Source organism: Heteronotia binoei, chromosome 4 (assembly GCF_032191835.1).
Source record: "Heteronotia binoei isolate CCM8104 ecotype False Entrance Well chromosome 4, APGP_CSIRO_Hbin_v1, whole genome shotgun sequence".
Lineage (NCBI taxonomy): Eukaryota > Metazoa > Chordata > Lepidosauria > Squamata > Gekkonidae > Heteronotia > Heteronotia binoei.
In genome coordinates, this window is record NC_083226.1 from 186,433,441 (window position 1) to 186,503,523 (window position 70,083).

At 54.4% G+C, this 70,083-nt stretch overlaps 1 protein-coding gene across 1 annotated transcript; it reads left to right on the forward strand.

The window, feature by feature from the left end:
• Positions 1 to 3,691: 3,691 nt before the first annotated feature.
• Positions 3,692 to 40,229, forward strand: TESK1 (testis associated actin remodelling kinase 1). Its single transcript, XM_060236476.1, has 10 exons — positions 3,692 to 3,864; positions 19,246 to 19,367; positions 19,986 to 20,034; positions 20,151 to 20,297; positions 20,420 to 20,502; positions 23,741 to 23,831; positions 24,267 to 24,350; positions 29,988 to 30,077; positions 38,630 to 38,771; positions 39,259 to 40,229. Exons 2-10 carry the CDS (start codon positions 19,273 to 19,275, stop codon positions 40,227 to 40,229), a joined length of 1,752 nt encoding a protein of 583 aa, XP_060092459.1. The 5' UTR covers positions 3,692 to 3,864; positions 19,246 to 19,272.
• The last annotated feature ends 29,854 nt before the right edge of the window (positions 40,230 to 70,083 follow it).

The window sequence follows — 70,083 nt, forward strand, 5'->3', positions numbered from 1 at the left end:
GAAGAAGGACTTCCTTTGATCCATCTTAACCCGACTGCTCAGCAATTTCATGGAGTGCCCACGAGTTCTCGTATTGTGAGAAAGGGAGAAAAGGACTTTTTTCTCTGCCGTCTTTATCCCATGCAGAATCTTGCCAACCTCTCTCCATGGGCAGAGCCTCCAGGGCCGCCTCCTCTGCCATAGAGTGAACATGGCACAGGCAGATCTAAGCGGGCAGCCGTGTTGGTCTGAAGCAGTTGAACAAAGCAGGAGTCAAGTGGCACCTTTAAGACCAACTCATTTTTATTGAGAATGTCAGCTTTCGTGTGCTCTTAAGCCCACTTCCTCAGACGAGGAATCCCGCACAGGGAGCAAAGCCCTACAGAGCTGAGCAGAGCCATACAGAGCTGGTAGGCAGTGGCCCAGAATGCAGCATGGCATGAGCCCACCTCGGTGGGGTAGGGCGGGAAATAAATCGAATAAAGTAAGAAAGTAAGTTTAGAACCAATGGCAGGGAAGTGAAATGATCTGGAAGGCAGGGGTTTAGAATGTAAAAGGGTACAATGACAGAATAGTAAAATTAACAAATTGAGCAAACCTTTGATCTGAGTAGCAGGAGCATGCGAAATGTTTTGTTTTGTTGCTTTCGGATGCTCATGCTGCTCAGATCAAAGGTTTGCTCCATTTGTTAATTTTACTATTTTGTCATTGTACCATTTTACATTCTATCTAAACCACTGCCTATCATATAATTTCACTTCACTGTCATTGGTTCTTAAAGCTGTACCATGTTGCATTCTGGGCCACTGCCTGCCAGCTCTGTATGGCTCTGCTCAGCTCTGTAGGGCTTTGCTCCCTGTGCTGGATTCCTCGCCTGATGAAGTGTGCTTAAGAGCTGACGTTCAAAATAAAAAGAGTTTGGTCTTAAAGGTGCACTTGACTCCTGCTTTGTTTAATGAACAGATAAAAGGAGGTGTCATTGGCCTGATCCAACATGGCTTCTCTTATGTTCTTATGTATATACCGTCATCACCTGCGACTCCTTGAGCGCTTTCATCAGCGCTGCCTTCGCACCATCCTCAACATCCACTGGAGTGACTTTGTGACCAGCCCTGAAGTCCTCAAGCGGGCGGTGGTTACAAGCATTGAGGCACTGCTGTTGAAGACGCAGCTGCACTGGGCAGGGCATATTTCTAGGATGGAAAACCACCGCCTTCCCAAGATTGCCCTGTATGGCGAACTCTCCACCGGACATCGAAATAGAGGGGCACCAAAGAAGAGGTACAAGGACTCCTTGAAGAAATCCCTTGGCACCTGTCACATCAACCATCACCACTGGTCTGACCTAGCCTCAGATCGCAAAGCATGGAGACACACCATCCACCAGGCTGTCTCTTCCTTTGAGAACGCACGCATAGCTGGTCTTGAGGACAAAAGGAGATTGAGGAAGAATCGCACTGCTACAGGACCAACCCTAAATCAGACTTTTCCCTGCAGCCGCTGTGGCCGGACCTGCCTGTCCCACATTGGTCTTGACAGCCACCAGCGAGCCTGCAGCAAACGTGGACTATTGCACCCTTCTTAAATCTTCGTTTGCGAAGTCAAGCTGAGAGAGAGAGAGAGATGTGACACAGAGTGTTGGACTGGATGGGCCACTGGCCTGATCCAACAGGGCTTCTCTTATGTTCTTATGTGACACAGAGTGTTGGACTGGAGGGGCCACTGGCCTGATCCAACAGGGCTTCTCTTATGTTCTTATGTGACACAGAGTGTTGGACTGGAGGGGCCATTGGCCTGATCCAAGATGGCTTCTCTTATGTTCTTATGTGACACAGAGTGTTGGACTGGATGGGCCACTGGCCTGATCCAACAGGGCTTCTCTTATGTTCTTCTGTGACACAGTGTTGGACTGGAGGGGCCATTGGCCTGATCCAACAGGGCTTCTCTTATGTTCTAATGTGACACAGAATGTTGGACTGGAGGGGCCATTGGCCTGATCCAACATGGCTCCTCTTATGTTCTTATGTGACACAGAGTGTTGGACTGGGTGGGCCATTGGCCTGATCCAAGATGGCTTCTCTTATGTTCTTATGTGACACAGAGTGTTGGACTGGATGGGCGATTGGCCTGATCCAACATTGCTTCTTTTATGTTCTTATGTGACACAGAGTGTTGGACTGGAGGGGCCACTGGCCGGATCCAACAGGGCTTCTCTTATGTTCTTATGTGACACAGAGTGTTGGACTGGAGGGGCCATTGGCCTGATCCAAAAGGGCTTCTCTTATGTTCTTATGTGACACAGAGTGTTGGACTGGATGGGCCCCTGGCCTGATCCAAAAGGGCTTCTCTTATGTTCTTATGTGACACAGAGTGTTGGACTGGAGGGGCCATTGGCCTGATCCAAAAGGGCTTCTCTGATGTTCTTATGAGACACAGAGTGTTGGACTGGAGGGGCCACTGGCCTGATCCAAAAGGGCTTCTCTGATGTTCTTATGTGACACAGAGTGTTGGACTGGAGGGGCCACTGGCCTGATCCAACAGGGTTTCTCTTATGTGACACAGAATGTTGGACTGGAGGGGCCATTGGCGTGATCGAACAGGGCTTCTCTTATGTTCTTGTGTTTGAGGCAGTGATGTCCTGTCTTTTTTTCGGGGGGACACAATGGGAGAGTTTCTCGTGTCCTGGCCCCACTGGTGGACCTCTTGATGGCACCTGGGGTTTTTTGGCCCCTGTGTGACGCAGAGTGTAGGACTGGATGGGTCATTGGCCTGATCCAACAGGGTTTCTCTGGTGCTCTTATGTCTGGGGCAGTGATGCTCTGTCTTCTTGATGCTTGTGGGGGGCACAGTAGGAGGGCTTCTAGTGTCCTGGCCCCACTGGTGGACCTCTTGATGGCACCTGGGGTTTTTTGGCCCCTGTGTGACGCAGAGTGTAGGACTGGATGGGTCATTGGCCTGATCCAACAGGGTTTCTCTGGTGCTCTTATGTCTGGGGCAGTGATGCTCTGTCTTCTTGATGCTTGTGGGGGGCACAGTAGGAGGGCTTCTAGTGTCCTGGCCCCACTGGTGGACCTCTTGATGGCACCTGGGGTTTTTTGGCCCCTGTGTGACGCAGAGTGTAGGACTGGATGGGTCATTGGCCTGATCCAACAGGGTTTCTCTGGTGCTCTTATGTCTGGGGCAGTGATGCTCTGTCTTCTTGATGCTTGTGGGGGGCACAGTAGGAGGGCTTCTAGTGTCCTGGCCCCACTGGTGGAGCTCTTGATGGCACCTGGGGTTTGGGGCCCCTGTGTGACGCAGAGTGCAGGACTGGAGGGGCCACGGGGCTGCTCCAGCAGGGCTTCGCTGTCTTCTGCCCTTAATTGCAGCGGCCGAGAGCGCGAAGGAGCGAGCAGAGGCCTCCCTTCCCTTCCCTTCCCCGCGCGCTCAGGCGGGCTGCTCGGGCGAGGAGAGCGGGGAGGGGGCGCCGGTGTGCCCGAGCGGGGCAGGCGAGCGGGGCTCGGCGCTGGTGGAGCGAGCGAGGGAGGAAGGAAGGAGTTAAGGGCGGCCTCGCCGCGCCCCAGCCGGCTCCGCCTCCGCCGGGCCCTGGGTTGCGCTGGGCAGGCCGCAGAGGCGCCGGGCGAGAGGGAGGCGGCCATGTGAAGGCGGCCTCGGGGGGCGATGGCGGGGGAGGCCGCGGTGCCCCCTGGTGCTCGGCGGGCCGGGCCGCTGCGGCCGGAGGAGGGCGAGGCGGCGGCGGCGGCGGAGGGCTGGGCGGGCGGCGGCGGGGGGCGTCTGCGGCCCTCCTCGTACCGGGCGCTGCGCAGCGCCGTCTCCACCCTGGCGCGCATCGACGACTTCTACTGCGAGAAGATCGGCGCCGGCTTCTTCTCCGAGGTCTTCAAGGTGCGCCGGCTGCGCGGGAGGGCGGGCGGGGGGGGGGAGATGGACAAGTGACGCCCCCGGAGGGGCCCTTCTGGCCGCGGAGAGGAGAGCGCGCGCCGTGCCCAAGTTGGCGCCCCGGGCAAGCACCCCTCCAGCCGGCCGCAGAGCCAGCGAGCGCCCCGGGAGCCCCAGCCCGGGAGAGGCGGGCAGGCGGGGGGGGGGGGGGGGCGTCGCCGCGGGGAGGGAGCTGGGCTGGAGGCCGCCCGGGAGGCGCGGAGCAGGCCCGGCCTGTGCTGCTGCTGCTGCTGCGCCCCCTGCCTGCGCCCTGGGCCCCTCTCTCTGGGCAGCGGGAGGGCTCTGGAGAACAAGGCCTCTGAGGAAAGGGGGGGCAGGTTTCGTCTGCACAGCAGGCGGCTGCGAGGGGATACGATCCCCACCTCCAAGGGCTGTAAATCAGGGCTGCCAACGGTGGGTCTCCAGATCTTTTCTGCCTACAACTCTCAGCAGCCCCAGCCGGCATGGCCAGTGGCTGGGGCTGATGGGAGTTGTAGGCAGAAAACATCTGGAGAGCAACCATTGGCCACCCCTGAATTCTAGAGGATGGCCCTGGAAGCTGAGACCAGAACCAAAGGGTTGACATTAAATCAAAAGAGTTTCCAGCTCAACATGAGGAAGAACTTCCTGACCATTAGAGCAGTTCCTCAGTGGAACAGGCTTCCTCCTGGGGAAGTGGTGGGCTCTCCTTCCGTGGAGGTTTTTCAACGGGCTAGATGGCCATCTGACAGCAATGAAGATCCTGTGAATTTAGGGGGAGGTGTTTGTGAGTTTCCTGCATAGTGCCGGGGGTTGGACTAGATGGCCCTGGAGGTCCCTTCCCACTCTAGGATTCTGTGAAGGCCTAGTGGGAGGGGTCAGAAGGGCGAGCCTGGGTGCTGCTGGGTGAGACGACTGCTTGACTGAGGGGCAGCTGGCCACGGAGGAAGAGGGGCAGCGAGTTGTGCCGCCACTTGGCATCCCTTGGAGTCCCTGGCCAGCCTCCGCCTGCTTACAGGGTTTGCCCCTCGGTACCCCTTTTTGGGTTGGGGTGCCCTCCCACCTCCCCTCCTCAGGCTACCTCAGTGGGGAAGGGCGGCTGGGCTGCCCTGGCCTGGGAGAGGCTGATGTGGTGGGTGGCACAGGAGGCGTGCCAGTGGCGGCAGGCAGGAGCGAGGAGTTCTTGCCAGGGCCTCCTTGGGAAGGGGCAGAAAGTCCAAGAGCGGTGCCTGATGGTGCCCAGGCAGAAGAGGAAGTGGAACTTGGCAAAGCTGCTGACGGAGGCAGTGGCAGGCCAAGGTCCGTCCAGCTGCAGTGGCTGGTGGCAGGGAGCGTGCGTGGGGCACAACCCGCAGATGGGGCTGTCCCAGGGAAGCCAAGTCCGAGTCCTCCGTGCCGCCTCTTTGGGCTGTCCCCTTCTGCATCCTCTGCCTGCCCTCCGTCTGGGCTGCGTCTTATTATGGATCCCTTATGGACTGTGGGCAGCCTCTGGGGCAGGGCACATCCCCACGGCTGAAGGGAGGGGTGGAGAGGTTGCCCCACCTTGCCTGCCCACCACTCAGTGGCTGCACGGCCCATCCTTGCAAGCCCTCCATGGCCCTGTGTGGCTTTCCAGAGGGCCCTTGGCGGTCTGGCTGACCATGCTGGGGAAGGCCTGACCAGAATGGCTCTTTTTGGCAGCTGTGGACTGGTCACACCCTTCCTGCAGAGATGGCCAGGCAAGGCCCTTGGGTGTCTTTGTGCAAGCAGCCCGCCCTCCCCCCCCCCACCAGGCAGCCTGCCTGGCGTGGCTTCAGCTGTCCCCTTCCTTCTGGCTTTCTCCTTCAGACCCTCCAGGGCTGGCTCAGGGGCCTCATGCAGCAGACACCTCTGGCAGCACATTTCAGCCACTGTGTGACTCGGACTGGATGCGCCACTGGCCTGATCCAAGATGGCTTCTCTTATGTTCTTATGTGACCCAGAGTGTTGGACTGGATGGGCCATTGGCCTGATCCAACAGGGCTTCTCTTATGTTCTTATGTGACCCAGAGTGTTGGACTGGAGGGGCCATTGGCCTGATCCAACAGGGCTTCTCTTATGTTCTTATGTGACCCAGAGTGTTGGAGTGGAGGGGCCATTGGCCTGATCCAACAGGGCTTCTCTTATGTTCTTATGTAACACAGAGTGTTGGACTGGATGGGCCACTGGCCTGATCCAACATGGCTTCTCTTATGTTCTTATGTAACACAGAGTATTGGACTGGATGGGCCATTGGCCTGACCCAACATGGCTTCTCTTATGTTCTTATGTAACACAGAGTGTTGGACTGGAGGGGCCATTGGCCTGACCCAACATGGCTTCTCTTATGTTCTTACGTAACACAGAGTGTTGGACTGGATGGGCCACTGGCCTGATCCAACATGGCTTCTCTTATGTTCTTATGTAACACAGAGTATTGGACTGGATGGGCCATTGGCCTGACCCAACATGGCTTCTCTTATGTTCTTATGTAACACAGAGTGTTGGACTGGATGGGCCATTGGCTTGACCCAACATGGCTTCTCTTATGTTCTTATGTGACTCAGACTGTTGGACTGGATGGGCCATTGGCCTGATCCAACATGACTTCTCTTCTGTTCTGATGTGTGACACAGAGTGTTAGACTGGATGGGCCATTGGCCTGATCCAACATGGCTTCTCTTCTGTTCTGATGTGTGACACAGAGTGTTAGACTGGATGGGCCACTGGCCTGATCCAACAGGGCTTCTCTTCTGTTCTGATGTGTGACACAGAGTGTTGGACTGGATGGGCCACTGGCCTGATCCAACATGGCTTCTCTTATGTTCTTATGTGACACAGAGTGCTGGACTGGAGGGGCCAGTGGCCTGATCCAACATGGCTTCTCTTCTGTTCTGATGTGTGACACAGAGTGTTGGACTGGATGGGCCACTGGCCTGATCCAACAGGGCTTCTCTTATGTTCTTATGTGACACAGAGTGCTGGACTGGAGGGGCCAGTGGCCTGATCCAACAGGGCTTCTCTTATGTTCTTATGTGACACAGAGTGTTGGACTGGATGGGCCACTGGCCTGATCCAACAGGGCTTCTCTTCTGTTCTGATGTGTGACACAGAGTGTTGGAGTGGAGGGGCCACTGGCCTGATCCAACATGGCTTCTCTTCTGTTCTGATGTGTGAGCCAGAGTGTTGGACTGGATGGGCCATTGGCCTGATCCAACATGGCTTCTCTTCTGTTCTGATGTGTGACACAGAGTGTTGGACTGGATGGGCCACTGGCCTGATCCAACAGGGCTTCTCTTCTGTTCTGATGTGTGACACAGAGTGTTGGACTGGATGGGCCACTGGCCTGATCCAACATGGCTTCTCTTCTGTTCTGATGTGTGACACAGAGTGTTGGACTGGATGGGCCACTGGCCTGATCCAACATGGCTTCTCTTCTGTTCTGATGTGTGACACAGAGTGTTGGACTGGATGGGCCACTGGCCTGATCCAACATGGCTTCTCTTCTGTTCTGATGTGTGACACAGAGTGTTGGACTGGATGGCCATTGGCCTGATCCAACATGGCTTCTCTTCTGTTCTGATGTGTGACACAGAGTGTTGGACTGGATGGGCCATTGGCCTGATCCAACATGGCTTCTCTTACGTTCTTATGACTCATAGTGTTGTACTGGATGGGCCATTGGCCTGATCCAACATGGCTTCTCTTCTGTTCTTGCTTTACTTTGCTCTGGTAAGACCTCCCCTGGAGTATTGTGTTCAGTTTTGGGCACCACATTTTAAGAAGGATCTAGACAAGCTGGAAGGGGTCCAGAGGAGGGCGACGAAGATGGTGAGGGGTCTGGAGACTGAGTCCTATGTGAGGGGTCTGGAGACCGAGGAAAGGTTGAAGGAGCTGGGGATGTACAGGCCTGGGCTGCTCTGGGATTATGAAGATGTGCAGGTCTGGGTGCGAAAAGACTGAGCGCCGTTAGTGGGGAGAACATGCCTCTCTTGTGTGGAGTCCTGCTGGGGCCTGGAGTGGTTTTCATCCTTGACTGTTAATTGTGCCCAGCCGCTGGGGCAAGAGGGCCCCCCCCCAAGTCTTTCTGTTCCTACTTAGCTTGCTCCTGGGGGGCTCTGGCAGGATAGCTGGAGCTCTGCAGAGAAGCAGGTGCTTGCTTGTGTGCGTGGGGCGGGGGGATACCTTCCTCTCTTCTCAGTGACAGACCTCCATCACTCTGCTTGCTGCAGCTGTTTCCATCTTATTTGCAGGCCAAACTTTTGAGGGTGCGAATGGGTTGGATTTCCCCTTCTGAAGGCGGGATTTCCCCTGAGCTCCCTTGCCAGGTCAGGTTGCTGGCTGGCCTCCTTGCCTGTGCTGCGGTGGGGGGAGTCGCAGCTTGCAAAGAGTTTTTGAGCACAGTGGGTGGCGCTTGCTGGCATGGGGCCTGAGCTCTGCATTCGGAAGGATCCCCCCCTCGCTGCGGCCACAGGGTGGATTGGCCCAAGGGCTTTCCTGGGTCAGGGGAGGCCCTGCTTTCTCTTTCTGAGGCTGGTCCTGGCCCTCTCCTTGGGGCTGGACTGGATGGCCTTCTGGGGACCCCTCCCCTGCTTCGGGTGCTGGTGCTCCCCGCAGCCGGAGGGGGTGGGGCGGAAGAGCTCTGCTTGGAAGGAGAGCTGCAAGCCGTGCTGGATCCGGGGAGGGGGCTGCATGCCTGGGGGGCAGCCTGTGCCTGTGAGGGGGGGGCCTGGGGGTGGGAGGACCAACAGGGGCTGGCATGCCTTCTGCCCAGCAGATCTAGGTCAAGATGGGGCCAGGGAGAGATTCCCAGCCAGGCTGTAGGGTTTTGTTTGGGGGGGGGGGAGCTGAGGCCGGAAGCCTTGTGCAGGGAGGGAGGGAGGGAGCTACAGCTGGCCGCTGACTGGTCGGGAAGGTGGGTGGCAAAGCCTGGCTGGGGCTTGGCTCTGAGAGTCTGCCTGGATTCTGGGCCTGATGCCAGGAGATGGGGGGAGGGGGACGGCTGCAGGAATCTCAGCTGCTGCCCTCCCCCTGCTCGCTCTGAGCCCCGGATGCGGAAGTGGAGAGAGCGGCCAGATCCCCACTCCCCACTCCGTGCCCCCTGGCCCCCTGAGGGTGGTGTTGTGCTGGTTCCTGCTGGGACTCCTGAACCCCCCCCCCTCCTCCCAAGTGCCCAGCCTGGCTGCTCTCTTTCATTCCCCCCCACACACACCTGTTTTCCTAAAGTACAGGAAGACCCCAGCACAGAAGTCGAGTGTCCAGATCACATGTGTGATGGTCTCACTTTACTCTGCTCTGGTGAGACCTCCCCTGGAGTCTTGTGTTCAGTTTTGGGCACCACATTTTAAGAAGGCTCTAGACAAGCTGGAAGGGGTCCAGAGGAGGGCGACGAAGATGGTGAGGGGTCTGGAGACCAAGTCCTATGAGGAAAGGCTGAAGGAGCTGGGGATGTTTAGCCTGGAGAGGTGGTGGCTGAAAGGTGATGAAGATATTGAAGATGAAGAAGATATTGGATTTATATCCCGCCCTCCACTCCGAAGAGTCTCAGAGCGGCTCACAATCTCCTTTAACTCCCTCCCCCACAACAGACACCCTGTGAGGTGGGTGGGGCTGAGAGGGCTCTCACAGCAGCTGCCTGTTCAAGGACAACCTCTGCCAGAGCTATGGCTGACCCAAAGCCATTCCAGCAGGTGCAAGTGGAGGAGTGGGGAATCAAACCCCGTTCTCCCAGATAAGAGTCTGCACACTTAACCACTACACCAAACTGACTCTTCAAGTACTCGAAGGGCTGTCATTTAGAGGATGGGGTGGAATTATTTTCTGTGGCCCCAGAAGGTAGGACCAGAACCAATGGGATGAAATTAAAAGAGTTTCCGGCTCAACATTAGGAATAACTTCCTGACCGTTAGAGCGGTTCCTCAGTGCAACAGCTTCCTCCTCGGGAGGTGGTGGGCTCTCCTTCCTTGGAGGTTTTTAAACAGAGGCTAATGGCCATCTGACAGCCATGAAGATCCTGTGAATTTAGGGGGAGGGATTTGTGAGTTTAGAGTGGTTCCTCAGTGGAACAGGCTTCCTCCTAGGGAGGTGGTGGGCTCTCCTTCCTTGTAGGTTTTTCAACAGAGGCTAGATGGCCATCTGACAGCCATGAAGATCCTGTGAATTTAGGGGGAGGTGTTTGTGAGTTTCCTGCATTGTGCAGGGGGTTGGACTAGATGACCCTAGAGGTCCCTTCCAACTCTATGATTCTAAAGCTAAAGATAGTCCCCTATGCAAGCACCAGTTGTTTCTGACTCTGGGGTTTTCATGGCGGACTTTTTACGGGGTGGTTTGCCATTGCCTTCCGCAGTTATCTACGCTTCCCCCCCAGCAAGCTGGGGACTCATTTGACCGACCTTGGAAGGATAGAAGGCTGAGGCAACCTGGAGCCAGCTACCTGAATTCAGCTTCCGCTGGGATCGAACTCAGGTCATGAGCAGAGGGCTCCGACTGCAGTACTGCAGCTTTACCACTCTGCGCCACGGGGCTCTGTTTTCCTATTTGGAGGTATTAGGGCCATTGGAGGCCTGGCCCTCCCCAGCCCAGAATGCTTACCAGAGGGGAGTCATGAGGCCAGCCGATGGGGGTTTGCCCCTGAGGTCCTGGGCATAATCCCCCCCATACCCCATAGGGAGTTGGCCTTGGCCTTTGCTGCCCCAGTGTGGAGGGTGCTGAAGTCCTCAGTGGGGACTTGGGATGTGTGGGTGAGGGGAAGGAGATGGGGCTGCCGTGTTGGAGTAAAGACGGGAGGGGGTGGCCGGCTGTCTGTGCTTGGGGGTCGGCCAAGTGAAGGGGCCTGGGGAGGGTGAGAGAGGAGAAGGAGGGATGGCCCCGTCTTCCCCTTGGTGCCTTGGAGTGGGGAGAAGCTCTTGGGGGTGGCTGAGGGGCAGGGCTCTGCTTGGCAGTCAGGAGGCCCCAGGCTGAGAGGACCTGGCCGGAGGGGATCGGAAAGACCTTTCCTCCACGGCTCCAGTCGACGGAGGCAGGACTTGGGCGAAGGCAGCTGCAGGTATGGCCGTGGGCTCTGGACAACCCCCTGCCCCAGAGGGCCAGTTTCTGGAAGGTTCTGGGAAGGCAGCCACCTTGGCCTGCAGTGGAGCAGCCGGACTGGGGTGCAGCAGCAGCTGAGAGGCCGGCCTGCCGGGTGGGTTCCCCCTGGGGCTTGAGCTTTCCAGAGTCAGCGCTCCCCCTCTCAGCCACGAGGAGCGTCCGGCCTCTTCCTCTCTCCCGGGTCTCTTTTTGCACAGTGTGCTGGCGTTGGCTGAGGCAGGTTTGCCTGCTGGGGCTGTGCCAGGCCCTGGGGCACACTAGGGTGGGGTGTGTGTGTGTGTGGGGGGGTGGGGGTTGTTCCTAGGAGGCTGTAGGGGAAGGACGGGGGGGGGGAGGAGCAGGGCTGAGATGCAGCCAGAGTGGGAAGGGGAGAGAGTCAGTGCGGGGGGCGGGGGGGTGAGGCAGTCTGTTTGGGAGGACAAGGACTCAGAGGTGCCGCAAGCTCCCCTCCTCCCCCTGGAGGTGTTTGGGAGTTTCCTGCATTGTGCAGGTGTTTGGACTAGATGAACCTGGATGTCCCTTTCAATTCTATGATTCTATGAGTTAGAGCGGTTCTTCAGTGGAACAGGCTTCCTCGGGAGGTGGTGGGCTCTCCTTCCTTGGAGGTTTTTCAACAGAGGCTATTTGACCATCTGACAGCAATGAAGATCCTGTGAATTTAGGGGGAGGTGTTTGTGAGTTTCCTGCATTGTGCAGGGGGTTGGACTAGATGACCCTGGATGTCCCTTCCAACTCTTCTATGATTCTAACAGGTTTCCTCCTTGGGAGGTGGTGGGCTTTCCTTCCTTGGAGGTTTTTCAACAGAGGCTAGATGGCCCTCTGACAGCAATGAAGATCCTGTGAATTTAGGGGGAGGTGTTTGGGAGTTTCCTGCATTGTGCAGGTGTTTGGACTAGATGAACCTGGATGTCCCTTTCAACTCTATGATTCTATGAGTTAGAGCGGTTCTTCAGTGGAACAGGCTTCCTCGGGAGGTGGTGGGCTCTCCTTCCTTGGAGGTTTTTCAACAGAGGCTATTTGACCATCTGACAGCAATGAAGATCCTGTGAATTTAGGGGGAGGTGTTTGTGAGTTTCCTGCATTGTGCAGGGGGTTGGACTAGATGACCCTGGAGGTCCCTTCCAACTCTTCTATGATTCTAACAGGTTTCCTCCTTGGGAGGTGGTGGGCTTTCCTTCCTTGGAGGTTTTTCAACAGAGGCTAGATGGCCCTCTGACAGCAATGAAGATCCTGTGAATTTAGGGGGAGGTGTTTGGGAGTTTCCTGCATTGTGCAGGTGTTTGGACTAGATGAACCTGGATGTCCCTTTCAACTCTATGATTCTATGAGTTAGAGCGGTTCTTCAGTGGAACAGGCTTCCTCGGGAGGTGGTGGGCTCTCCTTCCTTGGAGGTTTTTCAACAGAGGCTATTTGACCATCTGACAGCAATGAAGATCCTGTGAATTTAGGGGGAGGTGTTTGTGAGTTTCCTGCATTGTGCAGGGGGTTGGACTAGATGACCCTTAAGGTCCCTTCCTACTCTAGGATTCTGTGAAGGACCCTGAGCATGTGCCCTCCGGTCATCACCAGGGACTCGCAACTCGCCACCACCCATCTGGGCTTTCCAGGCTGGGGAGGAGGGGTTCTCCTGCTGGGCTGGAGCCCCCTCTGTTTAGCAATGAAGTGGAGCTGAGCCGGAGCTCTGACCTGGAGACCCCATCCCTTTTTGTGGGCCTGAAGCCGAGCTCCCTACTGCCCTGCTGTTGCCTGCAGGCTCTCCTCCCATGAAGGAGCTGGGGGGGGGGGGAGAAAGGTTTCCCAGCCCTCCTGCTGTCCGCAAGCCCCCTTCTGCCTCTGCCCCATCTGCGGAGGGTGTCTCCCTGGGAGGCGTGGTGGCCTCCTGGCCCCGGCTGGGCCGCTTTGCAGCTGCATTGACTAAAAAGGGAAAGAGGAGAGGAGAGGAGGAGAGCTTGGCTGCTGGGTGGAGGAATGTGGCGCCTCCTTGGATGCCTGGGGAGGGGCAGGGAGGGGAGGTGGCAGCAGCTGGGCCTGTTTGTGGCGGCTGCTGGGCGGGGAGGGCTCTGGCCCAGAGGGCCAGTAGCCGAACCCTGAAGGCAGCAGGCTGCACCCTCCCCCTCTCCCTCCCTCCCTTCCCTGCCGCGCAAGTTCCAAGTCTGCCCTGGGAGTTGATGCTGCAGCTGCAGTGGCCGACACATTCCCTCCGAGGGCTCCTCCAGCCCCCCTCCCCACTCCTGAATGCGCTGCTTGCCCCACTGCCGGTCCTCTTCCGGGAAGCCTCCCGTCCCCCAGAAAGAGGAACACTGCTCCCCCCCCCCTGTTGATCTCAGAGGAGCTGGGCCCAGCCCCTTTACTCCATGGATGTGGAACAGGAAGTCTCCTCAGAGCATAGAATCATTGAATCCTAGAGTTGGAAGGGTCATCTAGTCCAACCCCTGCACAATGCAGGAGACTCACAAACACCTCCCCCTAAATTCACAGGATCTTCATTGCTGTCAGATGGCCATCTAGCCTCTGTTTCAAAACCTCCAAGGAAGGAGAGCCCCCCACCTCCTGAGGAGGAAGCCTGTTAGAATCATAGAAGAGTTGGAAGGGATCCCCAGGGTCATCTAGTCCAACCCCCTGCACAATGCAGGAAACTCACAAACACCTCCCCCTAAATTCACAGGACCTTCATTGCTGTCATATGGCCATCTAGCGTCTGTTTAGGAGAGCCAGTTTGGTGTAGTGGTTAAGTGTGCGGACTCTTATCTGGGAGAACCGGGTTTGACTCCCCACTCCTCCACTTGCACCTGCTGGCATGGCCTTGGGTCAGCCATAGCTCTGGCAGAGGTTGTCCTTGAAAGGGCAGCTGCTGTAAGAGCCCTCTCCAGCCCCACCCACCTCACAGGGTGTTTGTTGTGGGGGAGGAAGGTAAAGGAGATTGTGAGCCGCTCTGAGACTCTTTGGAGTGGAGGGCGGGATATAAATCCAATATCATCTTCTTATTATTATTGTTTAAAAACCTTCAAGGAAGGAGAGCCCACCACCTCCTGAAGAATCCTAGAGTTGGAAGGGACCTCCAGGTTCATCTAGTCCAACCCCAAAAGAGGATTGCTTTTGCTTTTGAACATGGGTTGGAGTTGTGAAGTCATGCCCACTGTGTTTGTGTGCTTTTGCACAGGTGATGTCTTGGTCTCAGGGATGGCTTGTACCTTTGGGCCCTTACCCTGTGGTGCTTTGCTAGAGGCTCACAGCTCACAGAACCTTCCTCTAGCAGGGTGGTTCATGTTGCAGCTGAGAGAAATCTGCAGGAACAGAGAAGCCATGATCTCTAGCCATATACCTAGGACACTGCTGACATAGAAATGGACTGGCATTAGCTTTGGCTCATCCCTGAGGGTCTTTGAGACTTCTGTTGTGGTGCCTCTGGGAAGGACACGATGTCCAGGGCTTCCCAGCTGTAGTAGGGGCTGCTCTGTGCGGGGACAGAAACTTGAAAATTGGATTGTGAGACATAGGAAAGGAAAAGTCCCCTGTGCAAGCACCAGTCGTTTCCGACTCTGGGGTGACATTGCTTTCACAACGTTTTCACGGCAGACTTTTTACGGGGTGGTTTGACATTGCTTTCTCCGGTCATCTGTGCTCCCCCCCCCCCAAGCTGGGGACTCGTTTGACCGATCTCGGAAGGCTGGAAGGCTGACTCAACCTCGAGCCAGCTACCTGAAAACACAGCTTCCGCCGGGGATCGAACTCAGGTCGTGAGCAGAACTTAGGACTGCAGTTTTAACACTCTGCGCCACGGAGCCCTGTAGACATGGTAAAGCTTAGTGCTTATCTAACCCTGGAGTGCTTCTGTCTCTTCACTAACTCTGTACACCCCCAGATCAGCAAGGAAGGGAACTGCCTGTCTGTCTGCGAGGCTGGAGGAGGAGGAGGAAATGGGCCTGGCTTGCGTGGTGGCGAAGGCCTGGAAGGAAAAGGACAGGCTGTGCCTCTCTGTGACCTCTGCCTGTTCATGTGGTCTTCCATCGGCCTGCATCAGAGGGCTGATTTCCAAACTACAGCCAGCATGGGCTTCCTCCTCCGTATGGATAGACCCGCTTATGTGGCTCATGTATTTTTTATGGTTTATGTTCTGTTTACAGTGTAGAGTGTCTTGAGCTCTGTAGGGTAGAAAGGTGGCTGATAGATATTGAAAGGTCGAAGGTACAGTCTTTATTATGTTTGGGGCCTGTCGTAATCTGAGAGAGGCCCATAGTGGCTGAAGAATCTGAGCCAGCTTAGATGAGATGCCTTCAACATGACTGTTAAAATCACACAGAATGATCTATTGGTCTTGGTGTCTCCAGAGCCAAAGCTGAGATTACCTGTGCCAGGTGAGACAGGTTGCCCAACCAGAAACTAGGCAGCTCGTAAATAATCCCCACTCTATCTCTGGAATCTCATGTGAGACGCAGGCAAGTCAATGCCGGCAGTAATTTGTATTGGAAGTCTGTGGAATGGGGGTCACAGAGGATGAGGACCCTCCCCCCACTGTGCTGAGAGCCAGTTTGATGTAGTGGTGAAGTGCACAGACTCTTATCTGGGAGAACTGGGTTTGATTCCCCACTCCTCCACTTGCACCTTCTGGAATGGCCTTGGGTCAGCCATAGCTCTCTCAGGAGTTGTCCTTGAAAGGGCAGCTGCTGTGAGAGCCCTCTCAGCCCCACCCACCTCACAGGGTGTCTGTCGTGAGGGGAGAAGATATAGAAGATTGTAAGCCACTCTGAGTCTCTGTCCTTGAAAGGGCAGCTGCTGTGAGAGCCCTCTCAGCCCCACCCACCTCACAGGGTGTCTGTTGTGGGGGGAGAAGATATAGGAGATTGTAAGCCGCTCTGAGTTTCTGTTTCAGAGAGAAGGGCGGGGTATAAATCTGCTGTCGTCGTCTTCTGGTGGGAAGGAGAGAGGAAGGCAGGAAAAGAGAAGAGGCTACGGAGGGAATGAAGGGAAGGGAAAAAGAAAATAGCATGGGAGGGGGAAACGAGATGCCCCCTGAAGAGAGCCGGTCTGGTGCAGTGGTTAAGTGTGCAGACTCTTATCTGGGAGAACCGGGTTTGACGCCCCACTCCTCCACTTGCACCTGCTGGAATGGCCTTGGGTCAGCCATAGCTCTGGCAGAGTTGGCCTTGAAAGGGCAGCTGTTGTGAGAGTCCTTTCAGCCCCACCCTCCTCACAGGGTGTCTGTTGTGGGGGAGGAAGGAAAAGGAGATTGTAAAGCCAGTTTGGAGTAGTGGTTAAGTGTGCCATCTGTTATCTGGGAAAACTGGGTTTGATTCCCCACTCCTCCACTTGCAGCTGCTGGAATGGCCTTGGGTCAGCCATAGCGAGTTGGCCTTGAAAGGGCAGCTTCTGTGAAAGCCAGTTTGGTGTAGTAAGTAAGTAAAGTAAAGTAAATTTATTTTTATATCCCGCCCTCCCCCGCCAAAGGCGGGCTCAGGGCGGCTCACAGACATGGAACACCATGATTAGAATAAAATGCAATGTAAACAAGAGTTTAAAATACAATTCAATTATATAAATTAATTAAAATAGATAAACAGGTGCTATAAGGTGCTATAGGTCACAATCATACCTAAGATGGCTAGATGGCTACAGGTCAATTTCAATTTAGCCAGGTTCTGTCTTAAAGGCAAGCTGAAAGAGAAAGGTTTTGCAAGCCCTGCGGAACTGATTCAGGGTAGTAGTTAAGTGTGCGGACTCTTATCTGGGAGAACCGGGTTTGATTTCCCACTCCTCCGCTTGCAGCTGCTGGAATGGCCTGGGGTCAGCCATGGCTCTGGCAGAGGTTGTCCTTGAAAGGGCAGCTGCTTGAGAGCGCTCTCAGCCCCACCTGCCTCATAGGGTGATAAAGATGTTGAACAGAACAGGTCCCAGGACAGATCCTTGAGGCCCTCCACTTGTCACTCCTCTCCAAGAGGATGAGGACCATTCACAAGCACTCTCTGGGTGCCATCTGTCAACCAGTCACAGATCCACCTGGCCAGCTTTCAGGATTTCCACCCCCACCCCTCCCAGCTCCTGCCTGCAGGGGAAGGGGGCGTTCACTGCACAGCCCACCTGAGTGCAGAGTCACCCCCAAGCCACGACCCGCAGCGCTCCGCATCCTGTCAACTGGAGGGGTGCCGAAGAAGCAGCCAGGTGTGCAGTCATGGTCAAGGCAGGTGTCCTCGTCCTTTCTTACACGCGTGTCCTTGTATGTCGATGAAGCTGTTGCCCATCTGGAGGGGTGTTCCTGGGCCCCAGGCTAAGGGGCGCACGGCAGGAGCCCTGGTTCTCTCACCTTTGGTGGGAATCGTTTGTGCTTTTGGAGTCGGCTGCCCTTGATGTGCTGATGGGGCCCAGCTCTTCCGTTCTTTGCCCAGATCTCCCTGTCAGGCTGTGGAGGTCTTCTTGAGGGACTTACTGCCTGGGTGAGGCAGTCAAAGGGCTGATGTGGAAGAAGCTGAAACTGAGGAGACCTTGGCTGGGAAGGTGGAGCTCTTCCTGAGGAAACTCAGCTGATCCCCTTAGAAAGCCTCCATGACAGAGTCAGGGAAGAGGGGTCCCAGCAGTGCCCCACTAGCCGGGGTGACTAAAGGGGACCTCCACAAGAAGCAGATGTGCTGGCTGAAACGGTACTGCCGCCTGCCCGCCCCCTTCCTGAATCAACTTCTTTGTACGCCTCCCAAGGCCTACTGTGCCGGGAGATGGAGAAGGGGCTCTGGGCACCCTGCCTGTTCAGCTGGGCAGCAGCGCGGAAGGGGGCTTGCTTGTCCTTGTCTTTGGAAGACCCCCCCCCAAAAAAAACAACAACACTGATGGCTCCTATGTTTTTATGTCTGGGGCAGTGGGGCTCTGTAATCTTGCTGCTTAGGGGTAACGCTTGGGGGGTGCTCCCGGAGTTCCGGCCCTGCTGGTGGACCTCCTGGTGGTAGCTGGGTTTCAGCAAGTGTGTCACTGAGTGTTGGACTGGAGGGGCCATTGGCCTGATCCAACATGGCTTCTCTTATGTCTGGAGCAGTGATGTTCTGTCATCTTGGTGTTTGGGGGAAAGAACAGTGGGAGGGCTTCTAGTGTCCTGGCCCCACTGATGGACCTCCTGATGGCACCTGGGTTTTTTGGCTCCTGTTTGACACAGAGGGTTGGAGTGGATGGGCCATTGGCCTGATCCAACATGGCTTCTCTTATGTTCTTATGTCTGGGGCAGTGATGCTCTGTAGTCTTGGTGCTTGGGGGGGGCAACAGTGGGAGGGCTTCTAGTGTCCTGGCCCCACTGGTGGACCTCCTGATGGCACCTGGGTTTTTTGGCCCCTGTGTGACACAGAGGGTTGGACTGGAGGGGCCGTTGGCCTGATCCAACAGGGCTTCTCTTCTGTTCTTATGTGACACAGAGTGTTGGACTGGAGGGGCCATTGGCCTGATCCAACAGGGCTTCTCTTATGTTCTTATGTGACACAGAGTGTTGGACTGGGTGGGCCACTGGCCTGATCCAACAGGGCTTCTCTTATGTTCTTATGTGACACAGAGTGTTGGACTGGGTGGGCCACTGGCCTGATCCAACAGGGCTTCTCTTATGTTCTTATGTGACACAGAGTGTTGGACTGGATGGGCCACTGGCCTGATCCAACATGGCTTCTCTTATGTTCTTATGTGACACAGAGTGTTGGACTGGGTGAGCCACTGGCCTGATCCAACAGGGCTTCTCTTATGTTCTTATGTCTAGGGCAGTGATGCTCTGTAGTCTTGGTGCTTGGGGGGGGGGGCACAGTGGGAGAACGTCTAGTGTCCTGACCCCATTGGTGAACCTCCTGATGGCACTTGGGTTTTTTGGCTTCTCTTATGTTCTTATGTCTAGGGCGGTGACACTCTGTTTTCTTGGTTCTTGGGGGGGAGGCAGCATTGGGAGGGCTTTTGGAGTTCTGGCCCTGCTGGTGAACCTCCTGATGGCTCCTGGGTTTTGGCCACTGTGCGACACAGAGTGTTGGACTGGCTGGGCCACTGGCGTGAGTCAACAGGGCTTCTCTTGTGTTTGATGTGAATCCTCCCTTCTATGATGGAAGCTGGCCGGGTGACCTTGGGCCTGCCCCAAACTCTCAGCCTTGCTGACCCCACAGGGTTGTTGTTGTGAGAGAGTGGGGGAGGGGAGGACCATGTTCTCAAGCAGTTCTGAGTCCCAGCTGGGGAGGGAAGTGAGCTGTCAGTCAATCCGTGCCCGACGCCTGGGGTGGGCGGGTGGGTGGAGCGATGGTCCTTCGTGGTCCTCCTGGCTGACCGCTCTCCCTCCCTCAGGTGAGGCACCGGCAGTCCGGCCAGATCATGGTGCTGAAGATGAACAAGCTGATGAGCAACCGGGCCAACATGCTGCGGGAGGTGCAGCTCATGAACCGCCTCTCCCACCCCAACATCCTCCGGTGAGCGGGGGCGGGGCCTGCAGCTGGCTGAGCCGGGAGGGGAGAGAGTGGACCCAAGTAAGGAGGCAGGAAATGCCCCTCTTCCGACCCAGCCCTCTTTCAAGAGGATTTCAGGTCTCTCATTTCTGCAGATTCGACTCCCCCCCCCTCAACCCCAATAAATTTCATTCCTTCCTTGGGCCAATTGAACTGGGGTATCTTCATTGTTGTGCCATTACCTGCACCTCCGTGTTGTAGAACTTGGGCATTCTTCAGCATTATTGGTGCATCAGATGAGCACGGTGGGTATAATAAGCAAAGCAGATATACCTCGCCCTGCCTACTCTGCCAACCCACCGATGGGAAGCAGAGCACTGAAAATACATGAAGCTGGATGCTCAGGTTTCCTGCATTGGGTTGGGAGTGTCGACCCTCGCGAGGGGCCCAGCTCATCAGGGGAGAGAGGGGAAACCCAGCTTTGCCCCCCAGGCGGGGTGGCGCCCTAGGCAGCCACCTATCCCGCCTACTCCCACATGCCGGTTCTTGTCCCCGGGTGCCAGGTCCCCAGAGGTCTGGCCTGGGGTTCATTCTGTTGATTCCCGGGGCGAGTCATGACCTCTTTGCTCTCCTCCTGCCTAGGTTCATGGGTGTCTGTGTGCACCAGGGCCAGCTGCATGCGCTCACAGAGGTGAGAGTGGCGTCAGGGGCTGGCCTCTTCTGGGGGGAGTGGTGGCTGCGGTTGGGGGGTGAGCTGCCTGTGGGTGCTGTGCCTGAAGGTTTCCTGGGGGGCCTGTCTCCCTCCAGTACATCAACGGGGGGAACCTGGAGCAGCTGCTGGACAGCCCCGTCCCTCTGCCTTGGCCCGTGCGGGGCAAGCTGGCCCTGGATGTCGCTCGGGGCCTGCGCTACCTCCACAGCAAGGGCATCTTCCACCGCGACCTCACCTCCAAGGTAGGGCTGCTGGGAATGCCTCTCCCGCCTGCCTGCTCCACTGCGGGGCCCCTCCTAGGCTCTGTGGCGGGTGGAAAGGGGGGCTCATGGTGTGTGTGTTTCTTCCCACCCACCCCTCCCAGAACTGCCTGGTTAAATGTGACGACAACGGATACACGGCTGTCGTGGGCGACTTCGGCCTGGCGGAGAAAATCCCCACCTACAGGTGAGTCTTGAAGACCCTGCCTGGGGCAGAACAGCCCCGCCCTCTGCCCTGCAAGCCCTGGTCCGCCTCGTCCTCTGGGGTGCCTGGCACCAGCAGCTGCCCACGTCTCTGGCTGGCAACTCCTCCTCTCCCAGCTTCCCTGACCCTTGGCGGGTGCTTCTCTCTCTCCCTCTTGAGGTACCCTCCCTGCCACCACCTGGCCTTAGCAGGAGTGGCCCCCTGAGAAAAGCAGGGCTGACGGATTCCCTTCTCCATGCTACCACCCAGAGGCACTCCCACAGCCCTGCTCTGGTGGACCACAGGAACAGTTTATGGCACTTGTGCCCCACGGGGGGGGGGGGGGGTGATCATCTTGCCAATTGATTGCCTCCCCCCCCTCCTGCTGCCCTTTTTACATAGCAGTCTTTAACAGTGGAAGTCTCTGTGGGACAGAGAACAACTCCCAGCATCAAAAACGAGTAAAGCATTTATTTTTTAAAAAAATATATCTACTCACGTGCTCTTAGTGCAGCAACAGCTGGAGCAAGCGATGCCAAATGTGCGGTCCCTTTCTCTCTCTTTCTATACATGCCCTAGCTGATCTTATTCTAAGGCAGGCTTTTGAGCCTAGAAGGAGCTGAGTTTCCAGAGCTTCCCTTCCCTTGGAGTCTTTGTTCCAGGGCAGTGGGGGCATTCAGCAGAAGACCAGATGGGAGAGAGAGCCCCTTATTCCTAGGTGGGATTGGCAAAAGAAACCCTCCTCCTCCACCTCATAAGAACATAAGAAAAGCCCTGTTGGATCAGGCCAATGGCCCATCCAGTCCAACACTCTGTGTCACATAAGAGAAGCCATGTTGGATCAGGCCAGTAGCCCATCCAGTCCAACACTCTGTGTCACATAAGAACATAAGAGAAGCCCTGTTGGATCAGGCCAATGGCCCATCCAGTCCAACACTCTGTGTCACATAAGAGAAGCCCTGTTGGATCAGGCCAATGGCCCATCCAGTCCAACACTCTGTGTCACATAAGAGAAGCCCTGTTGGATCAGGCCAGTGGCCCATCCAGTCCAACACTCTGTGTCACATAAGAACATAAGAGAAGCCCTGTTGGATCAGGCCAGTGGCCCCTCCAGTCCAACACTCTGTGTCACATAAGAACATAAGAGAAGCCCTGTTGGATCAGGCCAGTGGCCCCTCCAGTCCAACACTCTGTGTCACATAAGAGAAGCCCTGTTGGATCAGGCCAATGGCCCATCCAGTCCAACACTCTGTGTCACATAAGAACATAAGAGAAGCCCTGTTGGATCAGGCCAGTGGCCCATCCAGTCCAACACTCTGTGTCACATAAGAACATAAGAGAAGCCCTGTTGGATCAGGCCAGTGGCCCCTCCAGTCCAACACTCTGTGTCACATAAGAACATAAGAGAAGCCCTGTTGGATCAGGCCAGTGGCCCATCCAGTCCAACACTCTGTGTCACATAAGAACATAAGAGAAGCCCTGTTGGATCAGGCCAGTGGCCCATCCAGTCCAACACTCTGTGTCACATAAGAACATAAGAGAAGCCCTGTTGGATCAGGCCAGTGGCCCCTCCAGTCCAACACTCTGTGTCACATAAGAACATAAGAGAAGCCCTGTTGGATCAGGCCAGTGGCCCCTCCAGTCCAACACTCTGTGTCACATAAGAGAAGCCCTGTTGGATCAGGCCAGTGGCCCATCCAGTCCAACACTCTGTGTCACATAAGAACATAAGAGAAGCCCTGTTGGATCAGGCCAGTGGCCCATCCAGTCCAACATTCTGTGTCACAGAAGAACAGAAGAGAAGCCCTGTTGGATCAGGCCAGTGGCCCCTCCAGTCCAACACTCTGTGTCACATAAGAACATAAGAGAAGCCCTGTTGGATCAGGCCAGTGGCCCCTCCAGTCCAACACTCTGTGTCACATAAGAGCATAAGAGAAGCCCTGTTGGATCAGGCCAGTGGCCCATCCAGTCCAACACTCTGTGTCACAGAAGAACATCAGAGAAGCCCTGTTGGATCAGGCCAATGGCCCATCCAGTCCAACACTCTGTGTCACATAAGAACATAAGAGAAGCCCTGTTGGATCAGGCCAATGGCCCATCCAGTCCAGCACTCTGTGTCACATAAGAACATAAGAGAAGCCCTGTTGGGTCAGGCCAATGGCCCATCAAGTCAAACACTCTGTGTCACACAGCGGCCAAAAATTTTTTTATAAAATATAAAAATGATATATATATATAAAATATAAACCTCTATCATGTCACCCCGCAGTCGACGTTTCTCCAAGCTAAAGAGCCCCAAGCGTTTTAAGCTTTCTTCATAGGGAAAGTGTTCCAAACCTTTAATAATTCTAGTTGCCCTGATGCTGTAATGTCCTTTTTGAGGTGTGGTGACCAGACTTGTACACAGTATTCCAAATGAGACCGCACCATCGATTTATACAGGGCCATTATGATACTGGCTGATTTGTTTTCAATTCCGTTCCTAATAATTCCCAGCATGGCGTTGGCCTTTTTTATTGCAAACGCACACTGTCTTGACATTTTCGGTGAGTTATCTACCATGACCCCAAGATCTCTCTCTTGGTCAGTCTCTGCCAGGTCACACCCCATCAACTTGTATTTGTAGCTGGGATTCTTGGCCCCAATGTGCATTACTTTGCACTTGGCCACATTGAACCGCATCTGCCACGTTGACGCCCACTCACCCAGCCTCAACAGATCCCTTTGGAGTTCCTCACAATCCTCTCTGGTTCTCACCACCCTGAACAATTTAGTGTCATCCGCAAACTTGGCTGCTTCACTGCTCACTCCCAACTCCAAATCATTTACAAACAAGTTAAAGTGCATGGGACCCAGTACTGAGCCCTGTGGCACCCCACTGCTTACGTCCTCCACTGTGAAGACTGCCCGTTTATACTCACTCTCTGCTTCCTATTAATCTCTTCCCTGCTCATGGCCAGAGGTGTCTGGCCTGGGAGGCCATCAGTATTTCTAAAGCGTGTGTGTGTGTGTGTGTGTGTGTGTGCAGTTGGATGTCCCCCTTCCTGCCTGTTCTCTGCTGAGGGGCAGCAAAAACTCCTTAAGCGGAAGGTGGAGGTCTTGTGCGGTCCAAACCTCCAGCGTATAGTGCACTTCTCCACCCGGCCCCCCAGCTGACCTGCCTTCCCCACCGTGGCAGTCCCTGCCTCAGGGAGGCTGGTGGAGGAGAGACTTTGCACTCACGTTTCTGTTTCCCCCCCAGTGAGGGTGGCGAGAAGGAGCCCCTGGCCGTGGTGGGCTCCCCGTACTGGATGGCCCCTGAGGTTCTGCGTGGGGAGCTGTACAATGAGAAGGTAAGGGGGTGGGAGGGGGCAGGCTGTGTTGTGGGGTGATGGGTGCAAGATGTGCTCTTCTGCTGCCTCCGTCTGCTGCAAGGGGCAGGAAGCTGGGCTTGCAGAGGAGGGCCCAGGTGTGGCCTCCAACTTGCTCTCCAGATAGAGGGGCCTCTTTCCCCTGTTTGCCGTGTAATGATGAGGAGCGGCGGACTGTAATCTGGGAGAACCGGATCTGATTCCCCACTCCTCCTCCACATGCAGCTGCTGAGTGATCTTTGGTCAGTCACAGTCCACTCAGAGCTCTCTCAGCCCTACCTACCTCACAGGGTGCCTGGTATGGGGAGAGGAAGGGAAAGGATCTTGGAAGCCCCTCTGAGGCTCTTTTGGTTAGTGAAGGGCAGGGTATAAATGCAATCTTTTCTTCTTCTCCTCCTCCTCCTCTGCTCTGGCTAGGCTGACGTCTTTGCGTACGGCATCATCCTCTGTGAGATCTTGGCCCGGGTGCCAGCTGACCCCGACTACTTGCCCCGCACTGAGGTAAGACCCTCTTCCACGGCCCTGACTGTCTCTGGCACAGCCCCCTCCCTGCCTTGTATGATGAAGCTGAGAGTTCCACAATGAAGAATGAGATAACAGCAAAAAATGTGGAAAAACAACGAAAGAATTCTGGAAACGCTTAACAATTCAACAATATATATTCAATGGAAATTCAGCACTGTTACAATACAATTCATTACACTTCTACAAAAATTCATATCACACTAATGCAATGTGCAAAGACAGAATTAGAGTTCCTAAAAAGACTCTCTGCTTGTGTGTGTCAATTTCTTGATTTTAAAGCTCTCATAAGCATTCACCCGACTCTTCGGGAAGAAAAAAGTGCTAGTGCGGTCCGAATTTCAAATGCCGATGATTTAAGTTCTGGATATTCTTTCTTTGATCTTGCAGATGTTAAATTGAAACTTTCATCAATTGTGAAATCGTTGAAAATAGTGGGTCAAAATAAGCCTCAACAGTAAAGCTGCCTGTAATACTGTTTCAGATTCCTTTGTCTTAGAGACTCTTCCCACATTAGAGTTTTCTCCGGAGCTAGTGCTGTAAGAAGTGTTTCGTTGGATGATGGAATGTGGGAAGAGTCTCTAAGACAAAGGAATCTGAAACAGTATTACAGGCAGCTTTACTGTTGAGGCTTATTTTGATCCACTATTTTCAACAATTTCACGATTGATGAAGGTTTCGATTTAACATTTGCAAGATTGAAGAAAGAATTCCCAGAACTTAAATCATCTGTATTTGAAATTCGGACCGCACTAGCGCTGTATTCTTCCCACGGAGCCGGGTGAATGTCTATGAGAGCTGAAGGACGCAGCTTCCTTCCCCAGCAGAGAGGTAGTTGCTGCTTGTGGAGTGGGCAGACTTGACCGGTGGTTGACCTTGGGGAGGTTCTTGTCTGCCGAGGCAGGAGAGGGGAGGCAGGCTGGCTGTCGGGAAGAGATCCGACCAGATTTGTTCTGGTGCAGGTTAGATGTTCTGGAGCCCTCTTGAGTCCAATGGGGAATGGTCAGAAGAGGCCCTAAGAAAGACTGATGTAATTGGGGGTGGGGGGAGCCCCTGCTTGCTCGGAAGCCCCACAGGCCTGGTGGAGGCCCGGGTTACGCAGCAGAGCTGTTAAGGCACCACAGCCGAGCATTGGTGACCTTGTGGTGGTTGCTGGTTCCTGCAGCCTGCGGATTTTCTCATCTAGGCAGAGTGCCCGGGGGTGTTGCGCATGCTCTTGCCCCGTTGGAGGATCCGTGCGTGGAATGTGCTGATGCGGACAGAGAGAGAGCAGGGCTGGGGAGGGGGCATGAGAGTTCCCCAGGGCAATCCCCTCCTGTGTTATGGGTCCCCCTACAGCGTTCTGTGTTGCCTTTGAACGTGGCACATTCTCATGAACACGCAGGAAGTGAAGTGGCCTTCTGCTGAATCAGTTTTTAAAAGTTTTATTGGTTTCAAGAAATTGGGGGTAGGGAATAGGGAAGATAGAGAATAAAAGTACATATTAAACTTATTCTGCATAAAAAAATACTTTCAAAGAATATAAGTCTTGGACTTGGTGGGAAAAATTCTGGAAAATTCTGGACTTCTTGTCCCGGCTGTTGGCTGGGAAATCTAAGGAAGAAGCAAGAAAATACTGGATGAAATTTTATGCCTGGCTAGATACTCAAGACTCTTAAGATTCTCTGGTGTGAACTTATTTCTTCTTTTTCCCTGTATTTTGTGTCACCAGATTGCCTTTATTGGAATTGTCAAAACCAACAGATATCTTAACAAAAAGATTCATAACATAAGATATCAAAATGTTGATGATGCATAGCTTAGAGACAATAATATGTGACAATTTATGTATTTTAAGAAAGTATTGCAGATGTAGACTTATATTCCTTCTACTGAATCAGACCCCCCCTCGGTCCATCAAGATCAGCCGACTCAGACTGGCAGCGGCTCTCCAGGATCCCAGGCAGAGAAAAGGCCTTCCCCATCCCCTCCTGCCCGGACCTTTTAACTGGAGATGCTCCTGGAGATTAAACCGGGGACCTTCTGCAGGCCAAGCAGAGGCTCTACATCTAAGCCACAGTGGCCCCTCCCTAATAGTTATACACATGAAGTTGCCTCAGACTGACTCAGACCAGCCCCCCCCCCCCCCCCGCCCTTGGTGCATGAAGGCTGGCCTCGTCCACTCAGACTGGCAGCGGCTCTCCAGGGTCCCAGGCAGATAAAAGGTCTTCCCCATCCCCTCCTGCCTGGTTTTTTGTAGCTGGAGCTGCCGGGGATTGAACCTGGGACCTTATGCAGGCCAAGAGGATGCTCTGCCACGGAGCCGCAGCCCCTCCCTTCCCCCTATCATATCCGTGTCCTGAGCCGTTTGCAAGCCTCTTTTGGTGGGCATGGCAGTGCCCTCCTGGGAGAATAAAAGATACCACTGGGAAGTGCTTTGCCCAAGGAATCCTCCCCAGTCAAGGGGCCTTGGTGTAAGAACGGGAGAGCAGCCAGCTGAATCCACCCCCTGGCCCATCTAGCTCACCACCCAGCTCCACGCAGCAGCCAAGCAAGCAGGCCCCAGAGCCCGAGGCCTGGCCTGGCCTGCCCTCCCCCTCCTGGGATACGGAGGCTTCCTGCTTGCCTGTGGCGACTCCCTTTAGTCTGGATGGCTCGCCTCCTCCACCTCCTCCACGCATCTGCCTCTCCCTCCTTGAAACCTGTCTGTGCTCATGGCCATTGCTAACTTGACCAGCAGTGAATTCCATGATTTACTTCTTGAGTAAAGACGTATTTCCTTTTTTCTGTCCTGATCCTATTTGCCAACAATGTCATTAAGTGCCCCTGCATTCTAGTATTATGGGAGGGCTTCTAGTGTCCTGGCCCCACTGGTGGACCTCCTGATGGCACCTGGGCTTCTTTGGCCACTGTGTGACACAGAGTGTTGGACTGGATGGACCACTGGCCTGATCCAACAGGGCTTCCCTTATGTTCTTATGTCTGGGGCAGTGATGATCTGTATTCCTGGTGCTTGGGGGAGCACAGTGGGAGGGTTTCTAGTGTCCTAGCCCCACTGGTGGACTTCCTGATGGCCCCTGGGTTTTTTGGCCACTGTGTGACACAGAGTGTTGGCCTGATCCAACAGGGCTTCTCTTAGGTTCTGTTGCCCTGTGAAATATTACACCATGTTCAGAATGCAGGGCACGCATTGCTCTGTGCAAGGCACAACAGTATTGGCTGTTTTATTTCCAGGCCTTTCCCCAATAATGCCTAGCATGAGTTTGCCTTTTTCACTGCTGTTGGCATTTCCACCCAGCTTTCCACCGTAACCGCGAGATCTTTTCCCCTCTCGGCCTCAGGCAGTTCAGACTCCATCAACGTATATGTGAAGTCCGGGTTTTGTGTTCCAGGGTGTGTTGCCTTACACTTCCCAACAGTTAGCTTCACTTGCCGCGTGGTTACCTCCCCATGCAATGTAGAGAGCTTGTCCCCAGAGCTCTTCGCAAGTCAGCCTTGGCTTTCTTCACCATCCTGGATACTTTGGGACCATCTGCAAATTTGGCCCCAACACTCACCCCTCATTCCAGATCCCTGATTAGATAGTCCTGGCCCCAAGAGCAATCTTTTTGGGACCCCACTCCATTGTGGGAAGTGTTCCTCCTCTTTGTTTCCTGTCCTTTAACCAGTTTTTAATCCACAAGGAAACCTGCCCTCTTCTCCCTTGGCTGCTCGGTTGACTCACGAGGAGTCTTGGGCGAGGCACCTTCTCAGAAGCCTGTGGAAAGACCAGCCCTCTCCACCTGCTTGTTAACTCCTCAAAGAACACCCAGGCATGGAGGGGGTGGGGGGCAGGGCTTTTCTTAGGATTATTTGCAATGGGAAGGGATGGTCAAGCTGCCAACCAAACGCCCCACCCCCAGTGAAGTGAGATGGTTTATATGCTTCATCGGGAGAGATTTGGGCTTTGGCTGATGGCTGGCAGGAGGTCGTGGTGTGCAAGTCCTCTGTTAATTCCCTGCCTTATAGGGTGTGTGCGTGTGTGTGTTTTTGTGCGCGCAAAGAGCTCCTGGCTTGTCAGTTGGCACGGCAGCTGCTGCCTGCTCGCCCGGCCTGGCACGGAGCCATGGCCTCGTTAGTGCAGTCTGGCTACCTCTTAATAGTACGTTGGCATGCAGGGCAGTGCTGGCATTTCCAGAATGACTGGGGACAGACCCCGGAGCCTCTGGGTGGTGCAGCAGTTGAAGTGTCAACCTCTGACCCAAGAGATCTGTGTTCAGATCTTGCTCAGCCAGGAACCTCCCCTCCCAGCCACACAGACAGCCCTCTTGGGGTTTTTGCAGACAGAATAAGGAAGTGGGGGCCTTGGAGGCAGGAAGGGGTGAGCTTGTCCAGGAGGCCAGCTGTGAGGAGAGGGCAGGCCAAGGGGGGGGGGGGATGCTTCTGGGCCCTGCTCCTTCCAGGGGGTCCCATAACCTGAGAACCACAGCATATTATTGGAACTGTCTGGGGCAGTGATGCTCTGTATTCTTGGTGCTTGGGAGGGGCAAAGTGGAAGGGCTTCTAGCCACACTTGTGAACCTCCTTTCTTTTTTGGCCCCTGTGTGACAGGCAGAGTGTTGGACTGGATGGGCCACTGGCCTGACCCAACAGGGCTTCTCTTATGTTCTTATGTTGTGTGCCATCATTTATTAGGACCCCCACAGTGAAACTTAGAAGGGGGCAAGATTTCAGCTTCCCCAGAACGCTTCATCAGCTGTTACAAAATAAAAGGGGGGGGGGGATATTCGGGCTGTGATGTTGAAGACCTTTTCTTGCCAGTATGAGGCGGATGTTCTTTGGGCTGGACTAGATGACCGTGGAGGTCCCTTCCAACTCTATGATTCTGGCAGGCGAGAGAAGACACCTGGGCAGCAGGCAAGGCCTGAAGAGGCAGCCCCCCTTAATCTGCTTCTGCTGAGGGGGTGCCACCATGTGGCCACCGTGGGCATTGCAGAGATGGCCATTTTATGGGGAGAGACACGCTGGCCCAGGTTCGTGCAGCCTCATGAGGTATAGGGCTTGGCTTTATTTGTCTTGCCTGCAGAGGGTTTGTAAATGGCCTGAATGGACAATGCTTACTGCCGGGGGACTGGCTCAGCCTGAGGCGGAGCTTCCTGTGTGGCCCCGTGGGCCCAGGCTTTTGTTTCAGGTTTCTGCAATCCAGACAGGCTGCCCAATTGGCCTGAAACAACAGAGCAAAGTTTGACGCCTTCCAGACTAAGCCCAGCTGAATTCTGGGTGGGAGCTTTGTGTGTGTGCAACACAAGGGAGCTTCTGCCCAGAATGGAGCCGGTTGGTCTTCCAGGGGCCGGACTGGACTCCCAGCTGCTTCTGCAATCCAGACTCGGTTTCTTTTTGGTCACTGCATATCCCATCGTGTTGGCTACACGGACTGACACGGTGCCTGGGTGAGAATGGCACGTTATAGAAGAGGCTAAATAAATCATGGACAGACCCGCCGCTGTGCAGATTTGGCCCCTCTCCTCTTCGCACCTACGAGACCACGGCCGTGGCTGCATCCTGGATTGAGCGGCCTCTTACCGTCAGTGCCTGCATCCCGGCCTGGCCCTCGCCAGCCTTCACCCTCCTCTATCCCCCCCCCCTTCTCTGCTGCAGGACTTTGGGCTGGATGCGGCTGCCTTCTGCACCCTGGTGGGAGCTGACTGCCCGGCGCCTTTCCTCCAGTTGGCTTTTCATTGCTGCAGCGTAAGTTCTCCCCGCTTTGGGTGGATGGGGGCTTGCTTTGTAGCCAGAGATACTCGGATGAGACCCCACCCCCCACCCAAGGGTCCAGACCACCTCACCCCAGGAGCTTTTGCCACCTGATGCCTCAGGCTGCCGGAAGAACTCCTTTTCCTGCCTCTTCTGGCACCATCTGTGATGCCTCCCATAATCCCACCTGCTCCAGGAGCCCAGAAGACCACCCAGGTGGGCAGAATGAAAGTGTGGCTGCAGTTCAGCCAAGGGCACCATTGGGTGTTCCTGACCGTTAGAGCGGTTCCTCAAGCTTCCTCCTTGGGAGGGGGCGGGCTCTCAGAGGCTAGAGGCTAGATCTTCATCTGACAGCAATGAGGATCCTGTGAATTTAGGGGGAGGTGTTTGGGAGTTTCCTGCATTGTGCAGGGGGTTGGACTAGATGACCCTGGAGGTCCCTTCCAACTCTATGATTCCAACAGGCTTCCTCCTTGGGAGGTGGTGGGCTCTCCTTCCTTGGAGGCTTTTCAACAGAGGCTAGATGGCCATCTGACAGCAATGAAGATCCTGTGAATTTAGGGGGAGGTGTTTGTGAGTTTCCTGCATTGTGCAGGGGGTTGGACTAGATGACCCTGGAGGACCCTTCCAACTCTAGGATTCTAGGATTCTATGTTTAGAAAGCTACTTTTTTGTGAAAAATAAATCAGAAATTGGCACATCCTTGGAAAATGGCAGAAAGCAGGAGATGGAAGTCGTTGATGAACCATGGGTGCTTCATGCCTTCCTCTCCTGCCTACTGGCCAGAGTCTCCCCAGACAGAGCGCCAGGCTCCTGGTCCTCAGATGTCTTCTCTGTCCTGCTTCATGGGTTCAGCCATGCTGGCTTTCCCCACCCCCACCCCTGGAGCGCCTGGCCTTTGTGGCCACCAGACTGTGCCCAGCTCAGCGCGTCTGATGAGAGCCAAATGTTGGCTTCTGCAGGACTGAAATGCAGCCTTTTTGTTAGCTGCAAAGAAGAACGTTGTCGCTAGTGAGAGACAGAGAGCCCGCCTCAGAGAGTGAAGCCTCTGGGAGAGACTGGACCCCCCCCCCCCCCGTGGGCTTTAAGTGGGGGGAGGTTTTCCAGCAACACCTTTTGCCCGGTCAGTGGGTGACCAGTGGGTGGGGAGGGGCTCTGGGGCACCACTGAGGGGCTGAGACAGGCGCGATTTGGCATCTGGGAGAGGGGAGAGGAGGGCTTCTGCGGCAGACCTGCCAGAGGAGGTTTTGAAAGACGTGGGTCACTGAGGGTGGCAAGCTGTTGGGAAGGAAGAGCCGTTTCCTGAAGCGAAATGAGGTTGCCTGATGCCCTCTCCAAACTGGAGAGCCAGTTTGGTGTAGTGGTTAAATGTGCGAACTCTTATCTGGGAGAACCGGGTTTGATTCCCCACTCCTCCATTTACACCTGCTAGCATGGTCTTGGGTCAGCCATAGCTCTCAGAGGAGTTGTCCTTGAAAGGGCAGCTGCTGTGAGCGCTCTCTCAGCCCCACCCACCTCACAAGGTGTCTGTTGTGGGGGAGGAAGGGAAAGGAGATTGTGAGCCGCTCTGAGACTCTTCGGAGTGGAGGGCGGGATATAAATCCAATATCTTCATCTACCTCACAGGGTGTCTGTTGTGGGGGAGGAAGGGAACGGAGGGGGGCCCAGGGGGGGGGGATAGTGTCATGGGTGCTGGGGACCCTGTAGAGGAAGTTGAGCCTGCAGCAGAAACTGTGCCCCTGCCACCTGCACCAGTGCCCCTGCCTCCTGCTGGAGAAGATCCCAGCCCCCCTGCCTCGCCCTCTCGGGTGGCGCGTGTGCGTGACCGCCTCCGTCAGGACCTCAGGGATCGGAGGAGGGCGGCACGCTCACAAGCAAGACGCTCCCTGAGCCCTGAGTTTTGAGAGGATTCTGGCCCTTCTAAGAGCAAGGATGCTTGAGTTGCAACAGGATCCTGGCTGCCTCTCTGAGCCAGCAATTAGCCGAAATGGGCAACAGCCAGCAGAGGGCTATATAGCTGTAGGCTTTGGGAGGAGGCTTTGTGGAAGCAACTAGTCATCTACCTGACGTCCTAGCATCCACTTCGGCTTTTGACTTTGGACCTCCTGACCTTGGCTTGACTTCTGGACCCCCTGACTACGGCTTCTGAACCTCTGACCTACGATACCTGGACAACGATTTGGCTTTGGCACCTTGGACACTCTTGCTCACCGGTTACAGACCTTGGACTGCCCCTGGACTTCGCCTGGCCTGGCCCCAGCTCGTGACAGATTGCTTCCACCCACACAAACACCCATTCCACAGGATGGATGCTGAAGCAAGTGGAACCGCAGGACTACTGGCTGCCCTCCAAGCCCAGGTACAGCAGCTGACATAGGCAGTAGTGCACTTGCAGCAACAGCCTGCAGCCAGTGCTCCAGCCAAGTGCCCAGTTCCCCCACCTGACAGATTTGGGGGTGCTGTGGAAGAATTTCCTGCGTTCCTGGCACAGTGTCAGCTGTACTTTGAACTAAGAGCACGGGACTTCCCCAATGACAAGACGAAGGTGTGTTTTATCATTAGTCTGTTAAAGGGGCAGGCGGCCAAGTGGGCCACACCCCTACTGGTTGGGTCCTCTCCCCTACTGACTGATTACCAGGGGTTTGAGGCCCACCTGTCTGCTGCCTTCTCCAACCCAGTCCAAGCAGCCACAGCCAACCGGAAAATCAGGGCCCTGAAACAAGGCCAGTCCTCGGTGGCTCAGTATGCCACCGAATTCAAGCTCCTGGCCCAAGACTTGGCGTGGAATGAGGCTGCTCAGATGGACCAGTTTACCGAGGGGTTGGCAGAGAAAGTCCTGGACGAACTGGCCAGGGTGGAGCGGCCCCCCACGCTCCAGGAACTTATCACCCTCTGCCTCCGCATCGATGGCCGCCTGGAAAGTTGCCGCCAAGCCAAGACCCGAGGGCGCCAGCTCCCTGCGCCATGCCACTTGGCTCCTCTCCCATCCCCAGCTAGTACCAGAGACGAGGGTGAGCCTATGCAGCTTGGAGCTGCTCGACCCCGCCTGACTCCAGAAGAAAAGGCCAGACGCCGCACGCAGAACCTGTGCCTCTACTGCGGCACGGCAGGCCACTATGCCTCTGGCTGCCCTGCTAAACATCGAATACCCAGACCTACATTGCCACCGCCGCCAAAAGGCCAGCCCCAGGCGTAAGTGGACCCTCCAGCCTGGGGCGACTAGCTGGGTCCTCCGAACAACAGGCTGATACCCCGGGCCCGTTCCTGCTACCAGTCAAACTCCATCTGCCCGATGGACGCTGGCTGTTCGTGTATGCCATGCTGGACTCGGGAGCGGCCCACTGTTTCGTAGATGCCGCCTTTGTAAAGCAGCACCAGATCCCAGTGCAGCCAAAAGAGATTCCGACGCTGGTGGAGGCTATTGACGGGCGCCTCCTCCGTTCTGGCCCCGTCACCCAGGAGACCTGTCCCATCACCTTCCACGTCCAGCAGCACCAAGAACAGCTGCAGTTTGATGTCGCCCGCATGCCTCGCTTCCCGCTGATTCTAGGCCTTTCCTGGCTGAAGCTGCACAACCCCATCGTGGACTGGGCTCAGCAAGAACTACGCTTCCGAGACCCATGCCCCCATCTGACTCCTCCCACCACTCTAGCAGCCGGCATCCCGAGTGGTGGTCCTCAGCTCCCTCAGAAGTATGCAGATTTCGCCGATGTCTTTGAAGAGACAGGAGCAGATCAGCTTCCCCCTCACCGACCCTATGACTGTGCCATTGATTTGGTACCTGGGGCACCACTCCCGGTGGGGCGTCTGTACCCAATGTCGGAGCCTGAGTTGGCAGCTTTGCGAGACTACCTGGACAAGAACCTGAAGCGCGGATTCATCCGACCCTCAACTTCTCCCCTGTCTGCTCCAGTCCTCTTCGTGAAGAAGAAAAGCGGGGAGCTCCGGCTGTGCAATGACTACCGGGCCCTGAACAAGATCACCATCCGCGACCGGTACCCTCTACCACTGATCCCTGAACTCTTGGATCGTTTAAAGGGGGCCCAAATCTACACCAAGCTGGACCTCCGCGGAGCGTACAATTTGGTGCGCATACGGCCCGGAGACGAATGGAAGACCGCGTTTGGGACCCGATACGGGCAGTACGAGCACCTGGTGATGCCCTTCGGATTGACCAACGCCCCCGCTGTCTTCCAGAGGTTCATGAATGATGTATTCCGGGACCTGCTCGACCGCTTCGCGATCATATACCTGGATGACATTCTAATTTACTCCCGCAATCCTGCCCAGCATGCCGAGCACGTCCGCCAGGTCCTACAGCGCCTACGAGCCCATGGCCTCTACGCCAAGCTGGAGAAGTGCGACTTTGACCTGCGCTCCGTCGAGTTCCTTGGTCACATTGTGTCACCACAGGGAATCCTCATGGACCCGAAAAAGGTGGAAGCGGTCCTGACCTGGCAGGCCCCTCAGAATCGCAAAGACCTGCAGCGGTTCCTTGGTTTTGCCAACTACTATCGGCAATTCATCCCAGCCTATGCATCTCTGACAACACCCCTGACTCAACTACTCCGCCCCAAAGAACCTTTCCACTGGTCCCCAGAGGCCGATAACGCTTTCTCCACCCTGAAGACCCGCTTCGCCACCGGGCCACTCCTGAGATACCCCGACCCCCAGCTTCCCTTTACGGTGGAAGCTGATGCCTCCAACGTGGCCCTGGGAGCAGTGCTGTCCCAGCGCGAGGAGCCGTCCCAGCCACTCCAGCCCTGCGCCTATTACTCACGCCAGCTCACTGCGGCAGAGAGGAACTACACCATCTGGGAGAGGGAGTTGCTCGCGATCAAGGTGGCTTTTGAGGTTTGGAGACATTACCTTGAAGGGGCTCGCCACCCTGTCCAAGTGCTCACCGACCACCGGAACTTGGAGCATCTCCAGACCACCCGCCGTCTCAACCAGCGCCAGATCCGGTGGTCCCTATTCTTCTCCCGCTTTGACTTCAAGATCACCTACATCCCCCATACCCAGAACCGGAAAGCCAATGCGCTCTCGCGGAAACCGGAATACGCTCCTGCTTCGACTGAGACCGTGCCTGCTGCTCCCATCCTGCCACCCTCAGTGTTTGCAGCCACCTCCACTTCACCAGCACTCGTGGAGGACATTCGTGCTAGCCAGGCCAATGATCCCTGGGTCCAGCAACACCTCCAGGCACTCCAAGATGGCTCAACAGGCGAGTTCACGACTCGAGGCGGCCTCTTGCTACACCACGAACGCCTCTATGTGCCGCCCGGGCCCTTGCGGGCAGAAGTACTACGCATGACCCACGACGCGTTACCCGCTGGGCACTTTGGACAACATAAGACCACCCACTTGCTGACACGGGAATTCTGGTGGCCACGAGTTCGCTCCGATGTTGCCCGTTATGTCAGCTCCTGTGACGTCTGCCGACGGGCCAAAGACGTCCCAGCCAAACTCTCGGGGTTGTTACAGCCCTTGCCCACACCCTCAGGACCCTGGGATACCATCTCGATGGACTTCATCGCGGAACTTCCACGATCCAAGGGTCAGACGTGCATCTTGGTGGTCGTCGACCTATTTACCAAGATGGCGCACTTCATTCCGTGCCCGAAACTTCCCACAGCTCAGGAGACAGCCCAGCTCTACCTGCAACACATCTTTCGTCTGCACGGACTCCCAGCCCACCTGATCTCAGACCGGGGCCCCCAGTTCTCCTCTCGGTTCTGGCAAGCCCTCCATTCCAGCCTGGGGACTCGAGTGCACCTGTCCTCAGCTTACCACCCACAGACAGATGGTCAGACAGAGCGCACCAATGCCACGCTAGAGCAATATCTCCGCTGTTACACCTGCTACCAGCAGGACGACTGGACCACTCTGTTGCCTCTAGCGGAATTTGCATACAACAATGCGGTCCATTCCTCCACCCAAATGACCCCGTTTGCTGCAACCTACGGGTACCACCCTCGGTTCTTCCCGGCGATCCTGCCACCCACGAATGTCCCTGCCGTTGAGGCCTACCTGCAAGAACTCCGCGCCAGCCAAGACTTGCTCCGAGAGCAGCTACAGCGGGCCAAGGAAGCCTATAAACTAGCTGCGGACCGGAAGAGGCAGGAAGGCCCCCCAATCCAGCCGGGGGATCAGGTGTGGCTCTCAACTCGCTACCTGCGCCGGCCTGGTCGGTCTCACAAGCTGGATGCGCGGTTCATTGGACCCTACCCTGTCTTAGAACAAATAAACCCCGTCGCCTTCAGGCTCCAGTTGCCACCCCACCTCCGCATTCACCCCGTGTTCCATCGCTCCCTCCTTGTTCCAGCTGCACGCCCTGACCCAGCTCGGCCTCCTTCTCCACCGCCACCACCACCAGTGTTGGTGGATGATGAAGAAGAATACGAGGTGCACCAGATCCTGGACTCCCGGTACCATCGTGGAGGCCTCCAGTACCTTGCGGACTGGGAGGGATACGGCCCAGAAGACCGGTCTTGGGAGCCCGTGGACAATCTTCATGCCCCAGACTTGGTGCAACGGTTCCACAACGACCGCCCCGACCTCCCAGGCCCCTCGACGGAGGGGGGCCCAGGGGGGGGGGATAGTGTCATGGGTGCTGGGGACCCTGTAGAGGAAGTTGAGCCTGCAGCAGAAACTGTGCCCCTGCCACCTGCACCAGTGCCCCTGCCTCCTGCTGGAGAAGATCCCAGCCCCCCTGCCTCGCCCTCTCGGGTGGCGCGTGTGCGTGACCGCCTCCGTCAGGACCTCAGGGATCGGAGGAGGGCGGCACGCTCACAAGCAAGACGCTCCCTGAGCCCTGAGTTTTGAGAGGATTCTGGCCCTTCTAAGAGCAAGGATGCTTGAGTTGCAACAGGATCCTGGCTGCCTCTCTGAGCCAGCAATTAGCCGAAATGGGCAACAGCCAGCAGAGGGCTATATAGCTGTAGGCTTTGGGAGGAGGCTTTGTGGAAGCAACTAGTCATCTACCTGACGTCCTAGCATCCACTTCGGCTTTTGACTTTGGACCTCCTGACCTTGGCTTGACTTCTGGACCCCCTGACTACGGCTTCTGAACCTCTGACCTACGATACCTGGACAACGATTTGGCTTTGGCACCTTGGACACTCTTGCTCACCGGTTACAGACCTTGGACTGCCCCTGGACTTCGCCTGGCCTGGCCCCAGCTCGTGACAAGGAGATTGTGAGCCGCTCTGAGACTCTTTGGAGTGGAGGGCGGGATATAAATCCAATATCTTCATCTACCTCACAGGGTGTCTGTTGTGGGGGAGGAAGGTAAAGGAGATTGTGAGCCGCTCTGAGACTCTTCAGAGTGGAGGGCGGGATATAAATCCAATATCTTCTTCTTCTTCTCTGTGGAAAGCGAGCAGGCCTCCCTGAAGCAGCCCTGCATTATAAGGTGGGACAGGCTTTCTTGGCGCTCTTGAGGAATAAAGGCCTGAAGTGGAGCCCGGCATAGAGAGACCCACAGTTGCTGGACTTCATTTAGGAATGTCTTCATTTGGGACTCTGCCCTGACTCTTCCCTTCCAGCGTCTCTGCTGTCTTTGGGGGTGGGGCGGGGGCTCAAGATAGGGTTGTCAAGTCCAATTCAAGAAATATCTGGGGACTTTGGGGGTGGAGCCAGGAGACTGGGGGTGGAGCCATAAGCAAAGGTGTGACAAGCAAAATGGAACTCCAAAGGGAGTTGTGGCCCTCACATTGAAAGGGACCCCACACCTTTTAAATGCCTTGCCTACATTAGAAATAATGAAGGATAGGGACACCTTCTTTTGGGGCTGATAGAATTGGACCCCTTGGTCCAATCGTTTGGAAACTTGGAGAGCATTTTGAGGAGAGTCATCAGATGCTATGCAGAAAATTTGGTGCCTCTACCTCAAAAAGCAGCCACCACAGAGCCCTCGATACCCCAAGATCAATTCCCCATTATACTCTATGAGAATCAATCTCCATAGGGAATAATGGAGTGCCCAGCAGACATTTCCCTCCCCCCCCGTTTCTGGCGACTCTGAAGCGAGGGATTGGCCTCTCTACTCACGAGTTGCTGAACTTCCAACTTCTTCAGAGTAACACAGACGCACCATCCCGAGAGGAAGCCTTTCCAAGCGGAGTCCGAAGCCTGTGGGGGTGGAAAGGCACCTGGGGGCTGTGAGGGTGGGGCTTCCCCCCACCGGCCAGCTGGGAAAGTGGGAGAGACCCCCCCCGGCTGGGACCTGGGGATTGGCAAGCCTAGCTCGAGAGCAGTGGACTTGGGAAGGTCCACAGAGCAGCGTGAAACCCCAGGGAGGGATCAAGTACGGCCCAAAATCTGCTGCCTTCTTGTGTGCAGGGGCCTTGCCCGGGCCCGCTGCTCAGGGATCCCCCCCCCCCCCCACTGCAGGGGGGTTCCGCGGGGTCCCTCTCGTTCTTGGCCTTGGGGCTTTGGGGAGGCACAGAGGGGCGCTTGTGGGTGGAGCCCTCCTTTGTCCCCGGGCCTGGCTGGCCGCTCTGCAGCTGACGCTAAGGGTGTTTCCTCTTCTCCTTCCCCCGCAGATGGAGCCCGCAGCCCGGCCTTCCTTCCTGGAGATCACGCAGCACCTGGAAGCCGTCCTGGAGGAGCAGCGCAAAGCTGGGGACTCCGCCCTCCAGCGCGAGGGGCCCAGCCCCCCCGGGAGCCCCAGCTTGGCCCTGAACGGTACCGTCTCCTGCTGGGCTTATCGGCGGGCAAAGTGGTCCCTTTGGTTCCCTGAGCCCTAAGAGCACAACAAGAGCCCCGCTGGCCCAACCCAGTGGCCTGCTCGGTCCTGTGGCGGTTCCTTCCAGTCGCCATGGCTACTCGCCCCCCTGCCCGCTGGCCGCATCCTCCATGAATCCAAGGCCCTTTGCAGGCCCCCTGGGTGTGGGGCCCTCACTCCACCCTCTGCCAGCGAGCCCCACTTTTCCGTCCCTCCCTGTGGAAAGAACCTTTTCCTTTTGCTTGTCCGGAGTGTCGCGGCCACCAGCTTCCTGCTGGACTTCCGGGGGTGGGAGGAAGGGCTGAGCCGGGAAGGCGCTGAGCTCCCTTTGGGGCAGGGGCTTCCTCTTTCCCCCTCCCCACTCTTTTTCTGTTGGGTGCTGTGGGTGGGGCTGGTCTGGCCGGCTGCCACACAGGCCATTGAGCCTCCCCCTCTCTCTGCACCCAGGCCAAGCAGCAGCTGCAGTGGTCCAGGAGGTGAAGCCCCGCAAGCCTCTGTCGGGCCTGCCCGCCCAGCAGCTCCTCCCGCCAGACCAGCGCCTCTCCCGCAGCCAGTCGGACGTCTTCCCGCCAGGCTCGCCCCGCCTGCCCCGCGCTGCCGCCCCGGAGGCCACCCCGCCGCGGGTCAACCCCTTCTCGCGCCGCCAGGACCTCCAGGGGGGCCGGATCAAGCTCTTCGACACGCCCAGCAAGTCCCTCATCTCGCTGACCTTCGCCCTGCCGCCCCCCTCGCCCTTCCCGCCCCCCGGGGCACCCATCACGCCTGAGCCGGCGGTGGAGGCGCAATGTGACTTCTCCTCTGCGGAGCCTGCGCCCCCCCGGCGCAAGTGCCGCTCGCTGCCCGCCTCCCCAGAGCCCCCTCGCCGAGGGCAGCCGCCCCAGCCCCCCGGCAGCCCCCCCACCTTCCTGGCCCTGGACTGCAGCCGCCTCCCCCCCTCTCCCTCCGGCCCGCCCCTCCGGCCCACGGACTTCTGCCGCGGCCCCGACGGCCCCGCCGCACCCAACGGCACCCCGACCTGCATCCGCACGGACCTCTCCGGCCCCCCGCCCCGCTGCTGGCCCCCCAACGGCCTCCTTGTCGCCAAGGCCCACCAGGGCTGGGGCGGGGGGCTGTCGGAGCTCAGCACGGCCCCCAGCACTGTGGATGGCGGGCAGCCGGAGGAGCAAGTGGTGGCCAGGGGTGGCGCCCCGGACTCGGAGGAGGCCCTGCCTTGCCCCGCCTGCTGCCTCGGCCCCTTCACCTTCAGCCTCGCCTCCGTCTGCCGCCGGCCGGCCGCCAGCGCCCCCCGCTACCGTAGCTTGGGCTGCGAGGCCAAGAGCCTCCTGTGCCCACAGCGCCAGCAGCAGCAGCACAAGGGGGGGCCGCCAGGAGCCGGGCAGGCCGAGCCCAGCCGCAAACTGCCTGAAGCTCAGTCCTAGGGGCCAGCCCGGAAGGCTGCTGCAGGGGCGCCCGGCTTCTGCGAGACCCCCACGCTGGCCCTCCTCGGGGTTTGAGGGGGGTGCTGTGTGGCCTCCGGGGGCCCGCCTGAAAGGTGCTGTTAAAAATGGGGGGGCGGGTGGATGGCACCCCCCCAAATCCTTGCCAGAAGTGCAATAACAGGGCTGGGACTTTTACACGTCTTTGCACACACACACACGCACCTGCTGCTCCCCCCCGCACAGTGCCTCCCCCCCAACTTCCCCCAAAGCAGCCTTCCTCAGGAGGAGGTGGACTCTGAGGCCGGTGGGGAGGGGGCTCCTCAGCAGGGCGGAGTTGCCTTGGCTTGGAGTGGCCCTTTTATTGGGGGAGGCAGAAGGGCTTTGGGGGGTCCTGTGAGCTGTCGAGGTCCGTCCCTCTGTGCAGGGACCAGAGGCCAGGGAGGGGGGCCTCAGGGCTCATAGACGGTGAGGGGGGGCACCGGTTGCTCCTGTGGAATGGGGGAGACAGTGGGTTCTGGGCTGCAAAGGCTGTGGGTCACGGCGGGGGCGGGGGGCTGTAGCATTCCCCCACTGGTGCAATCATGGTGACCGGAGCGCATCCTGAATGGGGCTCAGCCCCCCCCCCCTCCCCGGACATTCAGCGCTCTGTGGGGGGAGAGAACCCAGCTGCGTTTCTAAGGACGGGAAAGGCAACTTAATATATACCGCTTATTTAAAGTGTTGGAGAAATAAAACCGGAGAGGTGTCTTCTCGGTGCTGGTCTGGTTATTCTGCAGCTGAACTGGCACACTGGGCGGGGGGGGGGGGGAGCAGCTCCATTGCTGGGGGAGGAGAAGGAAGAGGCTTGGCGCATCCCAAGAGAGCCAGTTTGGTGCAGTGGTGAAGTGCGCGGACTTTTATCTGGGAGAACCAGGTTTGATTCCCCACTCCTCCACTTGCACCTGCTGGGATGGCCTTGGGTCAGCCATAGCTCTGGCAGAGGTGGTCCTTGAAAAGGCAGCTGCTGTGAGAGCCAGTTTGGTGTAGTGGTTAAGTGTGCAGACTCTTATCTGGGAGAACCGGGCTTGATCCTCCACTCCTCCACTTGCACCTGCTGGAAGGGCCTTGGGTCAGCCATAGCCCTCACATTGTCCTTGAAAGGGCAGCTTCTGTGAGAGCCAGTTTGGTGTAGCGGTTAAGTGAGCGGACTCTTATCCGGGAGAACCGGGTTTGATTCCGCATTCCTCCACTTGCACCTGCTAGCATGGCCTTGGGTCAGCCATAGCTCTGGCAGGAGTTGTCCTTGAAAGGGCAGCTGCTGTGAGAGCTCTCTCAGCCCCACCCACCTCACAGGATGTCTGTTGTGGGGGAGGAAAGTAAAGGAGATTGTGAGCCTCTGAGACTCTTCGGAATGGAGGGCGGGATCTAAATCCAATATCTTCTTCCAATATCTTCTAGGACACAAAGACACAAGTGTCTGTCTTGGCAGCAGAATTTACTCTTTTGAGCTGAGTGGGGAGCTGTTGCTGAGCCCCACACAGGGAGAGACCCGGGTTGCAGCCCTTGGAGCAGGGTGGGCGGCCACCCCCGCCCCCTCAGGAAAGGAAGAGCAGGGTGAGGTGGGAGAGCAGCTGCCCCGAGGGGTGGGACCCATCCTGCCTGCCATCAGCTGAGACCTTCTCCAGAACTTCGGCCAGGGAGAGGTCGGCCTCTGCAGAGTCCTTGGGGAAGGTTTGGCTTCAGGAAGATGACGTTCGTGGCGGCTTTCCTTCCGCTGACGGATCAATGGAAGACCTGCCTCTCTGGCTGCATTCCATGCTGCCCCAAGTCTAGTGTCCAGATCATGTGAGGTGATGGTATGGCTTTACTCTGCTCTGGTTAGACCTCCCCTGGAGTCTTGTGTTCAGTTTTGGACGCCACAATTTAAGAAGGATCTAGACAAGCTGAAAGGGGTCCAGAGGAAGGCGATGAAGATGGTGAGGGGTCTGGAGACCAAGTCCTGTGAGGAAAGGTTGAAGGAGCTGGGGATGTTTAGCCTGGAGAGGAAGAGGTGAGAGGATCACCATCTTCAAGTACTTGAAGGGCTGTCCTATAGAGGATGGTGTGGAATTGTTTTCTGTGGCCCCAGAAGGTTGAAATTAAATCAAAAGAGTTTCCGGCTTAACATGAGGAAGAACTTCCTGGCCGTTAGAGTGATTCCTCAGTGGAACAGGCTTCCTCCTCAGGAGGTGGTGGGCTCTCCTTGGAGGTTTTGAAACAGAGGCTAGATTGCCATCTGACAGCCATGAAGATCCTGTGAATTTAGGGGGAGGTGTTTGTGAGTTTCCTGCATTGTGCAGGTGTTGGACTAGATGGCCCTGGAGGTCCCTTCCAACTCAGGAAGTGGTGGGCCCTCCTTCCTTGGAGATTCTTAAACAGAGGCTAGAAGGCCACCTGACAGCAATGAGGATCCCGTAGATTTGGGGGGAGGTGTTTGTGAGTTTCCTGCATTGTGCAGGGGGTTGGACTAGATGGTTCTGGAGGTCCCTTCCAGGTCTTCTATGATTCTAACAGGCTTCCTCCTTAGGAGGTGGTGGGCTCTCCTTCCTTGGAGGTTTTTCAACAGAGGCTAGAAACCACCTGACAGCAATGAGGATCCCGTAGATTTAGGGGGAGGCGTTTGTGAGTTTCCTGCATTGTGCAGGGGGTTGGACTAGATGGCCCTGGAGGTTCCTTCCAACTCTAGGATGCTATGACTGATGCTGGCCCGGCTGGATTCGAACCCAGTGGCACAGTATAGCCCCCCCCCCGGTAGCCCAGTCTTGCCACTTCCTGGAGGCTGAGGAGGGTCGGCCCAGGAAGCCCAGTGTTGCTGCGCAGAGGCAGGCAATGGCAGAGCCATCCCTGAACACCTCTGGGCCGGAAAACCTTAGGGGCTCGCCAGAAATTGCCTGGGACTTGAAGGCAGCCCCGGTCCCAAATCCCTGTCCTCTGGGGCTGCCCCCCAACCCGCTTCCCTCCCTCCTCCCCATCCCCTCCGGTCTGAACAGAAGCATCCCTGCTCTGCTGGGCTTTGCCAAGCTGTGTGGAGTGGTGGTGGTGTGTGGGGGGGAGTGTTAAGAGATTCTTAGGAGAGTGAAGCAGAAATAAAGTGCTAAGCAGTCAGCCCACATGCATTTTGCTTTAAAACTAATCTTTACTTAAGGAATGAGGAAAGAGTTCTGCAAAGCAAGGAAAGGAGAACATCCTGCCTGTCTTCTGTCTACATGTCCACTCTCAGGTCTAAAAGCAACTGGTGTGGAGGACTACAGATGCAAGCAAAGGATCCGAAAACTGAAACGGCATCCTTTCGCCCTAGTCCATCCCCAATGTATTGATTACCCAATTAGAGCTCACCAATACTGATCAATATGTATATTGACACTTAGTTTCTGGCGGGAGATACGTGCAGAGGAGCCCGTCGGCTCTGCCTCTAAACTAGCTGAGCATCAGCATGCATAAACGAACAATTATCTCATGACTTCAGGAAGTGACAACCCAACATCTTCTCAAGTTCAGGAATGAAGTCATGAAGGTTCCACCTCTCTTGCAGGTGCTCAGACTTCTTGCTGAGCGGCTTGGTCAGGATGTCAGCAATCGTCTCTTCAGAAGGACAGAACTTCAGCTTGAGTTCTGAATGAAACTAAGTTGGTCTTAAAGGTGCAATTGACTCCTGTTTTGTTCTACTACTTCAGACCAACACGGCTGCCCGCTTGGGTCTGTTTACTTCAATTGGTCCTTCTTGTTGCAACAGCCCCACCTTGTGGCTTCTCACAGAAGTGTCTTGCCTTAGATGCTCTTGATTAAAGTTAGACAAGGCCTGTTGTCTTCAAGCAGGGCTATTGGAAAAGGTTCTTCTGCGCCAAAGTCTTTCAACAGGTGCATGGTCCATTCATTCATGATCATTGCAGGCTTCAGCTGCAGAGTCTAATTCAGCTTCTGTTGAGGACTAAGCTTTCTTGCGTCTTGTCCAGCTGGTCAGGTTGTGGCTACCTACTGATTTGCAGTAAGCAGTACCTTCAGCTCAGTCTGCATCCAGATATCCAACCAATGTGGGTTGTTGTCAGCTGAGATCTTCAGTTCCAGATCAGCTCTTCCAGTGAAGTATTTTACAACTCTCTTTATGGCATTCCAATCGTGGTCTTTCTGTTCAAGATCCAATGGCTGCACTTATGTCAGGGTGGGTAAGTTGAGCTAAACAACAGTTCAGTTGTATTTTCTCTGTACAGTCTATTATCCTTGAGGGGTACTCCATCTTCCAGCTTGAGGTAAGATGGGTCAAGTGGGAAACTTGCTCTTTTAAAATCAGAATCATAGTTGGAAGGGACCTCTAGGGTCATCTAGTCCAACCCCCTGCACAATGCCGGAAACTCACAACCCCCTCCCCCTAAATTCACAGGATCTTCATTGCTGTCAGACGGCCATCTAGCCTCTGCTTAAAAACCTCCAAGGAAGGAGAGCCCACCAACTCCCGAGGAGGAAGTCTGTTAGAATCATAGAAGAGTTGGAAGGGACCTCTGGGGTCATCTAGTCCACCCCCCTGCACAAGGCAGGAAACTCACAAACACCTCCCCCTAAATTCACAGGACCTTCATTGCTGTCAGATGGCCATCTAGCCTCTGTTGAAAAACCTCCAAGGAAGGAGAGCCCACCACCTCCCGAGGAGGAAGTCTGTTAGAATCATAGAAGAGTTGGAAGGGACATCCAGGGTCATCTAGTCCAACCCCCTGCACAATGCAGGAAACTCACAAACACCTCCCCCTAAATTCACAGGCTCTTCATTGCTGTCAGATGGCCATCTAGCCTCTGTTTAGAAACCTCCAAGGAAGGAGAGCCCACCACCTCCCAAGGAGGAAGCCTGTTCCACTGAGGAACTGCTCTAAACTCAGAAACTCCTCCCCCTAAATTCACAGGATCTCCATTGCTGTCAGATGGCCATCTAGCCTCTGTTGAAAAACCTCCAAGGCAGGAGAGCCCACCACCTCCCGAGGAGGAAGCCTGTTAGAATCATAGAACAGTTGGAAGGGATCTCCAGGGTCATCTAGTCCAACCCCCTGCCCAATGCAGGCAACTCACAAACACCTCCCCCTAAATTCACAGGATCTTCATTGCTGTCAGACGGCCATCTAGCCTCTGCTTAAAAACCTCCAAGGAAGGAGAGCCCACCACCTCCCGAGGAGGAAGTCTGTTAGAATCATAGAAGAGTTGGAAGGGACCTCTGGGGTCATCTAGTCCACCCCCCTGCACAAGGCAGGAAACTCACAAACATCTCCCCCTAAATTCACAGGACCTTCATTGCTGTCAGATGGCCATCTAGCCTCTGTTGAAAAATCTCCAAGGAAGGAGAGCCCACCACTTCCCAAGGAAGCCTGTTCCACTGAGGAATCGCTCTAACAGGAAGTTCTTCCTAACGTTGAGCCAGAAACTCTTGATTTAATTTCAACCCACTGGTTCTGGTCCTGCCTTCCGGGGCCACAGAAAACAATCCCACCCCATCCTCTATAGGACAGCCCTTCAAGGACTTGAAGATGGTGATCCTATCACCTCTCAGCCGCCTCCTCTCCAGGCTAAACATCCCCAGCTCCTTCAACCTTTCCACATAGGACTTGGTCTCCAGACCCCTCACCATCTTTGTCGCCCTCCTCTGGACCCCTTCCAGCTTGTCTAGATCCTTCCTAAAATGTGGTGCCCAAAGCTGAACACAAGACTCCAGGTGAGGTCTTACCAGAGCAGAGTAAACCAGATACCATCACATCACGTGATCTGGACTCTAGACTTCTGATACAGCTCAAAACTGCATTTGCCTTTTTAGCCACCGCATCACACTGTTGACTCATGTTCAGCGTATGATTCACTAAGGCCTCTAGATCCTTTTCACACATACTACTGCTAAGACAAGTCTCCCCTATAACCATGCACTGGATTTTTCCTACCTAAATGCAGAACTTTACATTTATCCCAGTTAAAATTCATTTTATTGGTTTTAGCCCAGTTTTCCAGCCTGTCAAGATCATGCTGTATCCTGTTTCTGTCTTCTACTATATTTGCAACCGCTCCCCAGTTTGGTGTAGTAGTTAAGTGTGTGGACTCTTATCTGGAAGAACTGGGTCTGATTCCCCACTCCTCCACTTGCAGCTGCTGGAATGGCCTTGGGTCAGCCATAGCTCTTGTAGGAGTTGTCCTTGAAAAGGCAGCTGCTGTGAGAGCCCTCTCAGCTCTTCCCACCTCACAGGGTGTCTGTTGCGGGGGGAAAGGATATAGGAGATTGTAAGCCACTCTGAGTCTCTGATTCAAAAAGAAGGGCGGGGTATAAATCTGCAGTCGTCTTCTCCCAATTTAGTATCATCGGAAATTTAATAAGTATTCCCTCTATTCCTTCATCCAAATCATTGATAAAGATGTTGAAGAAAACAGGTCCCAGGACAGATCCTTGAGGCACTCCACTTGTCACTCCTCTCCAAGAGGATGGGGAACCATTTACAAGAACTCTTTGTGTGCAATCCATCAACCAGTTACAAATCCACCTAACAGTAACAGGATCCAAACCACATTTTACCAACTTGTCAAGAAGGAGAGTATGTGGAACCTTATCAAAAGCCTTACTGAAATCAAGATAAACGATGTCTGCAGCATTCCCCCGATCCAGCAAGATAGTCACTTTCTCAAAAAAAAGAGATCAGGTTAGTCTGACATGACTTGTTCTTGAGAAAACGATGCTGGGGAAAATGATGCTGGCTCTTAGTAGTCACAGCCATCCTTTCTAAATGTTCTATGACTGACTGATGATTTGTTCTAAAACCGTTCCAGGTATAGATGTCAAGCTCACAGGTTGGTAGTTACCTGGATCCTCCTTTTTTCTCTTCTTGAAGATGGGGACAATATTTGCCCGCCTCCAATCTTCTGGCTCCTCTCCTTTTTCTCCAAGAATTCTCAAAAATAAGAAAGGCTCAGTAATTACATCCGCAAGCTCTTTTAGAACCCTGGGATGCAGTTCATCTGGCCCCGAGGACTTAGTTTCATTTAAAGAAACTAGATGTTTATGTACTTCCCCTATACTGATCCTAGGTTGGAACTTCATACCCCCCTTATATGTTCTGTTTTTGTCATGTTGAGCACCGTTTCCCTCCAAAGAGAAGACTGAGGAAAAGTAGGAATTGAGCAGTTCCGCCCTCTCTTCATTACCTGTTACAGTTTCACTTTCTTGCCCTCATGATGGGCCTACCGTGTCCTTGCTCTTTTTCTTACTCTGAACATAAGAACCCTTTTTTGTTGTTTTTAGCATCTTTGGCCAGCCTAAGTTCATACTGAGCTTTAGCTTTCCTAACTTTTTCTCTACAAGCACTGGTGATTTGTTTATATTCATCCTTGGTTATAAGGCCCTCCTTCCAATTCCTAAAGGAGTCTTTTTTATTTCTCAGGTCTTTAGAGAGCTGTTTATGGAGCCATTTCGGCTTCTTTAGGTTTTTCCCATTTTTTCTTCTCATAGGAATTGTCTGTGATTGTGCTTTCAGTATTTTGCTTTTAAGAAACTCCCACCCCTCCTGAACCCCCTTCTCCTTAAGTATTTGTGACCATGGGATTTTACCCAGCATAGTTCTAAGTTTGTCGAAGTTTGCCTTTCTGAAGTCCAACCTATAGGTCTGACTATGTATAGCTTTTCCCTGCCCTAAGACTGTAAATTCCAAAATCACATGGTCACTTCTGCCCACAATTTCCACTACATCAATTCTTCCTTGTTGGTGAGAATCAAGTCCAAGATAGCAGATCCCCATAAGATGTGAGAACTAAATTTGAGTCCCGTGGCACCATATAAAGAGAGTCCCGTGGCACCATATAAAGTGACTCTTCTAAAAGTGTTTGTTGTGGGGGAGGAAGGTAAAGGAGATTGTGAGCCGCTCTGAGACTCTTCGGAGTGGAGGGCGGGATATAAATCCAATATCTTCTTCTTCATCATCTTCTAAAACAACAGTTTGATTTCTGGGTATAAGTGAGAGCTGAGTGACTTAGCATGTGTAGTGAGAGAAGAAGCCAATATCTCTGTTAAGTCCTGGGGGTTCCATTGTTCTGAGTGTTGTAATAGCTTGCAATTTAGCAGTCTCCTAATCCCATCTGTTTCTGAAGTTCCTTAGCAATAAGCAGCTACTTTAAGGTCCCTCATTGAGTGTCCTGGAAGGTTGAAGTGTTCTTCTGTTCTTGCATGTGTTGGAAGTACTCCTTCAGGCATAGATGGCAAAAAAAGTCTTTCAGATCCCCAGACACAAGGGACGCAGATTGAACTTCAAGAATCACAAGACTAAGAAACCTGTAGAAGAACATTAGAACCTTCCAGGACACTCAGTCAGGACCTCAGAGTAGCTGTTTTATTGCACAGCTGCTTTGAATACACAGGAACTGTTTTCTATTCTGCCCTAGCTCAGGAACTTCAGCCCTGCATTTACCAAAGGAAGGTGATCTGTGATGCCACGATTTTGTAAATTTCTGCACAATGTTACCCTTATGAATAAGGCAGAAACAAGACACTTGTTAATGAACATCCAGGGAAACTTTTTAAAAAGTTCCCCTAAAGGCTTTTCTGTGTTACCTTTTACTGTCAGATTTGTGACCATTCGTTTATCCTCTGCACGTGATATGCATGTCGGCTGATCTTAAAGTGACTCTTCTAAAAGTGAATTTCAAACACAGGACACAGCACGGGAGTGCTGAGATGCCACTAGAACCACTGGCCACTTCCCACCTTTCCCTGGGTTTAGGCCAGCCCAGGGGTATTATTAGGGGGGCTCCTGCTGAATTTTTGGGGAGCCTCGTAGTGCAGAGTGTTAAAGCTGCAGTCCTGCAGTCCTCAGCTCTGCTCATGAACTGATTTTGATCCCTGGTGGAAGCTGGGTTTTCAGGTAGCTGGCTGGAGGTTGACTCAGCCTTCCGTCCTTCCGAGGAGGCCAAAGGAGTACCAGTTTGCTGGGGGGAAAGTGTAAAAGACTGGAGAAGGCAATGGCAAACCACCCCATCAAAAGTCTGCCGTGAAAGCAACGTCACCCCAGAGTTGGAGAGGACTGGTGCTTGCATAGGGGACCTTTCCTTTCCTCTCTTTAAATCTCCCATGGCCCCGCCTCCACAGATACTGATAATGGAGGCCCCTCCTTGTGACTTCACTGGCTCCTCCCTTTGATGTCATTGGATCCCAGTTCTTTTAGGGACCTATCATAGCAATGCCTCTGGCCGAGCCCCAGTCCCCTCCCCTCCAGGACACTGGAAAGTCTACACCCCTGCTCACGCCATCTCCCCCCACCCTTCACTGTAGCCTCATGACAGCCCTGGGAGGGAGGGGGTGAGGCTGAGGGGAGGGGGACCATCCTGAGGCTGCCCCTTGAGCTTGGGGAGGGGGGGGATTTGAGCCCAGCTTGACACTCACCTGGGTCTCCCAGAGCCCAGTCTTATGCTCTAACCACTACACTGCGCCACCTCTCATAGAAAGACCTTGGGAGATGGAATGCATGGTCAAAACCATGTCCTTGGAGGCTAGGTGTGTTCCTACTGAAAGCGCAATCACAGACGATTCCTGTGAGAAGGAAAAATGGAAAAAGCCTAAAGAAGCTGAAGTGGCTCCATAAACAGCTCTCTAGAGACTTGAGAAATAAAAAAGACTAATTTAGGAATGGGAAGGAGGGCCTTATAACCAAAGAGGAATGCGGAGGGACAGTGGCTCAGTGGGAGAGCATCTGCTTGGTAAACAGAAGGTCCCAAGTTCCATCCCCGGCATCGCCAACTCAAAAGGGTCTAGGCAAGTAGGCATGAAAAACCTCAGTTGGAGACCCTGGAGAGCCATGAATGGGGTTGTGGCTCAGTGGTAGAGCATCTGCTTGGTAAGCAGAAGGTCCCAGGTTCAATCCCCAGGATCTCCACCTGAAAAGGGTCCAGGCAAGTAGGCATGAAAAACCTCAGCTTGAGACCCTGGAGAGCTGCTGCCAGTCTGAGTAGACAATACTGACTTTGATGGACCAAGGGTCTGATTCAGTATAAGGCAGCTTCATATGTTCATAAACAAATCACTAGTTCTTGTAGAGAAAAAGTTAGGAAAGCTAAAGCTCAGTATGAGCTTAGGCTGGCGAATGATGCTAAAAACAACAAAAAAGGGTTCTTTTCTTATGTTCAGAGTAAGAAAAAGAGCAAGGACATGGTGGGCCCATTGTGAGGGCAAGAAAGTGAAATTGTAACGGGTAATGAAGAGAGGGCGGAACTGCTCAATTCCTACTTTTCCTCAATCTTCTCTTCGGAGGGAAACGGTGCTCAACATGGAAAAAGCAGAACATATGAGGAGGGTATGAAGTTCCAACCTAGGATCAGCATAGGGGAAGTAGAAGAAGAAGAAGAAGATATTGGATTTCTATCCCGCCCTCCACTCCGAAGAGTCTCAGAGCGGCTCACAATCTCCTTTACCTTCCTCCCCCACAACAGACACCCTGTGAGGTGGGTGGGGCTGGAGAGGGCTCTCACAGCAGCTGCCCTTTCAAGGACAACCTCTGCCAGAGCTATGGCTGACCCAAGGCCATCTCAGCAGGTGCAAGTGGAGGAGTGGGGAATCAAACCCGGTTCTCCCAGATAAGAGTCCACACACTTAACCACTACACCAAACTGGCTCTCCTACATAAACACCTAGTTTCTTTAAATGAAACCAAGTCCTCAGGGCCAGATGAATTACATCCAAGGGTTCTAAAAGAACTTGCGGATGTAATTTCTGAGCCTCTGGCTATTATTTTTGAGAATTTTTGGAGAACAGGAGAGGTGCCGGAAGATTGGAGGCAGGCGAATGTTGTCCCCATCTTCAAGGGGAAAAAAGATGATCTGGGTAACTACTATTATAGCATTGGGAAAAGTGCAGAAAAGGGGAACTAGAATGATTAAAAGTTTGGAACACCTTCCCTATGAAGAAAGGTTAAAACGCTTGGGACTCTTTAGCTTGGAGAAACGTCAACTACGGGGTGACATGATAGAGGTTTACAAGATTATGCATGGGATGGAGAAAGTAGAGAAAGAAGTAGTTTTCTCCCTTTCTCACAATACAAAAACTCGTGGGCATTCAATGAAATTGCTGAGCAGTCAGGTTAAAATGGATTTTAAAAAGTACTTCGTTACTCAAAGGGTGATTAACATGTGGAATTCACTGCCACAGGAGGTGGTGGCGGCTACAAGCATAGCCAGCTTTAAGAGGGGATTGGATAAAAATATGGAGCAGAGGTCCAACAGTGGCTATACACACACACACACACATTGTCCACTGTGTGACACAGAGTGTTGGATTGGATGGGCCATTGGCCTGATCCAACATGGCTTCTCTTATGTTCTTATGTTACCGACCCATCAGCTTGATGTCTATACCTGGAAAAGTTTTAGAAGAAATCATCAAACAGTTGGTCCTGGAACATTTAGAAAGAATGGATGTGATTACTAATAGCCAGCATGGTTTTCTCAAGAACAAGTCATGTCAGACTAACCTGATCTCTTTTTTTGAGAATGTGACTACCTTGCTGGATCAGGGGAATGCTGTAGACATTGTTTATCTTGATTTCAGTAAGGCTTTTGATAAGGTTCCACATACTCTCCTTCTTGACAAGTTGGTAAAATGTGGTTTGGATCCTGTTACCGTTAGGTGGATCTTTAACTTGTTGACAGATCGCACCCAAAGAGTGCTTGTGAATGGTTCCTCATCCTCTTGGAGAGGAGTGACAAGTGGAGTGCTTCAAGGATCTGTCCTGGGACTTGTATTGTTCAACATCTTTATCAATTATTTGGATGAAGGAATAGAGGGAACGCTTATTAAATCTGCAGATGATACTAAATTGGGAGGGGTTGGAAACACAGAAGAAGACAGAAACAGGATACAGGATGACCTTGACAGGCTGGAAAACTGGGCTAAAATCAATAAAATGAATTTTAACTGGGATAAATGTAAAGTTCTACATTTAGGTAGGAAAAATCCAATGCATGGTTATAGGATGGGTGAGACTTGTCTTAGCAGCAGTATGTGCGAAAAGGATCTAGGGGTCTTAGTGTATCATACGCTGAACATGAGTCAACAGCGTGATGTGTTGGCTAAAAAGGCAAATGCAATTTTGGGCTGCATCAACAGAAGTCTAGTGTCCAGATCACGTGATGTGATGGTATTGCTTTACTCTGCTCTGGTAAGACCTCACCTGGAGTATGGTGTTCAGTTTTGGGGACCACATTTTAAGAAGCATATAGACAAGCTGGAATGGGTCCAGAGGAGGGCGAGGAAGTTGGTGAGGGGTCTGGAGACCAAGTCCTTTGAGGAAAGGTTGAAGGAGCTGGGGATGTTTAGCCTGGAGAGGAGACAGCTAAGAGGTGATAGGATCACCATCTTCAAGTCCTTGAAGGGCTGTCCTGTAGAAGATGGTGTTGAATTGCTTTCTGTGGCCCCAGAAGGTAGTACCTGAACCAATGGGTTGAAATTAAATCAAGAGTTTCCGGCTCAACATTAGGAAAAACTTCCTGACTGTTAGAGCGATTCCGCAGTGCAGGGGATTGGACTAGATGACCCTAGAGGTCCCTTCCAACTCTTCTATGATTCTAACGGGCTTCCTCCTCGGGAGGTGGTGGGCACTCCTTCCTTGGAGTTTTTTTGAACAGAGGCCAGATGGCCACCTGACAGCAATGAAGATCCTGTGAATTTAGGGAGAGTTTCCTGCATTGTGAGTTTGTGAGTTTCCTGCATTGTGCAGGGGGTTGGACTAGATGACCCTGGACGTCCCTTCAACTCTTCTATGATTCTAACAGGCTTCCTCCTCGGGAGGTGGTGGGCTCTCCTTCCTTGGAGGTTTTTAAACAGAGGCTAGATGGCCATCTGACAGCAATGAAGATCCTGTGAATTTAGGGGGAGGTGTTTGTGAGTTTCCTGCATTGTGCAGGGGGTTGGACTAGATGACCCTGGAGGTCCCTTCAACTCTTCTATGATTCTAACAGGCTTCCTCCTCGGGAGGTGGTGGGCTCTCCTTCCTTGGAGGTTTTTAAACAGAGCCTAGAAAGCCATCTGACAGCAATGAAGATCCTGTGAATTTAGGGGGAGGTGTTTGTGAGTTTCCTGCATTGTGCAGGGGGTTGGACTAGATGGCCCTGGAGGTCTCTTCCAACTCTATGATTCTATTCTATGATTCTACTCACTGGGAGTTGGCATGAGTTAGGCAGGGAGTGGGCATGAGTTAGGCAGGGTGCGTTTCCTCCTCCCTTCCCTGAGGTGGGACCAGGTGCTCCCCTTTGTGCTGCCTGGAGCTGGGGAGGGGGCTGGCTTTCTCTCCCTGGGGCTGGGCCACCTGCGCAGAAGCCAGGGGAGGAGTTCTGCCTCCATACCTTCCTGCAGAGGTGGGGGGTGGGTGGGGTTGTTCTCCAGCCAGAGGGGCCCACACAAACTGCAGGTCTGCGGATGTGACCTCCTGAGAAATCATTGGGCTCTGCTATGCCCAAGAGAATCACGGCCCTCGTGCTTGCTTTTGGTAGGAAGGATGTGGCTGCTGCTGGCGCCGGCAATCTCTAAGCAGATGTTAGTCAGGAGCAGATGGAGGCAGCCAAGCATCACCTCAGGCCTGGGAACTCTCCCCGCTTCCCCCCACAGGCTGGGCCCACAAGTCAACAGACCAGTCTTCGAGGGGAGCGGCCTCTTGTGCCTCCTTCTGCCACGGATCCTGAGGGCCCCTGAGCAGCCCATGGGGGAGGCCTGCGAGGGAGGGAGGGAAGAAAGCAAACCCCCCCCCCCCCCCGGCAATTCCCTGGCTTGCTTGGGAGTGGGAAGACCTAGCTGTGGGGGCAAAGATGTGCAGGCTATTTCATTTCTCATTTTTATTTTGTGATTCTTTAAATCTGCTAAAAACATTCCCATGATTCTACACTGCCCACTTATATTAAGAATTGCTGCTTCCATTCCCCTTTTTGTCTGATGAAGTCTGCTTAAGAGCATACGAAAGCTTACATTCTGAATAAAACTTAGTTGGTCTTAAAGGTTGGTCTTAGAGGTTTACAAGATAATGCATGGGATGGAGAAAGTAGAGAAAGAAGTACTTTTCTCCCTTTCTCACAATGCAAGAACTCGTGGGCATTCGATGAAATTGCTGAGCAGTGATGGGGAAAGGAAGCGGGGGAGGTGTTTGTGAGATTCCTGCATTGTGCAGGGGGTTGGACTAGATGGTCCTGAAGGTCCCTTCCAACTCAGAAGGTGGTGGGCTCTCCTTCCTTGGAGGTTTTTAAACAGAGGCTAGATGGCCGCCTGACAGCGGCGGGGTCACGTGGCCCTGCGGTGGGGTGGGAGGAGAGGGGAGGGGAGCTGGCTGGTGCCCCGCGGCTGGTGAAGGGCAAGGAGTGACCCAGAGGGCCAGCTGGGCTGGGAGGGAGAGAGGATCGGGGCAGCAGAGCCCCCTCGGCCTGGAGAGGAGGGAGAGAGAAGGCGGATTGGGGGGGGGGCTACTTGGTGGCAGCCAGTTCAACCAGCGGCCTCAGCCGGTCGCCTCCTCTTGGGACTGGGGCTGGACAGAATGGAGGGGGGGGGGCTCTGCCTCACCTCCCGGCCCACAGGAGAGAGCACCCCCAACCGGGGCAGCCTGGGCCCACATGCCCTGCCAGGGCATCAAGGGGGGTGGGGGAAATGGGGCCTCCCTCAGCCAGGGAACTGGTTATGCCTCCCCCCCAACACATTCACGCGCAGACCCCCCCCCTTGCCGAGCCAGGGCCTGAAGAGCTCTCCTTCTCCTTCTCCTCCTCCTCCTCCTCCTCCTCCACCACCACCACCACCTCTGGGGCTGCTCTGGGGAGGTCGCCCCGCTTCAGGTGCCCGCTCAGCCCCATGCAGGAAACCTTCATTTCCCTTCCGCGAAGCCACCCGCAGCGCTGTCGGGAATGGAAGCCGCTTAGACGAGGCGGGCCGGGCCCAGGGTAGCGCGCGACCGGAAGGACGCCCCCTTTGGGGTTCCGCCGAGGGGCTTGCCGGGGACGGTCCCGAGCTAGGCTTTCGCTTTGGAGCATGACTTCTGCTTCCGACTCCAGCCGGGGAGCGCCAGTCGGAGTGGCCCCGTCGGAGGAGAAGGCTGGGCGCGGCATGGCCGAGGGGGTGACCTACGCGGACCTGCGCTTCATCAAGAGCCCCCCGGGGGAGAAGAGGCGGCCCCCAGGCGGGGACCCCCCGCACGAAGGTAGGCAGGGCAGCAGCCGCCCCCCCCCAGAGGCCCACAGACAGACCGACGCCCTCTCCTCTCCTCTCCTCCTCCTGCTCTTTTGCAGAGGCCAGCGAGGGCGAGGAGGAGCTCACCTACGAGAACTGCCCCGCCGCAGCCCGGCCCAGCCAGCCCGACGGCAGCCCCGGCCCCCACCCCCACCCCTCGCCGTTGCCGGGTGAGTGAGCCGCGGAGGGAGGGTGGGAGGGAGCCAGCCAGCCAGCCTGACGGGACTGCGCTGGAAAGGCCAGGGGGAGCTGCAGTAGCGCTCCGCTCTGACCCCCGACGGCCCGGTCCCTGGGCTGTTCTTGCAGGGCCCCTAAAGCGGCGGATCCCGGGGGGCTTCCCGCTGGCCCTGCTGGCCTCCCTCCTCCTCCTCCTCCTTCTGGCCGCCTGCCTGGGACTCGGCCTCCGCTGTAAGTAGACCCCCAGCTACCCCCCCCCTCCCCCAGGGGGCCAAAGCGCCAGTCCTGCCGCCTGCCCTGCCTCGCTGGCTGGGGGTGGGGGGCAGCCCCCCTGCTTCTCCGGAGGGGCCAAGAGCGCCGCCCCCCTCCCTGCCCGCCCCTCCCTTTCCTCTTTGCCCCGCAGACGGGCAGGTGTCGGCGGAGCTGGCGGGGGCGTCGCAGAGGCACGGAGCGGAGAGCAGCGCCCAGGCGGAGCTGCTGCGCAACCAGGCGGAGGAGCTGAGCGCGGCCCTGCAGCGGCTCTCCCGGGCCCAGGCCGAGCTGGACGCCTCCCGGCGGGCCCTGGAGGAGAGCTGGCGGGCGGGCAACAGCACCCAGCGGCAGCTGCAGGGAGAGCGGGAGCGCTGGGAGCAGGACCGGAGGGACCTCCAGCGGGAGAAGAACTACACGATCCAGCAGCTGGAGAAGGCGCGATCCTGCCAGCAGAGGGGTGAGTCTATTGCTCCTGGTGGGGTGAGGTGTGGCTCGGCCGAAGGTCCCGAGGGAAGGGAAGGACTTTCTCCTTGGTCTCAGGTTCAATCCCCGCATCTCCAGTTAAAAGGACCAGGCAGGAAGGGATGGGAAAGACCTCCACCTGGGACCCTGGAGAGCCATGAATGGGGCTGTGGCTCAGTGGCAGAGCCTCTGCTTAGCATGCAAAAGCTCCCAGGTTCAATCCCCGGCATCTCCAGCTAAAAGGACCAGGTAGGAGATGCTCAGAAAGACCTTCACTCGAGATCCGTGAGAGCAGCTGCCAGCCTGAGTAGACAAGACTGACTTGATGGACCAGTGGTCTGATTCAGTAGAAGGCAGTTTTGTGTGTTCACATGCATTCCTCTGTCCTTGCGTGAACCTGTGAATTCAAGCCTTGTCTTTAACAGCCTTGCTCAGGTCTCTTTGGTGTATTAGACAGCAGTGGGGACTGTAATCTGGGAGAGCTGGGTTTGATCCCCCACTTCTCAATATGTGCCTGCTGGTGTGACCTTGAGTCAGTCACCAGTCCTTTTTTAATTGTTATTTGAACTTTTATTTGAAATTAAGGGAAAACAGTAACAGTGTCAACAAGTGCAGCACTGAGTTAAAGCAGCAGATTACCAACAGAGCTGTACAGAAACAAAACAAATTAAGCACATAAGTAGACATTAAGAACTTCTCAAAGACCCTTAACAAAAAATGCAATGCAAGTAATATTTGAACTATTAGTTTCAGTTTATTTCAATTTATATCCCGCCCTTCCCACCAAAGTGGCTCAGGGCGGCTCACAACATATAAGATCTAACATAAATTTTAGATTTAAAATACATCAAGTTACAGCAGTTAAAACAATAAAATAATAAAACATATAAAACAAGCGATCTATCAGAGTACTACACTACAGCCTTCTATAGAGTTTCCAGTGCCAGAGTTATAGGCCAGCTGGAAGAGGGCTGTCTTACAGGCCCTGCGGAACTGGCCAAGGTCCCGCAGGGCCCTCACCTCTTCCGGCAGCTGGTTCCACCAGAAAGGAGCCGTTACAGAAAAGGCCCTGTCCCTGGTGGATTTCAGGCGGGCCTCCTTTGACCCGGGGATAACAAGCAGATTTTGGGAGCCTGATCTCAGTACTCTCTGAGGAACATGTGGGGAGAGACGGTCCCTAAGGTAGGCAGGTCCTAGGCCATATAGGGCTTTAAAGGTAATAACCAGCACCTTGTACCGGACTCAGTATATTATTGGTAGCCAGTGCAGACCCTGGAGCCCCGGCCAAATGTGCTCCCATCTTGGGAGCCCTAATAACAGCCGGCAGCGGCATTCTGCACTAGCTGCAACTTCCGGGTTCGGCACAGGGACAGCCCCATGCAGAGGGCATTACAGTAGTCCAACCTCGAGGTGACCGTTGCATGAATCACCGTTGCTAGATCGTCATGCTCCAGGAAAGGAGCCAACTGCCTCGCCCGCCTAAGATGAAAAAATGTGGACTTAGCAGTGGCTGCTATTTGAGCCTCCATCGTTATGGAAGGCTCCAATAGTACCCCCAAACGATTGACCTTGTGCGCCGCTGTCAGCAGGGGGGATTTCCCCTCCCGGGCCACGACGGCCCAAGCAAAGAACCTCTGTCTTCGCTGGATTTAGCTTCAGCCCACTCAGCCTGAGCCACCTAGCCACGGCCTGTAATGCCTGGTCCAAATTTTCTGGGGTGCAGGCAGGCCGGCCGGCCATAAGCAGATAGAGCTGGGTGTCATCGGCGTACTGGTGACAACCCAACCCACGCCTTCGGGCAATCTGGGCAAGGGGGCGCATATACATGTTGAACAACATCGGGGAGAGCACTGCCCCTTGAGGCACTCCGCAGTCAAGCGTATGTCTCCGGGACAGTTCACCCCCAATCGCCACCCTTTGTCCCTGACCCTCAGGAAAGAGGAAAGCCATTGTAAGGCCAACCCCTGAATCCCCGCGTTGGCGAGGCAGCAGGTCAGTAACCGATGGTCGACCGTATTGAACGCTGCCGCTAGGTCCAACAACATCAGCACCGCCAAGCTGCCTCGATCCAGATGCCGTTGAAGGTCATCTACCAGGGCAACCAGCACTGTCTCCGTCCCGTGGCCCGGGCGAAAGCCGGACTGATGGGGATCAATCTCCATATCATTACAATCTCCGTATCATATTTCACATGTAGTTAATACTCTAGCCTTGCCCCCAAGTCCTGTCCTCTGGCCTCGGTCCACTAGGTGGATGGTCAGCCTGCCAGCAACTGCCTCAGCCCTGGGTCCTGGCTCCCCCTACAGCTGGGGTGGGAGTGGGGGAGATGTCACCAAACCTTGCCGGTGTCACCCCCAAGTCCAGTCCTTCAGCAGGAGGTGGGCCAAGCTGGAGTTTCCCAGCTGCCCCCCATGAAGCAACCATCCATAGCAGGGCCTCTGCAGGGGGTGATGCGGCTCCTCTTGTGTCTTCTTCTCCCCCAGGCTGCTGCCCGCTCGGCTGGACGCTCTTCCGATGGAGGTGCTTGTGGGTGTCCTGGGAGCAGAAGACGTGGGAAAAGAGCAGGCAAGACTGTGAGCGGAAAGGGGCTCAGCTGCTGGTCTTGAAGCCCTGGGACGCTGGGACCTTTTGGGGTGCTGCAGAACTAAGGGTGAGAAGGGGTGGGCTCTCTGTGGGCAAAGGAGAGGGGTACAGGTGTTATCCGCCCATCAGGGGAGGGCGGGATATAAAGATAATAAAAACCCTCCCTTTGCCCTGCATGCTGCTCCTGACTCCCCCCAGGGACAGACGGAGAGGGGGGGGGCTCAGATCTGCTGCAGGAGGGGGAGGCAAAGTGAGCCAGTGTCGCCCCCCCCCCACTCAACTCTGGACTGGCCGCCCTCCAGCCTCTGGGGCCAATAAGTGGCTCTGGAGGGCCCGCGTTCCCAGGTTCTTCTTTAGTGGGGGAAGCGGAGCTGAAGGGCGTGGAAGTTTCTCTCTCTCACTTCCTAGAGAAGGGGGCTGTCAGGAGAGGACTGCTGAAGTGGAGGGGGGGGGAGGCACAGTTCCATCACACCTTGTGTCCTGGGGCCACCTCGGACAGTGCCCTGAGCAGACCTCCCTGGGCAAGGAAGGAGAGCCCAAGGCAGGCTGGAGTCCCCTCTGCCCTGTTGCCCCTCTCCCCAGGGGGCTGCCTTCCTGTTGGCGGGGGGGGGATTTTCCTTGGGGGAGAGCAGCACAACATCCTGCACCCCCCCCCCCCCAAGCACCATGAAAGCGCTGGGCATTGAGGGCCCCTGGAGCGTGGGCTTGCCCTCACGGGTGGCGCCTGAGAAGGTGGACCAGCAGTCAGGAGCGGCTACCAGAGAGGGAGGCTGGCTGAGGCCCAGGCAGACTCGGTGCAAACCCCAAGGCCACCCCCCCCCCAGGCAAAGGTCACCTGTGGGCGAGTCCCAGGAGACCCCTGGTGGTCTCCTATGAGGTCTTCCCAAAAGTACTGAAGTCAGAGTCCCCTCCTCAGTTGCTGGGTCTCCCCCGGGGGAGGAAGGAAGGGCAGGGCCCCCACCCCCATGAGGGACAAGAGCACCCTGGGTGCTGCTGCAGGTGGTCTGCTCAGGGCACAGAACACCCCCCCCCCCCCACAGGGCAAGGGTCACTCGGCTCCTTCTTTTCTCTTTGGTCCCAGAGTCGTCTGCAATCTGAGACATTCTGGATCGGACTCTCAAGGCAGTACGAATGGAAATGGAAATGGCTGTGGGTTGATGGCCAGCTCTACACAGGGTAAGTTTAGGGCACAGAAGGGGCGTTTTCTCCCCACCCACGAGATTTGTCCTGCTTGGATGAGGCAGCTCAGCTCCCCCACCCTGAGGGGCCAGAACAGGCTCTGTAGGCTCTTGACCCACCCTTTGGAAGGACACCAGAAGATGGGCAGCCCCAACCCTCGACCCCCAAGGAGCACGGAAGGGAAACCAGGGACAGACAACAACCCCCTTGTGCAAAGAGCACATTGATAGTCATGGAGTCTGGACAGCAACATCCTCCCATGATGGAGTGGTGCGCTGCCATAAGTGGCACATGCCAGGGAGCACAAGCCCCTGTGGCCACAACCCCACTGTGAAAGACACACGTACCCGGGAATCCTGCAGGGTGTGAGCTCGAGTCTCCTTTGCCTGGGGCGACCACAGGGGAAGTCATGTGACCAGGTCGCTCACCCCTCAGCCGCCAGTTCCTGTGAGCGAAGCTGTGTGGTGTGGAAGCCACCCTGGTGGGAGACCCAAGACCTCTCCAGGCATGGGGCTCAGGCAGGGGAGGGCTGGTCTTTGGCCAGACAGGGGACAACCGAGCCCACATTCAAGGTCTCCTCCCTGCAGAAAGACCCCCCTGGGGCAAAGGGGAGGCAAGGCAGGAACTTCAGCGGGACAAAGCTGACCTCTGCCCGGCACCAGCAAAATACCCAGAGAAGCTGGACCGGAGCCACACCTCACACTTTTAGGGCTGCCAGGTGCCTGGAGGAGAAGATGCCCTGCCCCCCCCCCCCCCGAAGAGAGAGGCTGGGTAGTAGGATGTCATTCAGCAGGTGCAGGGATTCGCTCCCTTCAGCTGCCCATTTCTGCACTTGGAGCCCCTGTTGAAGGGACAGGAGGACGTCTTTCTGCAGGCCTCTTCTGCCCCCTGTCTCAGATCCCAGCAAGGTCCTGGCCTGGGGAGACCTTTCCCCACCCCCTTCCACCACCACCACCTCTGCAGCTCCCCCCCATCTGAGCCACATGCTGAAGACAGGTGAAGTTAGCCATTGGGGCTGGGCCTGGGCTGCTGCCCCCCTCCCACTCAAGCAGATGTGCAGCTGAGGGGCACCGCCTGTAGGCACTGAGTGGCACATCAGTTGAAGGGGCTGCCCATTCTCTCCTTGCAGCAAGGCCACAGCTACAGCTGCCCCCCCCCCAACCCCAGCAGGCTCGGGAGAGAATCCAAAGACAGTCTGTGGAGCAGCTTTCGATGGGGCAGATGTGAATGGGGAGCCAGCAGGGCATGGTCCTTACAGCAGCAGATGTGGGTGACCCGAACCCAGTTCCCACTCCAATGTAGAGGCAAAAAAGGGTGACCTGGAGCCAATCACCCCCATCCCCCCAGCCTAACTTACCTGCCAAGTAAGGTTTTTTGGCCACTGTGTGACACTGTTGGATTGGATGGGCCTTTGGCCTGATCCAGCAGGGCTTCTCTTATGTTCTTATGTGATGCAGAGTGTTGGACTGGAGGGGCCATTGGCCTGATCCAACAGGGCTTCTCTTATGTTTTTATGTGACACAGAGTGTTGGACTGGAGGGGCCACTGGCCTGATCCAACATGGCTTCTCTTATGTTCTTATGTGACACAGAGTGTTGGACTGGAGGGGTCATTGGCCTGATCCAACAGAGCTTCTCTTATGTTGTTATGTGACACAGAGTGTTGGACTGGATGGGCAATTGGCCTGATCCAGCAAGGCTTCTCTTATGTTCTTATGTGATGCAGAGTGTTGGACTGAATGGGCCACTGGCCTGATCCAACATGGCTTCTTTTATGTTCTTATGTGACACAGAGTGTTGGACTGGATGGGCCATTGGCCTGATCCAACATGGCTTCTCTTATGTTCTTATGTGACACAGAGTGTTGGACTGGATGGGCCATTGGCCTGATCCAACAGGGCTTCTCTTATGTTTTTATGTGACACAGAGCGTTGGACTGGAGGGGCCACTGGCCTGATCCAACATGGCTTCTCTTATGTTCTTAGGTGACACAGAGTGTTGGATTGGATGAGCCACTGGCCTGATCCAACATGGCTTCTCTTATGTTCTTATGTGACACAGAGTGTTGGAATGGATGGGCCATTGGCCTGATCCAACAGGGCTTCTCATGTTCTTATGTGACACAGAGGGTTGGACTGGAGGTGCCATTGGCCTGATCCAGCAGGGTTTCTCTTATGTTCTTATGTGACACAGAGTGTTGGACTGGAGGGGTCATTGGCCTGATCCAACATGGCTTCTCTTATGTTCTTATGTGGCACAGAGTGTTGGACTGGATGGACCATTGGCCTGATCCAACATGGCTTCTGTTATGTTCTTATGCGACACAGAGTGTTGGACTGGACGGGCCATTGGCCTGATCCAACAGAGCTTCTCTTATGTTGTTATGTGACACAGAGTGTTGGATTGGATGAGCCACTGGCCTGATCCAACATGGCTTCTCTTATGTTCTTATGTGACACAGGGTGTTGGACTGGAGGGGCCATTGGCCTGATCCAACAGGGCTTCTCTTATGTTCTTATGTGACACAGAGGGTTGGACTGGATGGGCCACTGGCCTGATCCAACATGGCTTCTCTTATGTTCTTATGTGACACAGAGTGTTGGACTAGAGGGGCCATTGGCCTGATCCAACAGGGGTCCTCTTATGTTCTTATGTGACACAGAGGGTTGGACTGGATGGGCCACTGGCCTGATCCAACAGGGCTTCTCTTCTGTTCTTATGTGACACAGAGTGTTGGACTGGATGGGCCCTTGGCCTGATCCAACAGGGCTTCTCTTCTGTTCTTATGTGACACAGAGTGTTGGACTGGAGGGGCCACTGGCCTGATCCAACAGGGCTTCTCTTCTGTTCTTATGTGACACAGAGTGTTGGACTGGATGGGCCCTTGGCCTGATCCAACAGGGCTTCTCTTCTGTTCTTATGTGACACAGAGTGTTGGACTCGAGGGGCCACCGGCCTGATCCAACAGGGCTTCTCTTCTGTTCTTATGTGACACAGAGTGTTGGACTGGATGGGCCCTTGGCCTGATCCAACAGGGCTTCTCTTCTGTTCTTATGTGACACAGAGTGTTGGACTGGAGGGCCCACTGGCCTGATCCAACAGGGCTTCTCTTCTGTTCTTATGTGACACAGAGTGTTGGACTGGATGGGCCATTGGCCTGATCCAACAGGACTTCTCTTATGTTCTTATGTGACACAGAGTGTTGGACTGGAGGGGCCACTGGCCTGATCCAACAGAGCTCCTCTTATGTTCTTATGTGACACAGAGCGTTGGACTGGATGGGCCACTGGCCTGATCCAACAGGACTTCTCTTATGTTCTTATGTGACACAGAATGTTGGACTGGATGGGCCATTGGCCTGATCCAACAGGGCTTCTCTTATGTTTTTATGTGACACAGAGTGTTGGACTGGAGGGGCCACTGGCCTGATCCAACATGGCTTCTCTTATGTTCTTATGTGACACAGAGTGTTGGACTGGAGGGGTCATTGGCCTGATCCAACAGAGCTTCTCTTATGTTGTTATGTGACACAGAGTGTTGGACTGGATGGGCAATTGGCCTGATCCAGCAAGGCTTCTCTTATGTTCTTATGTGATGCAGAGTGTTGGACTGAATGGGCCACTGGCCTGATCCAACATGGCTTCTTTTATGTTCTTATGTGACACAGAGTGTTGGACTGGATGGGCCATTGGCCTGATCCAACATGGCTTCTCTTATGTTCTTATGTGACACAGAGTGTTGGACTGGATGGGCCATTGGCCTGATCCAACAGGGCTTCTCTTATGTTTTTATGTGACACAGAGCGTTGGACTGGAGGGGCCACTGGCCTGATCCAACATGGCTTCTCTTATGTTCTTAGGTGACACAGAGTGTTGGATTGGATGAGCCACTGGCCTGATCCAACATGGCTTCTCTTATGTTCTTATGTGACACAGAGTGTTGGAATGGATGGGCCATTGGCCTGATCCAACAGGGCTTCTCATGTTCTTATGTGACACAGAGGGTTGGACTGGAGGTGCCATTGGCCTGATCCAGCAGGGTTTCTCTTATGTTCTTATGTGACACAGAGTGTTGGACTGGAGGGGTCATTGGCCTGATCCAACATGGCTTCTCTTATGTTCTTATGTGGCACAGAGTGTTGGACTGGATGGACCATTGGCCTGATCCAACATGGCTTCTGTTATGTTCTTATGCGACACAGAGTGTTGGACTGGACGGGCCATTGGCCTGATCCAACAGAGCTTCTCTTATGTTGTTATGTGACACAGAGTGTTGGATTGGATGAGCCACTGGCCTGATCCAACATGGCTTCTCTTATGTTCTTATGTGACACAGGGTGTTGGACTGGAGGGGCCATTGGCCTGATCCAACAGGGCTTCTCTTATGTTCTTATGTGACACAGAGGGTTGGACTGGATGGGCCACTGGCCTGATCCAACATGGCTTCTCTTATGTTCTTATGTGACACAGAGTGTTGGACTAGAGGGGCCATTGGCCTGATCCAACAGGGGTCCTCTTATGTTCTTATGTGACACAGAGGGTTGGACTGGATGGGCCACTGGCCTGATCCAACAGGGCTTCTCTTCTGTTCTTATGTGACACAGAGTGTTGGACTGGATGGGCCCTTGGCCTGATCCAACAGGGCTTCTCTTCTGTTCTTATGTGACACAGAGTGTTGGACTGGAGGGGCCACTGGCCTGATCCAACAGGGCTTCTCTTCTGTTCTTATGTGACACAGAGTGTTGGACTGGATGGGCCCTTGGCCTGATCCAACAGGGCTTCTCTTCTGTTCTTATGTGACACAGAGTGTTGGACTCGAGGGGCCACCGGCCTGATCCAACAGGGCTTCTCTTCTGTTCTTATGTGACACAGAGTGTTGGACTGGATGGGCCCTTGGCCTGATCCAACAGGGCTTCTCTTCTGTTCTTATGTGACACAGAGTGTTGGACTGGAGGGCCCACTGGCCTGATCCAACAGGGCTTCTCTTCTGTTCTTATGTGACACAGAGTGTTGGACTGGATGGGCCACTGGCCTGATCCAACAGGACTTCTGTTATGTTCTTATGTGACACAGAGTGTTGGACTGGAGGGGCCACTGGCCTGATCCAACAGAGCTCCTCTTATGTTCTTATGTGACACAGAGCGTTGGACTGGATGGGCCACTGGCCTGATCCAACAGGACTTCTCTTATGTTCTTATGTGACACAGAATGTTGGACTGGATGGGCCATTGGCCTGATCCAACAGGGCTTTTCTTATGTACTTATGTGACACAGGAGGGTTGGACTGGAGGGGCCACTGGCCTGATCCAACAGGGCTTTTCTTATGTTCTTATGTGACACAGAGTGTTGGACTGGATGGGCCACTGGCCTGATTCAAAAGGGCTTCTCTTATGTTATAGGAGAGCCGGTTTGGTGTAGTGGTTATGTGTGCGGGCTCCTATCTGGGAGAACCTGGTTTGATTCCCCACTCCTTCACTTGCACCTGCTGGAATGGCCTTGGGTTTGAGATTGTGAGCCGCTCTGAGACTCTTAGGAGTGGAGAGCGGGATATAAATCCAATATCATCATTATCATCATCATCATGTTCTTATGTGACACAGAGTGTTGGACTGGAGGGGCCATTGGCATGATCCAACATGGCTGTTCTTATGTTCTTATGTGACACAGAGTGTTGGACTGGAGGGGCCATTGGCCTGATCCAACAGGGCTTTTCTTATGTTCTTAAGGTGGTTGCTAGGATGAAATGAGGAGGGGGACCACATTGGCAGCTGTTCTTGCTCCCCATTTGGGGAGAGGGGGGGTATAAATAAATCAAGGAGGAGTTGGCAGCAGCTAAGCAGCTGGATGCCCCGCTGGGGTCAGGGTAGCATCATGGTCACAGCTGATGGTGGGTCTGGAGTCTTCCTGACCTCTCCCCCATTGGGAGGCTGCCAGCAGAGACTCCCAGAGACACAAGGGCAGGAGTGAGTTGGCACCCAAGTTCTGGCCCTCCTGGGGGGTAGTTCTGTAGGGTGGCCTGCCCTGTGGGGCACTCAGCCACAATGTCCCGGCCCTGGCATTGGGACCAAGTCTGCCCCATCTGCCAGGGCTGCAAGCCAACGGGCAGGAATTGGAGCTGGTGAGGCACTTGGGTGCCCAACCCCACAAAGGGCAGCTGCTCTTCCTCTGCTCCCCCCCCCCCCACTTTCATGAGGTTTCTGTTTTCTTTCCAGCAGTAAGGAACTTGATTCTCATTATGACGACTGTGGAAAAGTGAGTCAAGGAACCCTGGGAAAAGAGAGATGTTTTAATTCTTGGAGATACGTTTGTGAGCAGATGGCCACGCCTTCATGAGATGTCCATGAAAGTCTTAAACACCAAATACCAGGCTACGTAACTCAGTCCCAGACTGGAAACACCTATGGAGCTTTGTTGTTGTTCAGTCGCACAGTCAAGTCCGACTCTTTGCGACCCCGTGGACAAAGTCACACCAGGCCCTCCTGTCTTCCACCATCCTCTGAAGTCTGCTCATGTAACGTGTTTGTTACATCAGTAATACTGTCCAGCCATCTCCTTTTTGCCGTCCCCTTCTGCTTTTGCCTTCTGTCTTTCCCAGCATCAGGGTCTTCTCCAGGGAGGGCTCCCTTCTCATTGGGTGGCCAAAGTATTGGAGCTTCAGCTTCAGCATCTGACCTTCCAGGGAACAGTCTGGGTTGATTTCCCTTAGGACTGACTGATTGGATCTTCTTGCAGTCCAAGGGACTCTCAAGAGTCTTCTCCAGCACCACATCTCACAAGCATCTATTCTTCGGCCTTCCTTATGGTCCAGCTCTCACAGCCATACATTAAGAACATAAGAGAAGCCATGTTGGATCAGGCCAACGGCCCATCAAGTCCAACACTCTGTGTCACACAGTGGCAAAAAAATTTATATACACACATACACTGTGGCTAATAGCCACTGATGGACCTGTGCTCCATATTTTTATCTAAACCCTTCTTGAAGGTGGCTATACTTTTGGCCGCCACCACCTCCTGTGGCAGTGAATTCCACATGTTAATCACCCTTTGGGTGAAGAAGTACTTCCTTTTATCCGTTTTAACCTGTCTGCTTAGCAATTTCATCGAATGCCCACGAGTTCTTGTGAGAAAGAGAGAAAAGTACTTCTTTCTCTACTTTCTCCATCCCATGCATTATCTTGTAAACCTCTATCATGTCACCCCGCAGTCGACGTTTCTCCAAGCTAAAGAGTCCCAAGCGTTTCAACCTTTCTTCATAGGGAAAGTGCTCCAGCCCTTTAATCATTCTAGTTGCCCTTCTCTGGACTTTCTCCAATGCTATAATATCCTTTTTGAGGTGCGGCGACCAGAACTGCACACAGTACTCCAAATGAGACCGCACCATCGATTTATACAGGGGCATTATGATACTGGCTGATTTGTTTTCAATTCCCTTCCTAATAATGCCCAGCATGGTGTTGGCCTTTTTTATTGCAAACGCACACTGTCTTGACATTTTCAGTGAGTTATCTATCACGACCCCAAGATCTCTCTCTTGGTCAGTCTCTGCCAGTTCATACCCCATCAACTTGTATTTGTAGCTGGGATTCTTGGCCCCAAAGTGCATTACTTTGCACTTGGCCACATTGAACCGCATCTGCCACGTTGACGCCCACTCACCCAGCCTCAACAGATCCCTTTGGAGTGCCTCACAATCCTCTCTGGTTCTCACCACCCTGAACAATTTAGTGTCATCCGCAAACCTGGCCACTTCACTGCTCACTCCCAACTCTAAATCATTTATGAACAAGTTAAAGAGCATGGGACCCAGTACCGAGCCCTGCGGCACCCCACTGCTTACCGTCCTCCACTGCGAAGACTGCCCATTTATACTCACTCTCTGCTTCCTATTACTCAGCCAGTTTTTGATCCACAAGAGGACCTGTCCTTTTACTCCATGACTCTCAAGCTTTCTAAGGAGCCTTTGATGAGGAACTTTATCAAAAGCTTTCTGGAAGTCAAGGTAAACAACATCTATCGGGTCTCCTTTGTCCACATGTTTGTTCACCCCCTCAAAGAAATGTAACAGGTTAGTGAGGCAAGATCTTCCCTTGCAGAACCCATGCTACTGGGAATACCATTGCTTTGACTATATGGACTTTTGTTGGCAGGGTGATGTCTCTATTTTTTATTCTACTGCCCAGGTTCGCCATAGCTGTCCTCCCAAGGAGCAAACGTCTTTTAATTTCATGGCTACAGTCACCATCTGCAGTAATCTTGAATCCCAGAAATGTGAGGTCTGTCACTACTTCCATGTCTTCCCCTTCTATTTGCCAAGGAGTGATGGGGCCAGATGCCATGATCTTAGTGTTTTTGATGTTGAGTTTCATGCCTACTTTTGTGCTCTCCTCTTTCACCCTCAACAAGAGGTTCTTTAGGTCCTCCTCACGTTCTGCCATTAGAGTGGTGTCGTCTGCATATCTGAGGTTGTTGATTTTTTCCCGGCAATGTTAATTCTGGTTTGTGCTTCATCCAGGCCAGCATTCCACATGCATAAAAATTAAATAAGCAGGGTGGCAATATACATCCTTGTTGAACTCCTTTTCCTATTCTAAACCAATCAATTGTTCCATATCCTGTTCTGACAGTTGCTTCTTGACCCTCATACAGGTTTCTCAGGAGACACGTGAGGTGGTCTGGTACTCCCATCTCTTTAAGGACTTGCCACAGTTTGTTGTGATCCACACAATCAAAGGCTTTAGCGTAGTCAATGAAACAGAAATAGATGTTTTTCTGATACTCCCGTGCTTTCTCTGTAATCCAGCAAATGTTGGCAATTTGATCTCTAGTTCCTCTACCTCTCCGAAACCCAGCTTGGACTTCTGGTAGTTCCCGATCGACATACTGCTGAAGCCTAGCTTGTAGGATCTTTAACATAACCTTGCTGGCATGTGAAATGAGTGCAATGGTGCGATAGTTTGAACATTCCTTGGCATTACCCTTCTTTGGGATTGGAATATAAACTGATCTTTTCCAGTTCTGTGGCCACTGTTGTGTTTTCCAGATTTGTTGACATAATGTGTGCATCACTTGAACAGCATCATCTTTTAGGACTTGGGAGAGCTCAACTGGGATACCATAATCTCTGCTTGCTTTGTTGTTAGTAATGCTTTCTAAAGCCCATTTGACTTCACACTCCAGAATGTCTGGCTCAAGGTCAGTGATTTCACCGTCATGGTTGTCAAGAACATTGAGATCCTTCTTGTATAATTCTTCTATGTATTCTTGCCACCTCTTCCTGATCTTTTCTGCTTCTTTTAGATTTTTACCGTTTTTTGTCCTTTATCATGGCCATCTTTGAACGAAATGTTCCCTTGATTTCTCCAATTTTCTTGAAGAGATCTCTTGTCCTTCCCATTCTATTACTTTCCTCTATTGCTTTGCATTGTTCCTTCAGGAAGGCCTCCTTATCCCTCCTTGCTGTTCTCTGGAAATCTGCATTCAGTTGGGTGAATCGTTCCTTTTCACCTTTGCCTTTCGCTTTCCTTCTTCCCTCAGCTATTTGTAAAGCCTCATCAGACAGGCACTTTGCTTCCTGGCATTTCTTTTTCTTTGGGATGGTGCTGGTTGCTGCCTTTTGTACGTCATGAACCTCCATCCGTAGTTCTTCAGGCACTCTGTCTATCAACTCTAGTCCCTTAAACCTATTCTTTACCTCCACTGAATATTCATAAGGGATGTGATCAAGGTCAAACCTGAATGGCCTACTGGCTTCCCCAGTTTTCTTCAGTTTAAGCCTGAATTTTGCGATGAGTAGCTCATGATCTGAGCCGCAGTCAGCTCCAGGTCTTGTTTTTGCTGACTGTAAGGAGCTTCTCCATCTTTGACTGCAGAGTATATAATCAATCTGATTTCTGTGTTGCCCATCAGGTGATGTCCACATGTAGACATGGTTGTTGTAAGAGGGTGTTCGCTATGACCAGCTTGTTCTCTTGAGAAAACTCTATTAG

What these genes read in the sequence shown, in the direction of transcription:
- TESK1 (XM_060236476.1), top strand. Translation starts at nt 19,273, where the DNA reads ATGGTGCTGAAGATGAACAAGCTGATGAGCAACCGGGCCAACATGCTG. An exon ending in TCCCACCCCAACATCCTCCG is followed by an intron (nt 19,368 to 19,985) that starts GTGAGCGGGGGC and finishes CCTCCTGCCTAG; the next exon opens with GTTCATGGGTGTCTGTGTGC. An exon ending in GAGAAAATCCCCACCTACAG is followed by an intron (nt 20,503 to 23,740) that starts GTGAGTCTTGAA and finishes TTTCCCCCCCAG; the next exon opens with TGAGGGTGGCGAGAAGGAGC.